The sequence below is a fragment of the Beta vulgaris genome, chromosome 3 (assembly GCF_026745355.1).
Source record: "Beta vulgaris subsp. vulgaris cultivar EL10 chromosome 3, EL10.2, whole genome shotgun sequence".
Lineage (NCBI taxonomy): Eukaryota > Viridiplantae > Streptophyta > Magnoliopsida > Caryophyllales > Amaranthaceae > Beta > Beta vulgaris.
Genome location: NC_079204.1, coordinates 20,088,674 through 20,160,762, shown reverse-complemented (window position 1 = coordinate 20,160,762; position 72,089 = coordinate 20,088,674). Strand labels below are relative to the sequence as shown.

The 72,089-nt window shown below is 37.4% G+C and overlaps 4 protein-coding genes across 14 annotated transcripts; 1 reads left to right on the top strand and 3 right to left on the bottom strand.

Annotated features, from left to right (window-relative positions):
- Positions 1–294: 294 nt before the first annotated feature.
- Positions 295–19,292, bottom strand: LOC104906935 (uncharacterized). 2 transcript variants are annotated; one of them, XM_048641258.2, is made up of 18 exons: positions 19,135–19,289; positions 18,825–19,104; positions 18,615–18,712; positions 17,199–17,318; positions 16,476–16,565; positions 16,248–16,363; positions 15,722–15,821; positions 15,275–15,346; positions 15,115–15,162; positions 14,968–15,045; positions 14,770–14,889; positions 11,930–12,035; positions 11,590–11,753; positions 3,057–3,191; positions 2,462–2,592; positions 2,058–2,120; positions 1,819–1,897; positions 295–1,024 (listed from the first exon to the last, which is right to left on the bottom strand). In XM_048641258.2, exons 2-18 carry the CDS (start codon positions 19,102–19,104, stop codon positions 971–973), a joined length of 1,854 nt encoding a protein of 617 aa, XP_048497215.1. In that variant the 5' UTR covers positions 19,135–19,289; the 3' UTR covers positions 295–970. The 2 variants fall into 2 exon arrangements, with proteins under 2 accessions (XP_048497215.1, XP_010694069.2); XM_010695767.4 differs by having other exon boundaries at positions 18,825–19,292.
- Positions 19,293–26,539: 7,247 nt separating this feature from the next.
- Positions 26,540–27,499, bottom strand: LOC125495547 (uncharacterized). The gene has a single exon (XM_048640301.1). It carries the CDS (start codon positions 27,497–27,499, stop codon positions 26,540–26,542), a length of 960 nt encoding a protein of 319 aa, XP_048496258.1.
- A 7,121-nt stretch (positions 27,500–34,620) lies between these two features.
- On the top strand, positions 34,621–36,761 carry LOC104906934 (diacylglycerol O-acyltransferase 3-1). The gene is made up of 2 exons (XM_010695766.4): positions 34,621–35,112; positions 35,708–36,761. The coding sequence occupies exons 1-2, from the start codon at positions 34,726–34,728 to the stop codon at positions 36,392–36,394; spliced, it is 1,074 nt and encodes a 357-aa protein (XP_010694068.2). The 5' UTR covers positions 34,621–34,725; the 3' UTR covers positions 36,395–36,761.
- A 1,693-nt stretch (positions 36,762–38,454) lies between these two features.
- Positions 38,455–60,384, bottom strand: LOC104906933 (uncharacterized). Of its 10 annotated transcripts, none has more exons than XM_048641251.2 (24): positions 60,023–60,382; positions 56,863–56,920; positions 55,847–55,947; positions 55,708–55,763; positions 55,543–55,618; positions 55,213–55,279; positions 50,077–50,143; positions 49,808–49,874; positions 48,622–48,705; positions 48,227–48,268; positions 47,774–47,926; positions 42,678–42,755; positions 42,482–42,550; positions 42,326–42,391; positions 42,089–42,217; positions 41,476–41,532; positions 40,862–40,951; positions 40,681–40,746; positions 39,883–39,951; positions 39,481–39,585; positions 39,252–39,377; positions 39,063–39,121; positions 38,899–38,935; positions 38,455–38,787 (listed from the first exon to the last, which is right to left on the bottom strand). In XM_048641251.2, the coding sequence occupies exons 1-24, from the start codon at positions 60,230–60,232 to the stop codon at positions 38,587–38,589; spliced, it is 2,133 nt and encodes a 710-aa protein (XP_048497208.1). In that variant the 5' UTR covers positions 60,233–60,382; the 3' UTR covers positions 38,455–38,586. The 10 variants fall into 10 exon arrangements, 9 of the variants coding, with proteins under 9 accessions (XP_048497208.1, XP_048497210.1, XP_048497209.1 ...); XM_048641253.2 differs by having other exon boundaries at positions 55,868–55,947; XM_048641252.2 differs by having other exon boundaries at positions 55,847–55,935.
- Between the last annotated feature and the right edge of the window lie 11,705 nt (positions 60,385–72,089).

Here is a 72,089-nt window from a genome sequence, read left to right as displayed (position 1 = left end):
AAAAAAGCAATACCTTTGATAAACAAGTTGAGTTAGAACTAAAATTTTTCTACCTGCTTAATTAAAAGGTTATTTGTATTTGAGTTGAAACATGCTCAAACATTTGTTATCACTAGAGTGGGTTTTTTCACTTGAAAAGACCTAAACTTATCTTCACTAAACTTATTAGACCTAATTGACCCTTATTGGACCATATTATTTTTGAGTATTGTTTTAGACCTGATCAAACCTAATGAGACCTCAACTGAACTTATTAAACCTGAAACTGATTTTTTAAGTTGAAGAGAACACCCATTAAACACGAATCAAACCCAACCTCATCTACTAGCCCGCCATACTAACAAGAAGTACAAGAGTACAATTAGAAAGCATTCCTCAAAAATTGTATATTACAGCACTAATGTGCACTCCATCATGATGCCTCGAGGCCCCGAGTGCAAGTCGTAGACTCGCAATCATACAAAGGAACATAAAGCAAACTTAAGCTTAGCCCAACTTGGGTATTTTAAATTTCCCATGCTCTTGTATTATTTATTTTTATTTGGGCTCTCTTTTCCTTCTTTTAGATATCATCTCTTGGTCATTTTGGTAATATACAAAAGAATCCTGGCAAGGCTTGGTGCAGAACTCGACGTCAATAAGTTGATACAACAGCACGGCAGCACCCACATGACTACCTGATGAAATTGTGCAACTCTATGGAGAACCAGAGCTAGTGAAAGAGAGATACGGGGCTATATTCTGCAAAGATCAAACCCATAACTTCGTTTGCAGAAGCCATAATCAAACTCTTACCTCCTCACAAACTTTAACAGCTGGCTGGCAAACCAACATCTCTTATGATAAGATACAACAATGATGTGTTACAATATCTACATATTCCACCATTTTTCTTCGTCCGATACCAATTAAAATTAAAAGTGCTTCAGGGTCAGACTGGATTTTTCTGTTACACAGCGAGCATGCTGTTCTATTCCTCATCGGTATGTGTGCAATAGAAGGAATAGGAATCATGAGCTAGATTCTGCAGTAAAGGGACACAAGAATCAGTATGTTCGCAAGGACATATTTGGCGACAACATAATATCACAATTGCAGAAAATTAATGAAAGGATCCATTAATTTCAAGGGGGTGAAAAGGGAATAAAGAAGCACTCAGAAGAATGTTCATAGGAACATCAAAATCTTTTTTGACTACTAGTAGACAAATTGGCAGGGATTTTTCAGTAGAACCATTCTTATCATATGAAGCACAAAATGGTCAGCTGCATATCAGAATGAGCACAATTTGTAATGAACTGGATATTTGGACTATAAAGTAAAAATAGATGAAGACGATTTTGATTGCTATAGATGGAAATTACAGAAAATAAAGATAGATCACCAAGTATTCGAGTCACTTGACACACTTCCAAGCTAACCAAAAAAATGAACTCTCCATAATTTTCCTCATGTCTTTTCCTCTCACTAATCCCCTATATTTATAGAGCTAACTCGCTTTCTCTCCAAAGTAGACTATTTTTTGTATTTACAATGTTACCCCTCCTCTATACCTAACACATAACACCATTGTAACTTCTCACCATTACATCCATGAAAAGTTATGAAAGTGGATAATCCAGCATGCATAATAATATTTATTAAATTTATGCTTTCTTTATTCTAATGCAAGAAAGTGAGAAGGATTGGATAAAAAAAAAACGTGAGGAAGAAGGTGGTAAACAATATATTTCAAAAACGAGATTTCAGCTTGCACGGATATGAAATAGTGATCAAACATGCAAATAACATATTATAGACAGAGAGGACAACAATTACCTGTTCCTGTGAGCGAAAATACATGAATGGGGTGTAATGAAGAAAATTTGAAACTCTAGATGTATATATATCAGCATATCTGCATGAGGTAGTTGAACAGGGAACATGAAAGTTAAACCACCAGTCCCATCAAGAAAAAAGTTAAGCCACCAAGACACTGATAAACACCATGATACATAAGGTAACAACCCCTTCCCATTCCAAAAATCAAAAAGAAACCCATAGGGAAAGGAGCATACTTCTCAATTTGCCTCATCAAGTGGCTTTTATCCCACAGACCTGCACGAGAAATAAAACCCCACCTGGTTCAAGGGGTTAAATGTGTTAGATTCACGTTAAAGCAGTCCAAATCTACCCATGCACTTGTAAGGGCATGGACTAGCAAAACACTTCAAATATGCATGCCAATAGTTTCTATTGGGGTTGGCTGTTGTCAACTAGACTAGTTCATATTCTTGGTGAGCGAGGTTCAATACAGTCAGCTCATTACCAGCCACCTAATCTTTTGCATACTTTGGCAAAAGGACAGCCGACAGCCAATTTCCATATTCTCAGATCGCCAGTCGTTCATTGACAGATTGAGTTGGAAAAAAGCTCCCATATAAGAAGACTGAAGACCAGCAGCTCTTGAGAATTTTTTTACCTTTTATTGAACAGCTCTCCATCTGATTCCAACATTGGTGCAATCTTATCATCTAGTCTTTGCATGATAATAAGCAGCTTTTGCATGCTCTCTGTGAGTTCATGATCATCCAGTTTCGTCGCGGCGAATGTCTGTAAGGCCATAATTCTATCATTAAAGTAGGACAAATATAAATATAGCAAATGGATGTGCTTTCCAGTGGACACTACAAAACGATCCTTTGACTAACAATACAAAGTGAAATAAAGAAAGTAGAGTTTTTGGCTTTTTGCAAATTGAACAAAGCCAGACAGCTAAAAACATGCACAGACAACAAAACTTCATGCTGGGAATCAAAATATGAGCACAGAGGCTGCAAGAATTTGCAAGAAATAGTTAGAAACTTAGAATACTAGTCACGTCGAGTATGCATATTAAACATTTCCAGTTCATCTATTCATCCTCTTAAAAGTTGGCAACAGCATATAATTCTTCTTTTTGGTGTTTCCTGTATTCTCTCTTGTTTCGGGTTTTACTTTTTTCTTTCTTTTTCATTTTTCTTGGGGGAGGGGTGTTGAAATGTAGTATGGGGCAACAGATACAAACGAAAAGATACCTGAGCAGGTCGATCATTCATTCGCCTCTGAAGAGCAAGGCGAAGTTGGTTAAAAAGATCCCCAAGAACTTCCTTCTGATTTATCAGCTCTATCAAAGAGGCTCGATGAGCCCTGCTACCAATCATAGCAGTATACTGCCAATGAAGATTTTCAGATATGAAATAAAGCCATCATTGTTAATGTGAAAATTTAGGGCACTTTCTCTATTAACACAAAAGAAAACATGATAACACAACAATCAGGCTTTTCCCTCCACATCATCGTTCAAAAATCAACTAGCAATGTAGGTTCCAACATATGTAGGAGAAAAGGCAAGTGAAGAACATTCTTGGAGCTACGGATAGCATGTGAAATGTCATATACAGTTACATTCATAAAGCCAGATCTTCAGTACAACCAGTGCGCATAGTGGTGTTGTCTGTGAGATTCCAAATTTACACATTTATTTCAGCCAGAAAACTCAATCTTCTAATATTAACATGCTTTTAGCACTGCAAAAATTGGTGATGGTTGCAAAGAGTATTTGAGCGCAGCTAATCTACAGCAATCCTCGTAAATTTAAGTCCTAAGATGGCTAGGGCTCAGCTTCATCTTTAGATAAATGCTAGGGACTGTCGTAGCTGGGCAGAATATAAAGGAAGAAAGGTGATAATTTTTTACTCATAACCTGGAAATAAACTATATACTTCCTCCATTTTTTTTTTACTCTCAACACTTTTTTTTTCATCAACTCCAATGCAATTTTTGGGTATGAGAGAGGTAGAGAGGGCCCGTGTGATTGGAGAGAGATACAGAGTAAGGAAAAACAAAAATAGAAAGTGTTACAAGTAATTAATTATTTCCCTTTTAGGAAAGTGTTGCGGGTAAAAAAAACGGAGGAAGTATGAAAGATGAATTGCCAAGTACTCGAGTGAGTGACTTAACACACTCCGATGCTAACAACTAAAAAAAAAACTCTCATACTTTTCTTCATAATCCTTTCTCTCCCTACTCTTCGCTATTTATATAATTCTGGTTCCATTTCACTCTCTCTAACTCTCTCTCTTGGCTTCCTTTCTGAGCCACCACAAACTATATTAGAATGCCATTGCCTAAAGTACCTTCCTAGATTATCAGTTCTTAGCATTACCCTTTCCAGTGGCGAAGCCACTAAATAACAAGGGGTAGCATTTGCTACCCCTGATTTTTTTCCAAAAAAGATTTATTTTCTTTGCTTTTGCACTGTTTGTCATATTGATAGTGCAGCATAGTTGGTTAAGTTGGAAGTTGAAAAAGTTCATAGCAAATGTGGAGAGTCCCGTGTTCGAGAGTCCACAGCTCAACTTTTTAATACTGATTGTATTTTTTCTTCCCTCAATTACTGCTTGTACTGTATAGTTGTTTTTTCTAGCTAGCTTGACTCACTCCTGACTCCACTATCCATTACTTGAAAGCAGTAACCATTTTGCTATACTTAAGGTCATAAGGAGTATACTTATTATATTTGTGATATTAGCAATTTGGTTTACAAAGTCGAATTGTATTATAGAGTAGTTTAGAATTCATCTGTTGTCTTAGCATTTTAATTTACAAAGTCTAATTGAATTATGGAGTAGTTTATAGTTCATGTCTTATCTATCAATATTTTTGTTTACAGTGTTTGTTAATAACTAGCTTCGAAATGTGTGATGCCCAGGTTTAAAAAAGAATTAAATTTACTTTTTTTTTTTATATCCTATTTGCTATTAAAAAGTATTTTTTTATGGCAAAAATTTTCTGACATTAAGGATATATTCTCTTCACCTTATTTTTGGTTATCTTATATTATATCACTTTTTTCAGAGCTTTTCTTATATTTGAAATTCCCTTATTTTTTCTAGACCTTTTCTGATTTAGTCTCAACATTTCTTATTTTTTCTGAACTCATCTAAACTTTTCTCTCTTTTTTTCTGAACTTTTCTGAACTTTATGAAAATAAGCAAAAATTAAGAGAAGAAGACAGAGTGACAGACCCTAACCATATTAGGTGATTTAGAAATTAATAAAACACATAGTCATATAGTCACATGTTACTTAAAAGAAAAGTATAATTGGGTTTTAATTATTCAATTTCTCCCAATGTATATTCCTTCATCTCAAAAAGATAACTTGAGAAAGATTAGGTATTCAATTGTAAGTATAATTTAATCGAAAGTAATATTAGGTTATATTTAGATTTATATTACTTTTTGAGTTTTACAGTTTAAGTTGGTATTCAATAGTATTACAATATTATGCTAACCCTCACTCAAAATCCTGAATCCGCCACTCGACCTTTTAGCAAGCTCAAGTAGGATAGCTTTATTAGCTTGGCTTAGTTAAGGCTTTAGCTCAGCTTCACTTTTCTACCTTATCTTTATCGTATCACTAAATGTCAGTATATTATACTAACTTCGTTTCTTGTACAGTCGTACCTAAGCTAAGCCCAAGATTACCCTTGATTAAATACTCTGATTCAAGCTGAGATTGTGATCGAGCTTTCGTGGTTAGAGTGAGCTATAAGGAGGCTGGACTCATGCCCTATAGAAATCCTCAATCTAACTTGGCTAGATTATGCCCCTAGCAAGACCTATCTCAGCATATATGTGGAATTAAGCTAGTGTAGGATTAAGTTACTAAATCATGGCCCCATCATCGTGAACTAATTTTGACTTATTTGAAATCATTTTGACTATTCTAAATTTATTTTAACTAGTCTAAACTAATCTGAAATCACTAAAACTTATTAAAGTTTATTTTATAAGGTGTTAGAACCAGGGAATTAAAACTCTTCCGTTCCGTTACAGAACGGCCGTTCTGTAACGGATTTTGGATTTGCCGTTCCGCGAAATCCCGTTACAGAACGCCATAATAAAATTCACGTACTTCTCGCCGCGTTGTCCGTTCCGTAACGCGAACTCGCCGCGTTGGAACGATTTTATCCCCGTCACATCCGTTCTTTTCAAACATTGGCCAATTTTTTTTATGATTTAATTATATAGTGGAGGAAACATGATATTCTATTAGATTTGATTATATTATGTTGTAATAATGCTTCATAAACTATAAAAATGCAAATAAGGTTAAAACATAAAAATTCACGCCGCGTCGGCCGCGAAACGTTCTATTTCGCCGTTACAAGCCGTTCCCGAGACAATGCGACCGTTCCCGCGAACGCGATCGTGAGCGCATTTTTTTCCCCTGGTTAGAACTTCTTAACTTATCTAACTTATTAGAACTTCTTAAAACTTGTTTGAAATTATCTTAACTTTAATGAACTTAACTTTTTTTATAGATAAGTTAGAATAAGTAGAACAAAGCCTCCCTGTGTTTTTTTTTTCTTTCTAATTGCTTTTGGGAGGTTACCTAAGAAAAGGGGTTAATGCTAGGATCACGGGAATCGCATGGGTAGCTTTTGTGAGGGAAAAAGTAAACTCAGAAGAAAAAATCCCATCCAACAAAGGGAAGTTATAAGAAGAAAAAAAAAGAACCAAAGGGAGCATATAATCTACTTAACAGAGGGAGAATATAACAACCTGCTATGCTCCCCCAATCCTACCCCCCCTATTGTGCACATGTATCAGAGAAGGAAGAAAAAGGCTATGTAAGGGCACTGAGGTCATTACTCCACAACAAGAGGATGAGGTCATTAATCACACATCAGCAGGTGGCACAGGAAGAATGGTGGAGGGAGAGAATAATTCCCAGCCATAATAGAATGCAGTTAGTTGTTAGAAGGAGAGAAGCTAGTGAGAGAAAGTAAGGTAGTAAGTTTGTATATAAATAGGAGCTTAATTCCCTAGTGGAGGTATCCAGATTATAATAGAGAAATTGTGGTGTTTTGGGAGAGTTCCTTACCTCTCGAATGTAAGGGTTGTATTTCGGAAGATCACACTGATTTTGCTTAATACAAATATATCCTTGGCTGTCATCTGTCACCTAATTTTTCTGCTTTTCCTCGTTAAGACTTCCTAGTCCTTAGCACTTGGTATCACAGCGGTAGATGCTGGAGTTGAATGATATGGTTGCTACAGACACTCAACGCATCGAGCGGTTGGAACAGGGGATCGCTGATCTCCTAGCTTCCTTGAGTGTGGAAGTTTCATTGACAGTGAGAGCGCTGCAACAAACTCTAGCCGCCCAAATCGCCACCCGCTTGGAATCGGCCACCAAGGAACTAGGCGAAAAGGTTACAAGAGCGCGTGACCGGAGCCCATAAATGATCGGTGAAAGATAGAGTTGATCGGAGCGCTGAAAGAGGAGGCCCTCGAAACGGAGATCGGGGAGATGGTTCACCTAAGAATGGTGAAGAGAAGTATGGGGATGAGGAAGATTTTGGAGATGGTGGTTGGGGTGGTTATGCGGGTGGATACCGAGGGGAGGAAATTGGAGGAATAAGAAGTTGGACTTACCTGGCTACCCATATTATGGGTTTGCCCCAGATGGATGGACCCTCCGCGTCGAACGCTTCTTCCATTTTTATCGCCTCAGTGAGGAGCAGGTGGAGGCGGCGGTGGTCTCCTTGGATGGTGATGCCCTTCTATGGTATTAGTGGGAGAACCGGCTGAGGCGGATTTGACGGTGGTCGGAGATGAAGGCCTTATTGCTGCATGAACAGTGGGACTGAAGGAGTGGTGGAGTACCGGCGAAGATTTATAGAGTTGCTTGCCCCCCTTGATGGAATACCCGAACCCGTAGCCCAATCCCTACCAAGCTCAAGGAGGAAATTAAAAAATGAGTAAGGGTCATTGGGCCCAAATCATTGGACCATGCTATGGAGTTAGCGGTCCAGATTGAAACTAAACTAAGCCTAAACCAGCCCAAAGGAAGATGGGAAACCAGGAGTTACACATCTAGTGGACCGGCCCATTCTTATCACCCATCTGTTTATTTCCAGAAATCCAACTTTTCACCCACCTGCCCATTCTAATTTCTTGTACTTGTGTCACTTTCCCCACCTACTCTTCATACTCCATAGCTCACACCAAAAATACCAACCCATTACCTACAGCTAAATCATTTGGGGAAATAAGGAGGTTGAGTGAGAAAAAGTTGCACTAGAGGGTAAGGGAGAGTGTAAGGAGGTGGTGATAAGGTTCCAGGGAGTAAAAATGGTGGAAGATTACTTACCTTTGTCTTTGGGCAATTCTGATGTCATCTTGGGCAATTCTCATGCACGAGTTTCCCTCAAGGCAACGGTGAAAACATTGAAGAAAGAAGGGGGAGGGTATCTAGTGGAGCTTAACGATGATGAAGCCAAGGACTTCAAATCAGTCACCAATTGCCTCCAACCAAGTGCTGATGGCTTATGCTCAGGTATTCAACATGACACATGGACTTCCTCCTAATAGGGGCCATGAACATGCTATTAGTTTAAAGCATGGAACAGACCAGTTAGTGTCAGGCCCTATAGATACCCACAATCTCAAAAAGATGAAATTGAAAAGCTTATTTCGGATATGTTGGTTGCTGGAATCATACAAACATCTCATAGTGCTTTCTCTAGTCTTGTGCTGTTGGTTAAAAAATAGTTAAAAAAAGGATGGATCCTGGAGATTTTGCGTCAATTATAGGGCACTTAATCATGTCACAGTCCATGATAAATACCCTATTCCTATAATTGATGAGTTACATGGGTCGTCGGTATTTTCTAAGATGGATTTGAAGTCTAGCTACCACCAAATTAGAGGATGTTCATAAAACAGCATTTAGGAAACATGAAAGACATTATAAATTCCTTGTCATTCCCTTTGGGCTAACCAATAACCCTGCAACATTTCAAGCTCTCATGAATGAAGTGTTTAGGCCTTACTTGCACAAGTTTGTACTTGTATTTTTTGACGATATACTTGTTTATAGTAGTAGCATGCAACAACACAAGGAGCATTTGGAGGTGTGATGCAGATTTTAGAGAAAAATAAACTGTATGCAAATTTTAAGAAGTGTGATTTTCAAAAGGAAGAAGTGGCCTATCTGGGATACATCATCTCCTCCCACGGAGTGGTTATGGATCAGTCGAAAGTCCACGCTATGTTGGCCTGGCCCACCCCCAAAACTCTAAGAGATCTCAGAGGGTTCTTAGGATTCTAGGATTGACAAGAATTTATAGGCGCTTTGTGCAAGGCTATGCCACTATAGCCCAGCCACTCACACAGCAGCTCAAGAAGGACTCTTTTGGCTGGACACCAGAGGCCATAGCAGCCTTTCAAGCCTTGAAGTTAGCTCTCACTCAATCCCCCATTCTTCACATGCCAGATTTCACCCTTCCCTTTGTCATTGAAGCTGATGCTTCAGGGTATGGTAGAACCACCCCATTGCGTATTACAACAAGCTCTTAGGAGTAAGAGCGAGGGCCAAGTCTATATATGAAAAAGAGTTGATGGCAGTACAAAATTGGAGACATTACTTGTTGGGGCGCCATTTTATCTTCCACTCTGATCAACAAAGTTTGATTTGTTGAATCAGCGACAGATTGGGCCTGAGTATTAGAAGTGGGTGGGTAAACTCCTAGGTTTTGATTTTGAAATAAAATAAAAACCGGGTGCACAAAATAGAATTGCAGATGCTTTATCACGGAGCCAACCTGTTACCTCATAATGCAATGCCAACACCACTTCTCACACTCCTAGTTGGACTGATTTTCTTCAACTCATCCAACAGGATCAAGACCTACATCACTTGACAGCATCAGTAGCCTCTAGTGACCACCACCTTCCAGGGTTTACAGTGGAGCATGGGTTATTGAAGTACAAGGGGTGTTTGGTGATTTCTAAGAAATCATCTCTACCTACTACTCTCATGTTGGAGTATCACACTTCTCCAATAGGTGGACATTCTGGCGTTTTTAAAACTTACCGGTACGTGAATGGTATTGGCAAGGGATGAAAAAAGATGGTACTCAATTTGTGCAAGGGTGCAATGTGTGTCAACAACAGAAGACCTCCTCTCCTCCTACAACCTTTGCCCATACCTGACAAGGTTTGGGAAGACATCTCTACGGACTTTGTGGAAGGTCTTCCCAAATCCCTAGGCTTGGATACTATTCTAGCGGTGGTAGAGAGGCTGTCCAAGTATAGCCACTTCATTGGTTTGAAACACCACTTTACTGCTCTTTCTATGGCTGCAATATTCATCAAGGAGGTGGTACGACTTCATGTGTTTCCTAGCACTATTGTGTGTGTGACACGGACAAGGTGTTCATGAGCTTGTTCTGGAGAGAGCTCTTTAAGCTCCAGGGTACCAACTTGCATAGAAGCACAGCTTATCACCCTCAGTCTCATGGCCAAAACATGGGAATAAGACTCTTGAAGCTTATCTCAGATGTTTCATCACTGGAAAACCCAAAACATGGGTTGTGTGGCTATACTGGTACAATACTTCTAAGCACTCCTCTACTCAGTATACTCCTTATAAGATTGTGTATGGCAGAGACCCTCCTACCTTGTTCAGGTATGAGAAGGGTAGTACAGCAGTTCTCACATTGGAGGAGCAACTCATTGACAGAGACGCTACTCTAGATGACTTGAAATTTCATTTGTTGGCAGCCCCAGAACAGCATGAAACTCCAGAAGGATAAGAGAAAGGAGGTGAACTATGAAGTAGGTGACTGGGTGTATTTGAGATTGCAGCCTTATAGGCAACAGTCCCTAGCTAAGAGGATCAATGAAAAGATGTCACCAAGGTTTTATGAGCCTTTTCAGATCATCAAGCAAGTGGGGAGGTTGGCATACCAACTACAGCTTCCACCAGAGACCAAACTTCATTCAGTGTTCCATGTTTCTCAGCTCAAGCAGGTCATTGGGCAAACCCCAGCTTCACCATCTTTGCCGCCTCAGCTCACCCCTGATGTACAGCACCACCCATCCTACTGAGGTGTCTGAAGTTTTGATCCTATGTACCTGGGAAGATGCTAAACTCTTACATGCTCGTTTTCCTACCTTCCCACCTTGAGGCCAAGGTGCTTAAATTGGCCCGGGGTATTGCTATGACCTCACCCAATCCTACCCCCTTATTGTGCACACGTATCAGCGAAGGAAGAAAAAGGCTAAGTAAGGGCACTGAGGTCATTACTCCACAACAAGAGGATGAGGTCATTAATCACACATCACCAGGTGACACAGGAAGAATGGTGGAGGGAGAGAATAATTCCCAGCCATAACAGAATGCAATTAGTTGTTAGAAGGAGAGAAGCTAGTGAGAGAAAGTAAGGCGGTAACTTTGTATATAAATAGGAGCTTAATTCCCTAGTGGAGGTATCCAGAAAATACTAGAGAAATTGTGGTGTTTTGGGAGAGTTCCTTACCTCTTGAATGTAAGGGTTGTATTTCGGAAGATCACACTGATTTTGCTTAATACAAATCTATCCTTGGCTGTCATTTGTCGCCTAATTTACTGCTTTTGCTAGCTAAGAATTCCTAGTCCTTAGCACAACCTCAACTGTAAAGACATAACAGTTATCAAGGGGAGACAAAGAATTAAGTTATTCAGCCCTAGACAGTCATTTGAAGTGGACCAAAGAGAAGTCTAGATACCAACCTCTTCTTCCAATTCTCGGCATATTAATGCTGTACGCCATCGCAAGTGAACTTTGGATTGGCTTACATCGGTATATATATGGTCACCAACATATAATATCTCATCTCCCTGAACACCAAGGGAGCTTTCAATCATCTGGGCACTACCACCTGAATACAGCCCCCCTACATAAAGATCAAAGTATTAACAAGGAGTTGAATATAAATTTATATATTAAAAAAATATACACAAATCAAAAATAATTTGTCATCAACAAGTTTCTTAGATACTGCAACTAAAGCAAAAGAATAATGTCCATGCCATCAGAGTGTGTCACAAATTAGCATAAGCTTAGACATACCTGCACATGCTTTAAAACAAGGGCGCATTAGACCTTCACCAGTCACCACTTCATACATAGGGTGTGACATCTGAAAGAACTCTGGTTTTCTGGCAGAGACAATCACCTGCAGAGGACAATGAAGCAATAAGTTGCAGCAGAGTACATTTACAATAGAAATCTGAAACAAACACAAGATGAGCTTTCATCACAAGAGCAGCATTTCGCCAAAAGTTTGAAAATGAAGTCTACTCAAGACAAATGTGAATGGTCTCAGCAAGAAACAAACTGCACAATTTTAATTTCTTTTTTTTTATTTTGCATATGCCTTGGTGCACAAGTTGGGAATTTTTCTTGTTTTTAAATATTGTGGTTCGCAATTCTGCTAAAAGTAAAACCCACATGTGAGTCCCGCGTTAAAGAATCGGGAAGAGAATGACCAACATATAAGTCAAGTGGGATGCTCCACCAATAACCTGTTGTTTTTAAAATGACCCCTATTGGGCTTGCGTATGGTGAGACCTCTCCCAGTATGGGCTTTTGTTTGAGCCATTTGATCTCATGTAGGAAGTCTAGAAAAAAGCCAAATTAGCATGTTGTGACCTCTCCAAAATGTAAGAACTTAGATGGGATCAGATAATTCACATATGACGGGGAGTGTTAGGAGCAAAACCCACATGTAAGTTCCACATAAAGAATGAGGAAGAGGATGACCAACATACAAGTCCAGTGGGCTACTCCACTTACCAACATATAACTATATAAGAATAGTGCTGTGGGCTTGTGTTTGGCATAGTGAAATAATGTAAACCATAAATAGATTACATGACATAATGTTTGCAGTCTATTGCAGTTTAGCAAAAAGGCCAAAAACCGAATTCCAGGAATTTTTTAAATATACTTAGGGGGCGTTTGGTTGGGGGTGTTTTGGAAAGGGTAAGGGAATCAGGGAACCTGATTCTCTTACTTGTTGTTTGTTTGTTCAAATCAATGAAACCCTTTACCCTCTCCTTACCCCCAAAGTCCTCTACTTTCATTCCCCTACCCCCCCAAGGGTTTCACTTACCCTTTCTTTGACTCATAATTGACCATATCTTTGACCACCCAACCACCACTTAAACCAACCACTAAACCACATCTGACCACACAACCACCACCACCTGCACACCCTACCACCACAACTCGACACCTCCACCCCAACACACCCTACCACCAAAAACCAGTCACCGATGCCGTAGAGAAGGGGAGGGTGAAAACGACGGTGCAGGGAAGGGGGTGAACACGACAGCGCGACGCAGGGGAGGAGGTGAACGCGACGGCGCAGGGGAGGGAGGGGGAATACGCGACGGCTCAGGGGAGAGAGGGGGAATACGCGACGGCTCAGGGGAGGGAGGGGAACACGCGACAGATCAGGGGAGGAATGGGAACGCGCGACGGCTCAGGTGAGGGAGGGGAACGCACGACGGCTCAGGGGAGGAGGGGAACACGCGACGGATCAGGTGAGGGAGGGGGAACGCGCGACGGCTCAGGGGAGGAGGGGGAACACGCGACGGTCATGGGAGGGAGGGGGAAGACACGACGACGGGAAATGGAGGGGGGACGAGGTAGCGTTACTGGGTGGGGAGGCGGCGGGGGAACAGTAAAAGAGGAAGGAGTGGTGGTGCTATGGTGGGAGAAGGGTAAGAAGAGGAAGAAAGATGATTGATATTGTACTAACCAAACACCACTCTAAATCTAAGGGTTTTGATTTCCTTTGCCCTTCTATCCCTTTCTTGATTCCATTCCCTTTACCCCATAGCAACCAAACGCCCCCTTACATCAGTTACCAGCTCAATAAAGCAAGTCCTGGTTTTTTTTCACTAAACTAAAGTTTTATAAGTCTTTACCGGCCATCACTCTTCCAATCAACTAGAAGGTTTCTCATCAGGCCCTCCTGATTCGGTTTTTTCATTTTCAGTGGTTAAATATGCTTAATTTTCAGGTAAAAATAGCAGGTCAGGGAGATTTTAGTTCATATATTCCAACAAAAGAAGATAAATCTGGTAAAACTGCAAAGGCAAACACAAACCCTTTTTCTATGGCGTACTTTGGAGGGTAAGACAATTTGGTGTGAATTGTTCGTTTACCAAAGAAAGTATAAAACATAAATTGAAATATAGTTTTATATTTTCCATGAAATAGCAATAAAAAGCATCACTCCACTCTTAGACATATAGATATGAAGATGGCGATTGGACAACGCAGAAGAGGATACTACCTCCACCGTAACCATATCCACCTAAAAATTGTACATCCATCACGTACTCACTACTCATCGACGCCCATACCCGCCCACATGGGGACAAACCAAAATCTGTATCCGCCCACCAACCAACTAGGTATTTACTAGTTACTACCCACCTATACTTGCTTTACATCGACCTAAAACCACATGCCATATACTTTCTTTCAGACCATCTGCCAAAGAATTGAAATACTATACTAAAATCCTCTTTTGAACGGTCAATTTTCACAGCTCAAAATTCAAAAAAAGAGGTGCCGTTCTAGCTTTTGAGAGAGCACGGTATTTGGGATAAGATCCTTTAAGATTGTATTTGGGCTTAGGTAGAAAACCATTTATCAAAAGTACATGTGCACAAAATCAAAGACGTATGTTGGCAAGCGTAAAAATCAAAACAGTCACAAGTATTAGGAAACATAGGAAGTATAATACACCCCCTATCTAATGTGCACAAAATCAGAAATTCCACGACAAAAAGCATTTCAAAAAGCAGTTCAGTGCATAACCTGTTCAGAGTTGGATAGATATCAATAATGTACTGCACATAGTATTAAAAGTACTATTCCCAAACAAAGCCTACCATGTCAAAGAGATCTCGCCAACCCATATCATTGGGAAGAAATCGATTAAATGAGTGCTGCATCATTTTGTCTGAATAAAGATAATCTGAGTTGGTTATCAGTAGAAGCTTTTTACCAGCCTGATAAGATGAAGTAGAGGCATTGTTAGGCCATAACTTTATCACAGATTATAATGAATGCTTAATAAAATCCACTACCTCTTTTTGATCCAAAAGAGCCAACGGCAGCTCTGGGTCAGGCTCAACAAAAAGTTCAGGTTTTGACATAATTTCACTCTGCAGAAAAATTTGCATATTATAGTTGAAATTTTTAAAACCATTTTCAGAAAATTAAAATATGAGCACCTTAAGTTGTCCTTCGACATGCGCTCTGAACAAGGCCTTTCCAACAGCCTGAATGTCGGCATTAAGTATGAATCAAATTAGTATAATTATCAAAAACTGCCTTCTTGAAACAAAAAAATTTAAAACAAGAAAAAAGAAAGAAAAGCATCATATTTATTGCCTTGTAAAGCCCCTTATAATCAAGTGGGCCAACTTCAGCTACAATCGCTCCTTCATCTAGTCGGTCAACCAGCTGTAACCAAAATAACTTCTTATCAACCGAAATCAAAATTTCAAGTTCCACACAGTATTACACAGCTATAAGCCTATAACATGTCACTAAGTACTGTTATCTTCATTCTTTTAGCACACTGATTATCCCTGTATTATCCAAAGGACTACAGGGAAGAATCAGATTCTCAAACCCTATCCAGCAAGCAACATGTTCAGAAAGGTAATTAGCATATTAAAATAGAAAACAGCAGCAAATGAAAGATTAGACGATGTACAATACGAAGAAAGTAATAAATATAAACAAAAGATTGGTGTTAGCAATATTTTAAGTTTATGACTTAGAAAGACAAATACATAGCAGCATAAACAGATGAGATCTAAGAGAACTGAGAACCTGCATATAAGCTACTGCTTCTGAAACAGAGAAGAAAGTATTAAGGAATTCCCATCTACTCTCCTTCCTCAGATCCACCAGTTCCCTCCCATATATTTCACTTCCTTGCATAAAAGAACAAAAAACCATCAAAAAAAACATTGCATAATTATGCAAAATGTAGTCAGCAGAAACTGCAATAGAGGGTATCTAGCTTCATTGTGCAGCTTACACTTGCCCATCTGAGCTCCACCCCAACTCCGGGAAAGCTAGTTGAAGTCTCAACAATTATAATTGGATCCAGAAAAACCAAGAAAATCAGAAATCAGATTTTCAACCTTGACCAGCTACCTACTGGTAGCTGGGATACAGTATGGCATAACTATAGGCTAAAATGGAACTTGCAGCTCTATGCCCAAAGTCTCTATCCCAATTCCCAATACATCCCCCTCCCTTTTTCCGTTTCTCAATAACTCCCGATCAGGCGGATAAGGCGGAGATTCAAGCCAACTACACAAAAGCAATCTCAAGCAAAGTTCATGATTACCTCACAGCTCTTGTTGATAGCATTTCTGTTCCATGCATAGCCCTCTTTATATAACCAAATCGATCTGCCTTAACTAAATTTCCCTTCTCTTTATCTATGACAAGGCCTCTAATAACCTGGCAACAGTGACAAGATGATAGAAATTTTAAAACAGAAAAAAGAACATGTATTCAGTTGATTAGTGTTAGACATACTTTAGCATTTTCGCTTAACAGAAAATGTCCTCACCAAGTTTGGATCAAAGGCAAGACCGTCAACAGGAAACCCCATATTCCTCAAGTTCTCCATGCAATAATCATAAGCTCTCCCTTCCCATGCCTGAGCACAAAAGCCAATAATTTCAATTAAGAAAAATAAACTATTTAGTTGATAGAAGCAAAGGAGTAGCCTGAAAAAATTAGCATAATAAGATACCAAATTACCAATAATGTACTAATCAGTAATCAAACCTCACCTAGTCAGTGAAAGCTTAACGTCTAGACACCTAATCTTAAAGCATAGAACACCAGAAGGACTTTAGAAGTGCTTCATCCGATTACATATTCTACAGAATCCGGGTAACCGATGCCTAGATCAAGAATCCCATAACAACACACTCCATTTCTCCTCCTTTTTCTATTGATGTACATACATATATGCGTTTCAGTGTTTGCCTATTTATCATGTATGTCTGTGCACATGTGAAATACGTGGGAGCGCATTTTGTTGTTTCTGTGCTGATTATATTTTATAGTAATTGGCTTGACATAACATAATGAACACTGTTGTTCATCATTCTTTTGTAATTGAGGACAATGACGAAACCTTTACTGGTGGGGCTGCATATATAAATCTAAAGCTGGAAAACGTTTGAAAAAAGGTTTGCATATGAATTGGACAAAACATCTCACTGAAAAATAAAATGTCTGTTCTACTAAGAGGTCAGAAGATAAAAGGAATTAGTAGACTTACCATGACATTGTAATGCATCAAGGTGTAGTCCATGTCATATCCAATAGCACTGATAGACCGAAGGTTAAGTGTACGAGTGCAAAATATGCCACGGGGAGAATGTGTAGCAGAAAAGGGAGCCTGCAAGTGAGCCACAGAGATAGTGTGAAACATTCTGAGCAACATAATAATATCCCTTAACAAAAGAATGCAACCCAATTACTAAAGAAGGGCTCGAGGCTATAGTTATCCAAGAACTTTAGGAACGTGCCAAACTGATGAGGAATCACCTGGGGGAGGAGTGTTTGGAGACAATGTGTAGTGAAATGCTGAAAATTCAACAATATCAACATTGCCAGGTCATAGAAAAACTTGATACATAACTCATAAGTCATAAGTCAATGGTACGAATGCTAGTTCAACAACACCTATTTCATATGAAGTCAGTTTAAGCATGTCAAGTAGGGTATGCGTAAAATTGCAAAAGTCATCTGTATACTAAAGTGTTACTGTGTTTTAGTGTCTAATTCACACAAAAATAGTCTAAAGCAAGATGATTAATCTATGAAGAAAAGTAAAACTTAAAACCCTGGTCATCCAATAAAAAGATCTCCTCACCCAAATAACCAAATAGTTAACGGAGAACCAATATCACTGACTCACTGTAGCTTCTCATATAGAATGATCAAGCCAACATAAAGAGAAAAAAAACATGCTCATGGAAATTGGAAATGCATCCATGCATCACTAAAACACACCAAATGGGTCACAAACGCATCTCAGCACTTGTATCCAAAAGTTTATCTTATACAGGGTAAAAATGAAACCGCAGCCACTATCTAACTACTGGAAACAGATACAATGCTGATCCAAGAATTCAAGTGACCTTAGATATTCACTCCCAAACCACCAAAAAAGAATATAGCACTTTACAAATTTGACTACCCGCCGCTTCCTAGTTCTTAACTAACTAACCTCCATGAAATTCATATTGCAATGCACATTCATAACTTAGTAGCCTTCCCCAATACCGTTATTAATAACTATTATTTCAATTTTCTGTGGAAGTTCCAAAAAGGCAAAGGCGCCAATACATTCATACCCCATCAAAATTCCATCATTTCGTGTATAACCTCAACACTTACCAACTATATTGCTCTACCTCAAAAGCTCAGAGTAGGCTATATACCCGCCTAAACACACACACGCCCACACAATCCCGGAGAATGATATATACAACCCTAAAGGCTACGGATAAAGACCTATAAGTGAAAATATTAAGCAAAAACTAAGCATTAATAACACTAATCAATGAGTGGCGAGTGCCTCCGTTAAAAGTAAAATCTTTAGGAAATACCTATCTTTAAACGTTAGGGCTGCATATATCAAAACCAGAAACAAAAAATTAATAACAATACTAATATGTTAAAAACATACCGGAATTCCCAATTCACGAAGCAAACCCTCAGCTTCGTCAGCTTCCAATCTAGCAACCTCCTCAATCGGACCTTCCATAGCAACATGCGTTTCACCACCTACAAATAAAAACGAAAACTCAAAATTTCCGAAACGAAAACAAAAACAATCAAATTCCCTCAGGAAGAAAACACGAATTGAGAATCAAAATTAATAAACAAGTTTACATACCAAAAGCTTCGAGGTGATCAAAATTGACGTTAAAATCGCCTTTAGTGCTCTCTCCCATATAATCGACGTCGGAATTAGTTCTCGGCGTGACAGAAAATGGCGCCCCCGACGCAATGGCGGCCTTATCACCGGATACGCATCTGGAAGGCGCTGGATTTCTGGAGGAGAGAGAGAATGGAGAGAGCATGCAAAAAGATGGTGCCGCCATTGTTGTAAGAGGAGAGAATCTGCTCAATGGCTCAACACTAGCTTGCCACTGCAATGGCGCTTGCATTTGCATTTGCATTTGCATTTGCATTTGCATTTGCATAATTTTCTCTCTCCTATTTAGGAGTTGATTTGGGTGTTTGGTTTCAAATGAGAGCAAAAGTCGGGTGTGCAGTACAGTATAGTGGTATACTATCCGTATTAGAGAATTGGGGAAGAAGAGAGGAAAGTTTGTCTTTTGAAATTCTCTGCTTTTTTTTCATGCTCGTGGCATATGTTGCACATGTTTTGGGAAAATATCTTAGGGTGATGTCACTTGTCACGGAATGAATCATCCCCTTGCTTGGTTTTGTCTCGGACTACCACTACAAGGAGTGATAAAACCATAGCAGCTATGGGCCAAATGGATCACAGCAGCTATGGGCCAAATGGATCACAGCAGCTATGGGCCAAATGGACCATAGCAAGGACTAGATGGCAAAATAAAATTTACAAAGGAATATCCTAAAAAGTTGGATGAGAAAAAAACGAATTGTTTCCCAATCTAGTGTTGGAAATTAAAAAAATTCCAAATCTAGTGCTTGCCTAAAACTAATTCCTTATCTGTATGTAGTTGGGAATCCCAAACCTATTATTTTACTCCCTTCCACCTACCTTTCTCTCTCCAGTTAAAAAAAAATCACGACACTTCTCAAAACTCCTCTACAGCAAGACCACCACTGTCACGCCATATCACTCACTGCACCACCCATCGGCCACCGCAGTCTACAGCGGCACATCTCGTCATCCCATCGCAGCGCCTCCACTCCAGGTAACTTGCTCATTTTCCATGCTTTTCGAAATATTGAAAAAACTCATCATGTCCTAGTTTTTCGATTAATTCTTGAAAAATTGGTATGGATTAAGTTAGATTATTCTCGAATTGATTCTTGAATTGAGTTTAGGAAACCTAAATTACTTATTTCTTATATCTTGAAAAGCCGGTTAAACTCATCATGCTCGGTTTCTCTTGCTATGTGGCGCATCACCCGAATTAATTTTAGAGGAAAAAGAAGATTGTTTTGATAGTCCCTGTTTCTGAATATAGCTGAAGAATTGGAAATTTTGATTTATCTTTGTATGCCACTAGTATTCATATACCCAATTCCTTTATTGTTTGTAGAAATGGAAAACTCAAATTACCCATATTAACTGGGTCATTCACACGGATGCTTAATGATGACCAATTTTTTATCGATCAAATGAATATTGAAGATGAAACTCAACATAACAGTCAATTACAGACTTCTACATCTATCATGGCCAACCAACAACAAAATGAGCCAATAGGTTTAGACGAGCTTGAGTTTGTGTCTTTGAGTCATAATGATGCTGATGCTGATGGAGTAGACAGAGAAGGGGAAGAGGCCAATGAAGAACTTCATGTGGTCATTGGTGACGATATCCTTGTAGAGGAGGACGTAGATGAAGAACAGAATATTGTGGCATTAGGTGCTCCAGTTCAAGAGTTTGCACGTTAAAGTGATATTGATGATGCTGAAGTAAATAAATGGATTAATTGGATTTCCATGGTGTCTTATAAATCAGGTGCTGAGTTTTGTATTGGACAAGAATTTGCCAACAAAGCTGCATTAATTGATGCTGTTACTAGCTATTCTGTTAAAAAAAAATCAACATTTTATTGTGTTTGAGTCTAGACCTCACACAATCACTTTCAAGTGTGGTCGAAAACCAATTCAGTGTTCTTGGAAGCTTAGAGGTTCACAAAAGAGTTGTACATCTGAAGTATTTACAGTTGTGTCTTACCAAGGTCCTCATAGTTCCACATGTGTTAGCGACACCCTTCAATTAGATCATCGAAATATGGACTCTAAGTTCATTAGTTACCATATAAGGAATCTTGTTGAGATAGAATTATCCATAAAATTTCGAGTTTTGATTGAGGTTATCAAACAACAATTTCATTTCACAATCTCATATAAGAAGGCTTGGCTTGCAAAACAAAAGACAATAGCTCATGTATTTGGTGATTAGGATGAATCTTTCCAAAATACTCCCACACTTTATGCAAGCAATGAAGGAAGCTAATCCAGGACTATTGTTCACTTTGATAACCATCGAACTGCTGATCCCAAGTTCGAGATTTTCCAAAGAGTATTCTGGGCATTTGGACCCTCCATACAAGGTTTCCAGCATTGTCGGCCCCTTATAACCATTGATGGGACCCATTTGTATGGTAAATATAAGGGACACTTCTTATAGCTATGAGTGTTGATGCTAACAACCAAATATTCCCCTTGCTTTTGCCATTGTTGAAGCTGAAAATGGTGACAGTTGGCCATGGTTTATGGCATGTATTAGGAGATTTGTGACACAACGAATTGGTCTGTGTGTACTTTCAGACCGACATTTGGGTATTACGAAAGCTATGAAGGAAGATAATAGCGGCTGGACTGAGCCATATGCATACCATAGGTTTTGCATTCGCCACTTGACTATTAAATGTCAACACGGAATTCAAGAACAGAGAGTTGAAAAACAAAGTTGGTTGGACAGCTTTCCAACATCAAAAGAAGAAATTTGATCACGGTTTGAATATGATAACAAAAGATGAACGAAAAAGCTCGTGAATATATGGGAAAGATCGATGATTCAAAGTGGTCACTTTGTCATGATGGAGGCTACAGATATGGCCTCAAAACAACCAACTTAGCGGAAGTGTTCAACAATGTGCTTATTGGAGCTCGCTTCTTACCAATCACAGCACTCGTGAAGCTTACTTTCTTTCGAGTTAACGCATACTTTGTGGAGCGACGCCGATTGTCACAAAAAAAGTTGTTAGATGGTCATGCATATATTGTAAAGATAACTAAGGACTTGGATGCTAATACAGAAAAAGCTATGCACCATAAGGTTGATATGGTTCATCACGAACAAGGCATTTATCAGGTTACAACAGGCCGTGGTGGTAGGATGATCGAAAGGGTGGTCATTTCCACACCGTGAATTTTAGTCTCAAGACTTGCACATGTAACAAACTTCAGATTTATAAAATCCCATGTTCTCATGTGCTTGCTAGCTATAGAGCATACATCTTGTCTCCTTCTCAGTTCATTGACCTTTTTCACATCTGTAGAATATATGATGCTAAATTTTTTCCAATTACTGACAAAGACTGTTGGTCTCCTTATAATGGACCTAATGTAGTTGCTGATGCTGACCAGAAACGCTCTAAGGGGCGACCTCCATCCAAACGATTGCGAAATGAGATGGATGAATCAGTTCGGGGGAAAGTAACTTGCAGTATATGCAGACAAAAAGGTCATAACAAGAAAACATGTTCATTAAGGTAGTAGTCTATATGGATTATTATTTGAAATTCATATCTATTTTTTTTTTTACTAACTTCATTTGTAATTGGCAGATCACATGGAGGTTCATCAACATCTGCATCCTGAACCATGCGACCAATTTGTTTTTATTGCCTATGGTGGAAAAAGATTCAAGGAAAGAAGTGGCACCATTTGTCACATATTAGTTGTGATTAGGCTTTTAGAAATATAATGAACTTATATCTAATGATTTTGTATATGAACTAGTTATATATCTTTCTCTTTTTTTTTTTTTTTGTATCTGGAGATATGTTATGTCCTTGGAATTTGTCTGGTGCTAATTTTCGATGTTTAATTATTTTGGCGGCACTATGTTCTCAATGTTGAATTATTTTGGTGACATCATGTTTTTACCTTAATTTTGGCAATCAACATGATTAAATTAGTAATGTGAAGATTGCCTGTAACTTTGGTCCTATATGAATTTGTCTCAATTTTGACAACCAGCTTGATTAAATTAGTAATGTGAAGATTGTTTGTAATTTGGTCCTAAATGAACAGTAGTATTCTTTCTTTTTTTTTTAGAGGAAATTTTTTTTAAAACAAAAAAAAATTCAAACTAGCGTGGGGATGAAGGGAGGATGACAAAAAAAATTTACAAGATGATAAGGAGGGTTGGAGTTTCACAAAAAAAAAAGAGGGTTGGAGTGTTGTTAAACTAAAAATGTTAGGTTTGTAATTCCAAGCCCACATGGACACTAGATTATGGAATAAGTTTTGAGCAAGCACCAAATTGGGAATTTGTTTAATTTCTAACACTAGATTGGGAAACGATTCGAAAAAAATATTACCTAGACAGAGGAGAGAGAAAATCAAATAAAAAGAAAAAAAGAGGAGAGAGAAAGAAAGAGAAGAGGAGGAGTGTTTTCTGAGAAATGATAAACCTCTTTTTGCTAACATCCATGTGGCAACATATAATTAGCACACATGTCACAATATTATTTATCCAAAACAAATTACTTTTTGCAATTTTTTAACTTGTATATCTCAAGAAATATATTTTAGAAAAAAGTAAAAAAATATACCAATATTCATATATTTTTATTCTCTACAAATAGACATCCATTTTGATATAATTTCATCATATTTTTATTTTACTCTTATCCTTATAACACACTTGTTTCTTGTTATTACAATACACCTGGTTTTTGTTAACATACACTTGTTTCTTATTACCATACACTTGTTTCTTAATACAATACACTTGTTTCTTGTTAAAATACAATTGATTTCTTATAACACACTTATTTCTTATTATTACAATACACATGTTTCTCGTTAACATATACTTGTTTCTTGTTAACATACACTTGTTTCCCCATACAATACACTTGTTTCTTGTTAAAATACACTTGTTTCTTATAACAATACACTTGTTTGACGTAAGATAATTAAAACTGATATAAATTTTAGTTTTTTAAGTTACTTTTTTTTACTCCTAATTAAAATATAATAAAACCAAATCCCTTCTTTCCTCTTTATTATTTTATATTTTACTATAGTTTATATTTTATTTATAGTGCTACACTAATTACAAACTTACATCCTAGGAATTTGTGTAACTAATTAGGAATTCCCAAAGCTGATAAGTCAAATATGGGAATTCGTGCTAGTGTTTTATTAGCTTACGTCCTAATTAAAACTAATTTGGGATGGCAGAGGAATGTAAAGCTTTTGCAGCTTTTTCTTTTTTTCTTACACCCCACTTTTTAGAATAACCCTTTGAAATATTTTTTTTGCCATCTAGTCCTTGCTATGGACCAAATGGACCATAGCTGCTATGGTTTTATCACTATTCCAACTACAAGTAGCCTGGTTATTGGACAAGGATGTGACTAGGGGTGCTAATTGAGTTGAGCAGCTTGTGATCGACTCGGTCAATGCTCGACTTGAGTTCGTGATCGACGACTCAATAAGCTTGTGAGCAACTCGTTAAAATTTTTTTCTATAAATTGTTGAAAATGAGAATGTAAAAAAATATACTTAAAAAGAAAGTAAGGTAAATAAGTTGGAAAGGGGGGAGAAACAATGTGGCATAAGTTTTATGCATTGGTTTAAGCCACCATCTTTTTATAAATTTAAATAGATTTTGATTTTTTGTCTTTCCACCAATGTGGGATAAGTTTTATGCATTGTTTCCCCATAAAATAAAAAGAAAGTAAGGTAAATAAGTTGGAAAGGGGGGGAGAAACAATGCATAAAACTTATCCCCATAAAATAATAAAGAGAAACAAGTGTATTGTAAGGGGAGGAAACAAGTGTATGTTAACAAGAAACAAGGGTATAGTGTATTGTAATAATAAGAAACAACTGTGTTATAAGAAACAATTGTATTTTAACAAGAAACAAGTGTATTGTATTAAGAAACAAGTGTATGGTAACAAGAAACAAGTGTATGTTAACAAAAAACAGGTTTATTGTAATAACAAAAAACAAGTGTGTTATAAGGATAAGAGTAAAATAAAAATATGATGAAATTATATCAAAATGGATGTCTATTTGTAGAGAATAAAAATATATGAATATTGGTATATTTTTTATTTTTTCTAAAATATATTTCTTGATATATACAAGTTTAAAAATTGCAAAAAGTAATTTGTTTTGGATAAACAATATTGTGACATGTGTGCTAATGATATGTTGCCACATGGATGTTAGCAAAAAGAAGTTTATCATTTCTCAAAAAACACTCCTCCTTTTCTCTTCCTTTCTCTCTCCTCTTTTTTTATTTTGCCATCTAGTCCTTGCTATGGTCCATTTGGCCCATAGCTGCTATGGTTTTATCACTCCTCCTCCCAACCCAAAAGTAGATGTCAGATTAAAAAGTAAAAGAATAGAGGGACAAAGTCTGCTACTAAATACTTTTCTCCAAAAAAAGTAGTCCATCATTAATGGAAGACTTAAAGAGAAGGATAGGATATAGCTCAAGTGGGTAGAGCGCTCCCCCTTGGCCCATGAGGTCAGGGGTTCGATCCTTACTACCAGCATTATGCTGGGGTATTTCCTTAGCATGCTATGCATGCCTTACCAGCCAATGTGTTGGTGTTTCCTACAGGCTAGTAGCCTTGTAGGGGTTAGCTCTTGGGCTAACTTAATTTCCTAATAAAAAAAATGAAAGACTTTAAGAGGCATGGGGCCCCCTCTATTAAATTCTTGGTTGCAACTTGCGAGGGTCCTATGCATTTTCTCTAAGAGCATGGCCAATTGATGATCCCAAATTTGGGATCATCAATTATTTTATTAATTTCTCACTCTTCCACCTCATTTATGATCCACAATTGATTTTAATGATCTCTTCACCCCCAATGGATGATCTATAATTTTAGATCTTCACCTTCTCTTTCCTACTTTTTACTATACCCCACCATATATTCTCTCTCCTCAATCTCCTTTCCATCCCATCTTTTTTATTTATTATGGATTATTTGAACCAATTAATGATTATTGAATGTAAATAATTTTTATGTTTGTGATTAAAAACTATTAGTAAAAAAATAATTTCGTTAATATTGTACATAATTAGATACGGTAATTAACTTGATCAGAAAAATATAATAATAATAATAAAATATTGCATTAAACAATAGAAATAACACATACATATAGAATTACATAACATATAATAATAATAAAAATGTAGCAGCTTAATTAACCCCTATGTTGCCCGAATTTAAGCCAAATATTTTCTACGAGGTCTGCTTTGAGACGTTTATGCACAACTTGGTCACATACTCGACCCCTATTGTTCATATATATTTCTAGACTTGCTATGCGATTCTCGCTAGTGCCATATGCGAAAGGCTCATCAGAGGTCCCTACATTCCTTTGCGTTGAAGTAGTAGGGCGTGGAGGATGGTCATAATCATTAGGATCAAAACGAAGGGAATATGAATCTCGTTCATCTTCAACTACCATGTTGTGGATAATAATGCAGGCGATCATTATTTTCCCTGACATTTCTTTATCACGCGCTAGAGCTGGTTGTCGAATTATAGCAAAACGAGCTTGTAATACTCCAAATCCACGTTCCACATCTTTTCGTTTGCTCTCTTGGTTTTGGGTAAATAGACTTTCTTTTTCATTTTGCGGAAGATTTATTGTTGGAATAAATGCAGCTTATTGAGGATATATACCATCTGCTAGGTAATATCCTATATCGTATTGGTGTCCATTAACAACATAGTTAACTGCGGGTGCACGACCCTCAAAAACATCATTAAATAATGGAGATCTATCAAGAACATTAATATCATTACACCTACCTGGCGTTCCAAAATAAGCATGCCAGATCCATAGATCATACGAAGCAACGGCTTCTAAAACCAATGTTGGCTTACCCGGTCTTCCCGAATAAAGTCCTTTAAATTGAAGTGGACAACTTTTCCATCTCCAGTGCATGCAGTCGATGGAACCCATCATTCCTGGGAATCCTCGTTCTTCAGCTGCGTACAACAATCTTCTTAAATCTGCTTCATTGGGCTTTCTTAAGTATTCGTCCCCGAAGTGGGAGACCACCTCTTCTACAAAATGTCGTAGTGAATCTCTAGCAAGATATGCACTAATTTTTAGATAATCGTCCACATAATCCGCCGCTCCCCCGTACGCTAACAATCTCATAGCGGCAGTGCATTTTAATAATGATGATGCACCAAGTTTACCTGCGGCATCTCGCCTTTGTTGGAAGAATGAATTTTTCGAAGTCAAGACTTGTTCTATGCGTAGGAAGACATGTTTTTGCATGCGAAATCTCCGCCGAAACATTTGTGGGGGATAAACGGGATTCTCGGCAAAGTAGTCATTCCATAACCGGTGGTGCCCCTCATCACGATCCCTTGGCACTACAGTTCTTGGCGCTCTTGGAACTTGAGTTACCATTGGATATAATTCAGCTGGATTGACCATCACAAACCTTTCCATCATTTGATCCATCAACCGAGTTGTCTGTCTGCGCCTTTCCGAACGACGCATGTACTCATTGTTACGAGTTATTTGAATGTGTGTGTAAGAATTTGGATCATCAGAATTCGAAGAATTAGAAGAAGAAATATTGCTATTGTAACTTGATTCTGATGACATGATTTCTATATTTTTGTGGGGGAAGAATGGGGGTTGTAGGGTAGAATGGTTTTGTGTGAATGGTTGAGTAGTTAGCATCGTAAGGTATATATAGATAGAAGGTGAATTGTCGGCAATATTACACTGATATTGGAGTGAATTTGTCAAGTCATCACATAATGGTTTTAGTAATAATGGACTGATATATGAAGTGAATTGTCAAATCAAGGTCTTTATTATTGCAGTAATAATGGACAGATATATGAAGTGAATTGTCAAATCAAGGTCTTTATTATTGCAGTAATAATGGACTGATATATGAAGTGAATTGTCAAATCAAGGTCTTTATTATTGCAGTAATAATGGACTGATATATGAAGTGAATTGTCAAATCAAGGTCTTTATTATTGCAGTAATAATAATGGACTGATATATGAAGTGAATTGTCAAATCAAGGTCTTTATTATTGCAGTAATAATGGACTGATATATGAAGTGAATTGTCAAATCAATGTCTTCATTATTGCAGTAATAATGGACTGATATATGGAGTGAATTGTCAAATCAAGACATAGCTCATCAATAATATCATGATTTGAATCATTGGATACATATATTAGAAAACTAAAAACTTTTAGATTCATTAATTTGATAATTTCATACTACAGCCGAGTCTAATACTAATTAAGAACTAAAATGACATTACATTGGAAAGTAGGAAATACATTAAATAACATTAATCTTACTAAAGGAAAATCAGAAAATTACATTGGAAATAAAACCTTAACTAGATCTCTCTTAAGTTGTTGTTCTTCCTCATTTAAATCATTCCTTGATGAAAGCACCTTGAATAACTCCAAGTTAATCTTCCTGTTTTTAATTGCAATTTTCTCCCTTTCTAGCCGGACCATCTCACTGTTGCGTTCCTTTTTATGATTAATCCTTTGGATCTCGACTTGAAGTTCATTGTTTTTCTCCAAAATTAATTTTTGGACTTGATCCATCCACTCTTGAAAGGCTTCTGCAGGCATGTTCAAAACTTTTCCCTTGCCTTTATTTTTGGTGAATCCGTCGTTTGGAGTAGTTGGGTCTCCACTGCTTGGCGTATTTGGCTCACTTGAAGTGGAGTAGTTGCAAGTTTCATTGATCCTCCACCTCTTTGAGCCACTTTCTTGATTAACTGTCTTCTTTTTGCAAGCTTTGACAGTATCTCCCATAGGCTTCCATACATCATTAAGCCTTAAAATTTCCCAACAGTAGTGAAGCTTATTGAAGTCTGTTTTATTATCCTTTTTGTAGATTGCAAATGCAGTTTTCATGACGTCGTCATCAGACTCACCACTTTTCCGACGAGACTCTGCATGAGCATATGCACCAACAAATTTGGATACTTTTGCATGTATTCTTTTCCATTGACTTTGTATTTGACCCAACTCTCTGTCAAATGGTAAGATATCAGACTCCTTGAAACTTTCAACTCCTTCTTCTCAGCATCGATCTCTATAACACTTAACTTCCTTAAACATTTTAGTAATTTTTCCCCAGAAGATACTTGCTGTTTGTTTAGTATTACTACCTTTATTTTGGCTTACTGTTAGCCACGCCTTCACGAGAACCTCTTCTTTACATGGCCTCCAGAATTTCCTCGACCTTTTATCTTCTTCTTCATTGTTGTCATCATCACGCTCAACCGATTCAGCTCGAGACTGATATGAACTACTGAAGTTCGGAAATGACCCATCACCTTGTGATTGTTGGAAATTTTGAGACATAGGAAATGATGCTTCATCTTGAGAATAAATATAATTCTCATTCGAAGTGTACATATTTTCTTGTGAATGTGGAGCAAATTGAGAGTGAGAAGGTGTATTTGAGAAACTCATATTATGTTGGGGGAGTTGCTGGTTAAGTTGAGTAGGATACATCATATTTTGTGAGTTGTTTCCATATGAAAATTGGTTCAGTTTGAGAATTGAGATCAATTTGGGAACTAGGCGATTGAAAACTTAGATTAATATGAGGTTGTTGAGGTCCTTTGAATTTTGGAAGGTTTTTTTTTTCTATCGGTTTTGGGATCCATAACTAATTTTAATTAGGAGATAATTTATTTTTGTGGGGGTAGATAAATAAAGAAAGGAAACAAATATGATTTCTAATAACAAAATAAGCTCAAAAATAAGATGTGTAAAAATAGTTCAATATTGGTCTCTATTTATAGACAAAAAAAAAATAGTGTTGGTGTTTTTTTTAAAAAAAAAAAAAAATTAAACTGACAATATGTCCGTTGCAAAAATTTGCAACGTTAACAATTACAAATAATCCTAGCCGTTAGATTAAAGAAATAAGGGGGTTGATGTTGCATGCCAGCAGCAGTGGGCCGCTCCATTTTTTTCTTCCTCTCCCCTTCTGCCATGTGGCAATGATCTACTCTTTGGCAAGATCGTTGCAACGATCGGTTCATTGCCTTCTCTCCTCTTTTTTTTTTCTCTCTCCTATTTCTTTATTCCCATTTAATCTCTCTCTCCTCATGATCCAAGGTTGGGATCAACCAATGGGCATGCTCTAACTCATTTCCTTAAAACTAAACTCTAGCAGTCCCAAATGCTCAACCACGAAGAGAGACAAAGGAACAAGCTCCGGCTGATAGCAGCGCGGCGGCGAAGCTCCGAGCAGGCTGGTGGCACAAGCGACTCCGACACGGCGCATCAATGTCAATCAGAGAGGAGGGAGTCGGGATAGGAGAGAGAAAGAGTGTGCACGGTGAGTGCAACGGGGTCGGGGAATTAAAGTGCACTTTTTCCATGGACCGAGGTGCTTGTAGTGGTCGGCGAGGCGGCATAGGGGAGTCTTGGTGTCTGCGGTGGTTCGTAGGGTGGATGGTGGTAGGTGGTGATGTGGCCTGTGGGAGATAAGGCCGAAATAAAGGGCACAACTTTTTTTTTAATTAGGAAATATACCTCTAAAAAACAAAAACAAGTGACCGGAAAAACAGGTTCTGTCCGGTCCAGGTCCGAGTAAATCACTGAACCGGTCCATCGGTCCAGTCGGGTCGTGTTCTGGAACGGTGTTCAGCCCTAGCCACAATGACAAAATTACAACCCTGTCATTACAAAAGAGGAAGCCGCATATGAGAACACTAATACTTAGATACAATAACTTCCAAAGAAATAGATAAACAAAGGATAGCATCAACCATTAAACAGGCAGGGTGGATGATGGAGATGGTCATGTAGGCTGATAGCTAAAATGCTTAGGTGAGCCATGCTAGGAACTCAAAATATCGAACAAGGCTTTAAGTTTAATTTTTCTTAAAAAATTAACAGTTACAGTAACAAAAACTCCACCATTTTTTTTAGTTTTCCAATAAAAGTTGGGCGTCTATCTTACCGCCCAAGATGGACAAATGACTCCAACCTCTAAAAATTTTCTTCTAACGAAATAATTCCATTTCTCTACTATTTGTTTTTTGCTTTAATGAGGTGGCTTATTTATAATGGTGGTGGGGGGGGGGGTTAACTTACACCTTGTGTATATGTAGCCTTTCTCCAAGACTTACTATCGGACAAAAACTAAAATCAAATTGAGTATATGAATATTTCAAAAGTCTACTTTTTTTTAAGGAAATCGTGGACATGTGTTGGGAGCCAATACTAGTACTTCCTCCATTTTCTTTTGTTGTGCCTATTTGAAATCGGGGAAGAAACCAATGTAACTCAAAAAATAAGCATGATTTCACTATTTTAAAGATTTTAACATTTTTAGTTATTCTATATAAAGCAACCAATGACACAAAAGTTTGAGGGGTAAAAGAGTAAAACATTACTACAAACTAGTTTGAACACATTTATTGTCCTTTGAGTTACTCTATGTTAGACAACCAATGAGACAAAAGTACGAGGGGTGAAAAAGTAAAAAAATGATTACTCAACTATGTAAACACATTTATTGCAACTTAAAACTAATGGAAATTTTAACTCATAAATTATTCTATATCTGAAAAAGATTCAAAATAGGAACAACATACTAAAAATCTCAATGGGGAATACGATAACAACAACAGAAAATGGAGGGAGTATATACTAACCTCCATTTTCAAATAAGTTGAATACTTTGACATTCACGATTGTCAATGCACAACTTTGACCATTAATATCTCTATTTATGTATTTACAAAAGTTGATATTGTAAAAATATTCATTGAAACAAATCTAACAACATTTTACATGATCATTTTTGTTTTTATCATAATTATTAAAAAATATATATGGTCAAAATGAGGTGTGTGAATAGTACAAAAGTCAACGTGTTGCACTTAAAAAGAAAAGAGGAAGTGGATATAAAGGAGGAACTTTAAGAGAGTATATAGAGCGCCACCTAAGCGTGCCATGTCATTATTCTTCATATATAAATAAATATAACACTAGTAGAATAATTGCTTATTGCTGCGATGATATTGTTGCGATTTTACCGATACGCAGCAATATATCACGTAAAAAGAAAAGAAAAAATATAAAATATCATATTGCTGCGGTTTCGACCAAAAACCGCAGCAATATGGTTTGAACAATTTTTTTTTGAAAACTTATTACCATTTGACCAAACATATTGCTGCGGTTTCTGACCAAAACCACAGCAATATATTAAAATAATATAAAAAAATTAATTTCAACCTATTGCTACGGTTCCTACAAAAAACTGCAGCAATAGGCTTTTTTAAATGAAAAATGTGCGCGGCCCAATTAGGGTTTTGTTCCTGCTCATCAGCCATTTAAGTAAAAAAAATTTCTTTCCCTCTCATTTCCTCCTCATCAGCCGTTCCTCCTCACAGCCGTTCAAAAAGTATTTCTCTCTCTTCTTTCTCTTCTCTCTCCTCTCTCATTTCCGGTATAAATACATATCTCTCTCCTCTTCATTTCCTCTCTCTCTTCCCTCCTCGTCTCGCCGGCGTTCGTTCGCCCCTTCGTCTCTCCGGCGTTCGTTCGCCCCTTCGTCTCCATAAGTAGTTCGTTCGTTCGTTCGCCCCTTCGTCTCCATAAATCGTTCGTTCGAGTTTGTTCGCTCCCAGTCGGTCGTCGTCGTCTTCGTCTCCACCACCGTCGTTCGCTGTCTTCGTCTCCACCACCGTCGTTCGCCATCTTCGTCTCCACCACCGTGTCGAGTTTGTTTGCCGTCCGCACCATTTTCCATTTTCCTTCTGTATTACTGCGTTCGTCTAATATACGACCATTTTCCTTCTGTATTGCTATGTTCGTCTAATGTACTTCCATTTTTCTTTAATTTTTAATTTTCTTTATTAATTCTATGTATGTCTAATGTACTTCTGTATTTCTTTTTCTTTTTTTCGTTTTCTAAAATTTTTTGCTTATTAGTTATGTTTTCATTTTTTATATTTTTGTAATTAGGGTTTGTAAAATATTATTTTATTGAATATATAGCGTTTTGGTTTAGTTACTTTTGTGTTGTTATGGTACTTCAATGCTGCAATAGTCTCTTTGGATTAGAGAATGATATTCTTTCAAATTTAATTGCAAAATGCAAAATTTTTTTTTTTTTACCTGTACCAAGACCTATTGCTGCGATTTTGGGTAACAACCGCAGCAATAGACCAAGATATTGCTACGGTTTCTAGCCAAAACTGCAGCAATACATTGTACTTTTTTTAATAAGAATAAACATATTGCTGCGGTTTAAAACCGCAGCAATATATTAATTACCTATTGTTTCCCCCTTAATTGCTGCGCGGCCAAAACCGTCGCAATAAGCCACTTAATGACCGCAATAATAAGCATGTATTCTACTAGTGTAAGGAGCTTTGGATAAGGGAAAATTAGAGTTTGGTTCGGTAAGCAACATAAATTAGTTTACTATGTAAATTGAAGTGAACTTTTGCTACATAATTTGGAATATTGTAATTTTTATATCATTAGAAAGTGATCGAAATGCGTTTCAATATAAGATCCATTTACAGTATAGTTTTATAACCTATGAAGATTTATTTGTTTATTCTTTATTTTAGATACATAAAATAGCTAAAAGAATAGCATATTATATGTGAATATATCATTCGAGCATTAAGTTTTGTTTATGATTTTTACACCATTAGACAATGATTACAAACTATAACATTATAAATTATTAGATGAATGGTAACATATTTTTAACTTGTGTGTTGGATCATTGTGTATGCTATATAAATAAATATATTAAAAGTCGTTCCTAAACAAGAAACTATGCTACGTGGCACTCTCCATGGGGAGTTTTAGTTCATGTAATCCATGTACAATAAAAAAGTTAGAAATTGCAAAGTATAAGTTTTGATCTTGTGACCTCAAATTCATATATGAAAGTCTTAACTACTAAATCAAGTTGTATTTAATGTTATCATTTTAAAGTACAATATTAAAAAAATGAAATTTTTTCTTATGCCCCAGCCTAATAACTAGTACATATATATTAAATGGCGTTCGAAATAAGGGGGCTGGGGTTGGGTTAGGGAGAGAGAGAGTTAGGATTTTTAGGGTTTAGTTAGGTTTATTTAGTATTTTTCAGGGTTAATTAGTTAATTAGTCAATGGAGCACTAATGCCCGTTAGCCAAAAGAGCATTTTGGATTATTTTTTTAAAGGTCAAGGGTTTCTGGTGAATTTTTTGAAAGGTCGGAATATTTGGTGAATTTTGAAAAATATAAGGTATTTGGTGAATAAATTTTTTTTATCAAAGATATTTGGTAAAATAACCGTTTATTTACACCTAATGACATATGAATATGTCTACCACTTAAAAAATAATCCATACATAGCACAGGCTTCAAAAACTAGTGGAAAATTTAACATAGATAATCAGTCCACATAATCCAACATTATTTAACACCTCATAGTAGTACAACCGAACAAGGCAATCTACGTGGAGTCCACGTCAGGAATATCTTACACCATCAACCCATCACCCAATTCATCCTACGGCAATAATTTCTCCTTTACGCATGGCGGGAACATGTTTTCGCGTGCTAACAGAAAACGGCCACAAGCCAACTTTCTCTCTCCTAAAACCAATCACATTGCACCACGTAACCCCAAAATCCTCTCTTCTTCGCAATTTCTCTCCTACGCAATTTCCAATCTACTCTCTATAACACAAACCTCTCATATCTTTCCTCTTTTGTGCAGAAAATCAGAAATCAGAAATCAGAAATCAGAAATCAGGAGAGAGAAAATCCACACACAAAAAACTTCTTCAAAACAATTCATCAATGGAGGTTATAGACGGCGTCGTTTTAAAATCTTCACCTTGTTGTTACACCCACATAGGAAAACCTTCATTAACTTCAAAAAATTCGTCCTTTTTGAGTTCCCAGATTAAATTTAGGAGAGAGAATCGAATACCCAGTTTCAGAAAATCTTTATTGAAAGTGGGAAATAATGGGTTTGAAGAAAAAAATCACTTGGACTATTATTCAATGGTTTCATCCCCTGTTGTTTGTGGAGAGAAAAAGGGGAAAAAAGGGGTTTCAACAAAGAAGAAGATGAAATTATTGAAGGGTTTAGTTAAGGATTTATCTACGTTTTCTGAATTAGCATTGGATTGTGATGATAATAATCAGGGTTTTGTTGCTGATGATAAGTCTAGAATTATCTCTGTAAGTTTTAATTTCCTTTCTGCATTTAATTTAGTATCTTTGTTTACAATTTCCTATTTAATCTTTGAAGAATTTATTGAAGTTGTTGAGTTGATTGCTTGATTTGGTGGGATAAATTGGGATTTCTTTGTTGTAGTTAAAGAGTTCCCCTGTTGTAGCCTTGTAGGTGTTCTTGTTCTTTCAATGTCTTCATCTGAGTCGCAACGTTTTGACTTTTGCACTATTCATATACCGAGAATTTTTGACTGTTATATTAAACAAATTTAATTATGTATGATGTTCGGTTCATCTTATATTGAACTTCTTAAATTCCACGAATAGATAATCAAAGGTATTGATAATGAAAGTTATGGCTTAAGGTTATAACTAATAGAAAACAAGCCAAGGTAAATGTTATCGGTGTTAGTATTAGTTGCGTGTTAAATTAGTGTCTTATTCTTTTGTTTAGTTGTTGGGTGAAGTATTGATGTTTTTTTGCTTTTCCTATAGCTCCCATTATTGAATGCAACTATTTGTTTGGGATATTTTTTTTTGATTTTTTAAGCTGATTTTATTTGTTGTACTTATTTGCTCTATTTTTAACAAATCTGTGTAGCAAGCAGCAGAGATACTTCTAGCTCAATTGAAGCAACTGAGAGAAAAAGAACAGATGAAGGAAAAAGAAGAGATGGGGAAATGTAAATCTCAAGACTGCGAATCATCTTCTTCCTCGTCGGAGTCGAGTGATAGTGAATGCGATGAAGTGATTAATCTGAAGTGCGTAAAAAACAAGAAATCGATTGAAACCAAGAAAATTCAATTAGTTAATGAGGAACCATTGATGACTCCACCTATAACACTTCCTGAGCAATCTATGAGTGAACAACTATCTCAAAACTTAGAACAAAAGTGCAGCAATATGATCCTTGAAATGACCTTAAACAAGGATTCAGGAATTGAAGTTCTAAACTCAGAAACTACGAATCTTAATCAATCGAAAATCGAGGTTTGTATGGGTGGGAAGTGCAAGAAATTAGGTGCCCCAGCATTGATGGAGGAGTTTCAGAGAGTAGTGGGTGATGAGGGAGTCGTTGTAGGATGTAAGTGTATGGGAAAGTGTAAGAGTGCTCCTAACGTCAAGGTTCTAAACAACAATGTAGGTGATGATTCTTTGAGAACACCTAGTAATGCTCTCTACGTTGGTGTCGGTTTAGAAGATGTAGGGTTGATTGTTGCGAATTACTTGGGGGATGAGTCAAATGGTGATCAGTTGCGCTTTGCTGCTTCAGGCGTTCTCCACTGAAGAATTTAATGTCATTTGCTGAAATTTATTCACTTCTGTGCAATACTTTTGCTGAGAATAGTGGTCGAAAATTTGAAATCTTATGAAGATTGAGAAACTGAAGTAGGATTTGTAAGGATGATATTGCAGATTGTTAAGCAAGAAACTAGCGAGATTGTGAATACGAAGCTGAATTGTTCCTGTGAATGTGAAGCTGTCTTTTTGTACATAACTACTGTTTTTCTGTAGTTATTCAATATAGTGCGATTCTTGATAAAGAGAGGAGTAAGAAACTACAGGGAAGAGAAGATATTATGAAGTAAGCATAATTGTATTATCAAGTACTGTATGATATAATGTTTATTATGCAAATTATCATTACATCTTTTCAACGTTTGGAAAACTTCTTAGGGGTAGTTTGGTTCAAAGTAAAAAATGGAAAAGGAATGGAAACAAATAAAAGAGAGGAATGGTAACAAAGATGGTTACTTTCATTAGGTGTTTGGTTCAAGTTAAGTAATGGAAATGGAATGGTAACTATTACCACCAAATAATACATTTTGTTAATTGAAATTGGGGGAGTCCATTACCACCAAATAATGGTAATGGATTGATGAGTAGTTGAACCAAACAAAAAGAAAGAGAGTCGGTAATTGATTCTGTTTATTGGAGCTCAAAAATAATGAACCAAACATGTTCTTAGTTTCTCTTTCCTAATAACTCGTTTTCTTGTTTAACAATTTGGGGCAATATATTAAAATTTGGCTCTTCGAAATATTATGTTTTCAATATAATACTATGTATCCCAAAATAATCTAAGTCGTCCCAAATTAACCAACAATTTTAAAGGTTATGTAATTTATAATTTGAACCTTTTTTTTTTTTTGGAAAGGGAATAGATAAATAATCTTCAATAATCACTATATGGCATCTACAACAATCTAAAACATCAATATGAAATTCTTCATCCAATCTATTTATATAGACCTTCAGAACCGCTTATTTCATATGGTAATATCAAGTTACACGGATTGGAGAGATTAAAAAACCACTGACGATACTCACAACTCCCATAGATGTGGATAAGACAACCTCCACAAGAGGGGCGATAAAAACTCCCATAAGGAAGAGGAAAACTCCCATAAAGAGAAACTAACTTATTAGATAGAATAAGAAAACAAACTAAAGACTACATATAAAAGAGAAAAAGTTACTCATCATGGAGCAGAGCATCTGTAATTGTCCCTATAGAGGGTATACCTTGAAGAAGGAAAGAGAGGAGAGGAGCAGTGAAGCTCGAGAGGAAACCTGGAGAGGAAGATTTCCTCGTGAACAAAGTATTGTATCTTATTTTGAACTTTTTCATATATGGAGATGTAAAAGAATACAAGTAAATCATCGTGATTTGAAAAAGTCTCCAATCTAGAGATAGCAATAAGAACAATTACACTGTTTGAGATCATGGCTTTAGGCTATTTTTGTTTGCATCTCAAATAATTGTTTTAGTTTGAATTTGCAACAAGTTAAAAATAACATAGCCTTATGCACCCCCTACCAAACAGAGTTGCACATAGCTTACCTGTGTGAAACTGAAGAAAATTGGTCTCAGTTTAGAACATTTTGCAAATGCAGAATATGCAAACGCCGAAAGTGGAGTGTTCAGTTCCAGAATATCAATCAAAGGGAAAAAATCTACCAGTTAAAGAGTAATATAATTATTGTTTCTGAAAATCAAATCGGAGCTTCTGTTGAACATCCAAATCCAAGTAACCGAGATAAGATTATAAAAGTACTACAAAATTGAGAACTCTGGTGCTCTTTAGGAGGATACAGTGAGGAATTTCAATTTCAGTGCAGAAAACGCAGCCGTTAGTGCCTCGTCTCTTTTCTTTGTTTTGCATTTAGGCAACCCCCTAGGGTTCTAGTCAAAGCTGTGACGGTAGGCGGTAGTTGCTTCACATAGGTCCTTCAGTTAGTGATTTTGTGTTATAAGCTTCAGTTACAAATGGAAAGTACCTCCAAAATCAATCCCACAGGCCACATCAGCCAAGACAAAAAACAGGGGAGGCATTAGAAAACAATTTTGAAAAACACAAGCTTGATGTATGATACATATATCAACCGGAGATGGGTGCCTAAATTTTGAAGGGCACCATGAATTATGTACATTTACAAAACTAAGCTACTTGTATGAAGTACATGTACAACCTTGATCAGTTTCTCGGATGTTTAAATTTTGGCTCAGCACTAGTCGTATCTGAGCTAGAGCAACGTTTCATGAAAGAGTCTAGTGTTTTCTGCTTCACAGGGCTAGAACTAGGTGAACTGTACGAGTGAAGTGTTCTCTGCTTCGCAGGGCTTGATCTTGGTTGGCTGTGCGAAACTTTCATGGAATTCTCTTGTCCATCAAGAACCTAGTTTCAAAAAAAAAAAAAAAACCATTTTCATTGCAGGAACAAATAGCAGCAAGTACCAAAAGTTACCAAGAAAAATAAAAATGGCAAAAAGAAAAAGCAAAAAAGAACCTGTCCCAGGTTTTCTAATTTGTTCTGAACAACATCCCTGCAAAAAGGGGAAAGTAAAAAGGATTTTGTTAGGTACTAGCATCGACGTTAACTGATTACTAACAACGAACTCTTGCACATCAAAGGTATCAAAATAGAGAGATATGATGAAAGTCATATCATACCAGATAATATCATCGACTGTGTCATTTGCCAGAAGGTAATACACATTGACTGAGGAGACCTAATAACACATGAATAAAGGCCGAGATCAGAAAAATTTGCTAGCTCTAAAAAAAACACAAGAGTATGTCAATGATTGCATATTGTCTGATATAGGAATGTCAGACTGGTTTTCCTGCTTAATCAGATACCTGACCAATCCTATGAGCACGATCTTCCGCTTGTATTAAGTCACCAGGAGTCCAGGACAACTCAGCGAAGATAACTGTGCTTGCAGCTGTTAGAGTCAAGCCAACACCTCCAGCTTTAATTGATAGCTGCAACGGATAATCAAGAAAATAATCTAAGCGGCAATTACAGCAACCTCCAATTAGGAAAGAAGTTTAACACCCAATAAATAAGCCCGTAGAGTTTCCATACAACTGCAGCCTTGATCGCTTCTTTTTCCTGAAAATCTGTAACCAGAGCTTGTCTTGACGCCGCAGGTGTACTACCATCAATGCGGATACAGCCAACTTTCTTCTTCTGGAATACTCAGAACTGAAGTCAATTTTAACAGTCCAAAAAGACATTATGCATAATTATACTTAACAATGGAGGCTAAGTGTACCACCTTCCCACCACGAGGCCGGGTTTTCATTTTATACCAATCCTAATGGTTTCTTTCTTTAGGAAGGTGGGGATGGGATGATATTTTTTCTCTACCAGCCCTCAGCCAGTTACCTCCAGGGTCCAGTTCCTTTACCTTTCCCATGAATGCTAGAAGTGGTTATCCTGGCTAGTTAATTTGCCGAATTTAGAGAAGAAAGGGTAAATTCTAACCTGGAGGAACTGGTGTATTGCTTCGACCATTGGCTGATGGTGTGCAAATATTAGAAATTTACATCCAGCCTGTCTCGTAGTCAGCACAAGGAAAAATAAGTAAGCATTAAGCAATAAGAAAGAATCATAACAAAGGAGAATAGGTTATGGGTCAGGCGATAGAGAAAGAGGACCAGAAAGAAGGCAAGAGATACCTTCAAATTTTTTGCTCAAGGTAATAGCTTAATGGAAGAGAACGAACAATACAAACTAAAGAACAACAGATTTTCCTACCGTGTTAAAACAATAATGAATATGGTGAAATGAAAATTTTTCATCCAAAGCAAAGCTGACAATTTGGGTAAAGGGGTCGTGTTCGTGTTTGGTCTCGTAGTTGAATTCAGGTAGTTCAAGAAAAATATAAATAACTATATGAAATGGAGGTAACATGACAATTCCATCAAATTGAGTCAAGTCGCTTTTGTGTTTGTGTCGTGTCAATATTGGTAATGTTATTGTGTTATGACAGAGATTTCCGGCTCTAATCACAAGAAAGCTGAGATCATCTACACAAAGTTGCTAGCTTCTTGTAAAAAAAGTCCCCTCATTTTTCTTATATTAGTACTACATTATAAAAAATAGTGTTACGCCTTTTAGTCCATGTTTTTTACGTGTATTCATGCCCCTTTTACATCTACAATAACCCGTAGTATCAAAAGAAAAAGCAGCTACAACACGTGCGTGCACGAATGCGCACACACACACGCGCGCGCACACACCTCAATGACCGTTTATTCTCATCACGCACAATAAACTCACCTCAATTACCGTTCCCAAGTACTCCAAAACTGCTGGAATCTTAGCCTCTGCGGAATCAGTGTAGATCTGCAGAATAGAAAGGCATGACAGGAAAACAAAACACCTATGATTTATACTTTGCGGGCTATGAACAATGTTACCATGTTGCACGCATACTAGCAAAAATACAACAGAAATGTACCTTATTGATCAAACTCTTTTCAGAAAGTTTGAGAGACTCGTGTTCATCTTTGGTCTTGCTAAGTTTTATCCTGTCCTTGAGCACTCCCAGCTAAATAGGAAAATGAAAATATTTGCAGAAATCAGAATATACTATATATGATAAGTTTTTTTTTTTAAAGGTATACCTGATACAGTTCTTGGTTGCTGAAGTAAAAAATAGAAACAAAAAAGTTCACATAATCACAAATGATGAAAAGTAGGGATCAATGATGAGCTAGCAAGAAGAGGAAAATGGAAAGCCACGAGCTGTAGCCTGATGGTTAGAAACACACCTCCACTTACTGGCTCCCTGGTATGAGTGCTTGTGAGGGTGGGTACAGGGCTCTAAGAGGCCACAGGGCACTAAACCTGCTCTATGAGGCCCGAAAGAGATTGCCAGCAAGGGACCCAAGTCTTATTGTCACTAAAAAAGAAGGGGGGAGAATGGAGGTTTTACTGAAGAAAATCCTTGAGAATCTAGTTTAACACATGACATTATTGAAGTTTCAGCGACTTTTATAGCATATATCTGCATCAACAATAAACCCACCACTGTGCATATAACTTTGTATAATACCATGAAGAATGCATTACCTCAAGAAACAATGCCTTGATTTGTCTCAAGTCCTTTTCAGCCAAATCCAGAAAGACCTAATGATCAGCAAGTAAAGTCCTCAGGTTGTTTATCAGTTGAATGGAGACTATTTATTACGCTAAAATCGAATAAATAACTAGGAACATATTGAGTTGTTGACATAATTGCATCATAAATAGAAGTATATAAGCTGACATAATTGCATCATAACTAGGAACATATTGAGTTGTTGACATGTAAAACTACTCTGAAAATTTCTCAACATAACTCCAGTTACTTTAAAATCATTACTTTTTCCTCTTTTTTCATTCTTATTTGGAGGGGGACGGTGGGGGAGTCCTCCAGACATCCTGACACTTACAATTTCTAATATCATCCGGCAATCAGAAACCATAGAGTTAACACATTACAATCTCTCTCATAAAATAAGGTCATCTACATTGAACTTTGGCTAATATCAAGCCTGGGGAAAGTAAGAGCATATCTTTCGCATTGAAAAGAACCTTTTTTGGAGAACTAATTTAAAAAATGGTTATGAAGAGTCAAGATATTAAAACATAGAAAGAGATGAACACTAGAAAGCATCAACAACAATGTGGTGCAGCGAATTACCTGCTGCCTGCGTTTTACAGGAAGCTCAGAAAGAACATCCTTCTTAAGTCTGCGTATCATGAGTGTTGCTTTCATTAAATTGTGCAATTCCTCATGGTTACTTGCCCCTTGGTATACTCCAAATACTCCCTGAAAAATCAAACATGAAGTACATGGTTCATGGCTCATCAGCATAAATTACAAGATTAAAGTTACAGATATTGAAGCACATTTTCAAGAAGCAAGAGAATCACTCACACCCCTGCAATATCGACTGCCATATTCATGGACACTCTTGTAGACACCAGGATAGAGAGCTTCTAGCTGTACAAAAAAAACAATAAGAGAGAAGTAATTCCTCGATAGAAAAAAAAGAGAACCTAATTAAGGTCAAGCATGGGTCAAAAGAATCACCTGCTTGAATAACTCAATAGGCCTTGACAGGGCAGGAGTTCCACTAAGCAACATTGCGTACTGGGCTTTCTGAAATTGAACAAAGTAGTTTCATCGGTCAGAAACAATAAAAAGGGAGCACATGTGATGTGATGAAGAAAAGTGCAGCTCTTCGTTCAAATGGATCTAAATGGAGAGAGAAAGAGAGAGAGAGGACCCCTATAACAGGAAGAGAGGCACTTGTCCTCTTTGCTTGAGCATTCTTCAAATAATGCGACTCATCTGCAATGACAACCTGCAGAAACACAATTTTTCCTGAGATCTTTTCTGGTTATGTTATTACAGTTCCAAAGGTAAAACAATCACTGAACGAAATACTCACCAACCATACATATAAAAAAAATAATCAGAAACTAACTACAAAATCCCTCTCTTGGAAAAGCAGTACCTAATTTTAATGTTCCATTTCCCTCCTAATTGATTGTAGACAGAGGCAAGAAAAGTACCGAAGAAATGAATGTTGATATGCTGGCTAGATATTGAGACAGAGTGTTGCAGTTCGGTGACAGGGACTGGGTCATGGACCAGGTGTGGATAACCCGACAGACAGATACAGATATCCTTGGAAACCTAAAGGCTAAAAGTAATACTTGATAAACTGAGTGCTTGATTGGTTGATGTGAAAAGGTACGGGAAGTGGAAAAATTGTTTGGTTGACATAAACATAGGGAGTGCGGAGTGCCATTAGCCCAATTCCTGCGAAGTTCTATATCCCAGAAAATGGAGGAATTAACTTACCTCACCTCCTAGGTAAGTGGATTACCATGGGAATTCTACTTCCCGCACTCAACTTAACAATTTTTTTATACTTCCTCCGTTTCAAAATAGATGCCACATTGTTATTAAAACGGACTCCTAGGCAAAATTTCCTAAGCATGTTTAAGTAGTATAAAGTGAGGTAGATTAATTGTAGTGGTCCCCATGTGAAAGGAGGGAAAATAAAAAAGTATTGGGGACTACATATAAAGTGAAGTAGATTAGTGTACTTAAAACAAGTTAGTAAGGGTAAAATGGTAAAAGTATAAGGCAAAAGTTACTAAATAAGGAAAAAAAACATTGTTGCATCTATTTTGAAACACCCAAAAATAGACAATGTGGCATCTATTTTGAAACGGAGGAAGTATAAAACTTCATTGATATTACAACTTCCTAGGAAGTTACACTAAAAAAGTAACAACATTGGAACTTTCTATATTCAATCGAACAACCACTGAAATTATAGAAAAGGGATAACGAACTGTCCCACAATCACACATCAAGGCACTTGTAAAGTAACGAGGTAACAAGTCACAAAAACAAGCAAGTCTAAAATCAACTCACGAAGAGAACAAAAGAGACAACCATCGCCAGATAAATCCACTCAGAAGTATGTATCACTAAGACTCTCAAATACATTACATGTAACATAATTGCTATATTTCAAGTGCTTGAGCCCAGTTGCGGATCCAGAAAATGAGTTGAGAGGGTTTGAAATCATTCAGAAAATAAAAGCATAAAGATTTTTCTTTCAAAATCCGATAAAACAGTTCAAATTCTAATCTTTACTTCCTCGATTTTTTAACAAGTGACACAGAGAGAAAGTGGGAGAATACCAAGGAGCCTAGAGAGAGAAAGTCAGGACCACTTATTTAACCAATCAAATTTGAGTACTGGATGATGACAAAGATATAATAAATGAGAAGTATTTTTCAATACTTTGAGCTATGTGTCACTCACTGTGACATTTCCCTAAAAGGAAAACGTGGCACTTATTAAAAAATGAAGGAAGTAATTACAACTTACAAATTGTTGACTATTTTTTATACATCAATTGAGAAATTTATTACTCACTAATCCACCAATTATGTACTAAACGGTTCAATTCATTGTGTCTATGAACTATACGTGTTCAATCTATTTAATAAACAAATCTAAATTTATTTGGGACATTAACATTTGCGCATCTGAACTTTTGAAGAAAAAAAAAGGGGAAAATTCCTCTCTAAGGTCATGAGTCACAAAGTACAGTCAAACAATATAAAGAGGACAAAATAGATGTTTGTAGACGACACTTATAAGAGAACGAATTGGCACCATGATGCTTGGCTACTGATGAAGGGATGAACAAGTTTCTTTTTTTGTTTTTGAAAAAATAAAAAACAAAACAGAAACATGAGAAGTGAACTAGCAGTGCGAAGGAGACTTGAAGATGCGACTTAAGAGCAATGATATTTTACACGAAGAATCAACCACTAGAACAAGGCATCCTTTATGACTTAAAAAGATGCAGGTTTCTTTATATCCGCTTTGTGTTTAGATTTTTGTAGGTTCGGATGTACCCACGTTGGATCCACCACTGCTTAAGCCTATAATACAGCAATTTGAACTAGGAAAATAGTATTACATTATCTCATTTTCCCTGAAAAAGTAAAAAGCATCACCTATGAAGTCATTGTTAGCATCATCAAACAAAATGGAGTTCCCAAAAGTAATATGTACACATCAACATAAGAACCTAAGAGAAACTCCTTAAATTTCCTTAAATAAACCTAGTTCTTCCAAATATGCAAAAACTAGGTGAGTTTGTCCACTATTCCAAAAGATATAGGATACACTTCAACACTGGGGCTCAGACATGTCTCCTTGTACACCAAGCAAAATCATGTATATCCTATAGCAGTAATGATTGATGAACGCCAGTGCCAGACTGATGTCATAACTCACAACACTAGCAATAACCCAGGTTCATGCCTGTACTCTTGCCAGGTTCCTCGCCTGCAAAGTTATCCCATCCCCTTGCTCCCCTTTCCACATCAATCTTCCCTCCTTTGAATGATTCAACCTCAAATCGAATACCATTACACATAACCTAGAATCAAACACGAACACAGAAGCACTAACACTTTTCACCTTTCAAGTTGAACCAGGAAACAGCACCCATACTTTGGATTTTTCAGTTCATCTTCCAGGATTTAATTGTTATGAGCATTATGCCACGGATCTGTTTACCTCACACTAAACTTGAAAAGATCTTGTTGCTCATGTCACCCACGAGCTCAGATACAACTGCTAATCTCCAACACATTGACAAAAAAAAGACCGTGAAGGCTAAGCCCTCAAGCAAGTTGAGGCTTCCCTCTTCTTCCTTCCACAATTCTCTCTCCTCTTCTTACCTGAAAATCCCCCCAAAATCATAACTTCCCATATTTAATTGAGTAATCACTCTCTTTATTCAAGAAAATTATCTCATTTCCAATGTTAAATTTTGTCAAAAAAAGTTCAATCTCATTACTCCTTCCATATTTCCAATTCTCCTCAAGAACACCAAAGATGAATTTTTTTATTTGCGATTTAGATTCAACTCGTCTCAACTCATATCCAAGAAATCGATTTCAGGAATCATCCAAAAGAATAGATTCCACTGGTGGTTTCCAAGTTACAACGCAGGAAGAACAAATTAAAGTCTCTAATTTTGATTGTGGGAGGTGAAAAAACAAGAATCAGTGGGCTAATTTGTTATCAAACTCTTCAATTTTAAGGTAATTTCACTTTCTTTTATGCCATTATCTAGTGGAGATTTAAGCAATTCTGAAATTTTATAACTTGAAATCAAAATTTATGTATATATAATTCTGATTTTCTGCAGTTCTTTTTGCAATTTTGCAACTCTTTACAGTCCCACTTCTTGAAAAAATGCCAAGTGATTGAATTGATAGACTTGATAGTCTGGGTTCAGTTGATTATTGTATGACATCGAACTTTTGATGCCCATTTTCTGTTTGTAGCTTTCATAGTCATAAGTTGTAAGTGCTTGAAACGTCAGCAACTTTTTTCTTGTAGAAATGGGACTGAAAGTTTGGTTTTTACGTTGCAAGCTTGGAGATCTTAATTTATGAAAAGAATTAAAGTACTGGGTCTGAACTTCAAGTTTATTTCAGTTAAGTATGGTGATTTAAAGACTTAATGAGGAGAAAGAGTGATTGTTGCTATGTTTACTCAGAGTCTCAAACTCTTCTAATTTCCTCATGCTATTGTTAGCCTTTGCTGTTGTTATTTTTTGTTTTGTTTGAGTAAACGTGTACCAAGAGTCCAAGATAGTTTCATGTAGTGCAAAAACCAATATAATACTGTTGTATCATATATTCATAATTGTCATGTAATTCTTCACAAGCTTGATGTCTAATATTAAAGAAATGACTCGATAAATTTAAAAATTTGCTTTTGTTAGCCTTATGCAACAACCACCATTCTTGCAATCTGACCGTGCTCAAAGAATGCTAGAAGGATCGCTTCGTTTGAATAAAAGATCCAATTTTTTTTTAGTTTTTGGTTTATGATCAAATTTTAAGGAACGACTTATGACATAATATAATAATATAAAAAAATTATAAATTATTCTTTACAAATTTATTTTTTTAGAGGGTCCCATGTTGATGGATAGTACAGGGCCTCCATATGTCATGAGACGGCCCTGTTAAAGATCTTTCACCCCACATATACATTGGACACGATAACATGTTCTTCTATTGACAGCAAGTAGAAGATGAAAGTTCATTTTTTTCTTCAGTTCTGTTTCTAGCCATACTAAAAGACGTAAAGTTTGTCATAATTACTCCCTACATCCTATTAGAAACTTGACAAGTACTCCATCATGAATACCTATACACTCTTAAACACCCTGGCCCACAACCAAGCCAACCCCACCAGGGACGAGCCCCACAACCAACCCCACCCATCCTCAAACCTTGCCATACCACCAAGGCACCAGACATCAGGCCCACCTAACCCATCACCAACACAACCACTCTCCCCATCCACCACCAACCACCAGGCCATCTTGAACTAAGTTTGTAGGCTGATTTGCGCTGCCAAGATATAAACCTAAGAATGACCTAGGTTTATGCCTGTTCCCTTACTTGATTCATGGACTAGTTCCTTTTTTTCTGCTATGCCCATGCTCCAGCATCACAGTTCTCACTGATGAGTAAACTACAAAACAAAATAAAGCAAGCTAAACCACTACAGGCAGAAACCAAAAGCCACCACCTCCAGCAACGTTTTATACACCTAAAGATCCAGCAAACAGTGAATTTACAGCTAAGGTCAAGCAAAAAAAAGAAAAAAGGGTACAGTAGTCACCAGACGTGAGCTCTTTCTTAATCTTTTTTATTTTATTTTGGGGGGAAGGGGGGACTTGGGCTGGGATGCACTATGACAAAAATGAAACTTCGTGAGTTATATTTTATATTACGCATGGAAATAAGATATATTCACCTTAAAATCTGATGACATAAGAATCCCCTGTAGCTTGGGAATAGAGTCGTAGGAAACAATGTTAAAAACACCATCAAGACGAACAGTTCCCTTGGCTGTGGATACCACTGAAAATCCCCCTCTATTTGATCCACTCAATTGAGGTAATAACACCTGCAAAATATTCTCGTAAAATCCCAAAAGAAAGACGCACTCAATACTCATCAACAGACGGGAATTCACAAACAGTAAACAGAAAAAGTTTTGATGTACATATGCACTGACCCTGTGATCTTAAAGTTCTACCACATACACAGAAGGCAACAAATGATCAGAAACAAAAGCAAATCAACCAATGCATCGAATCATAGGATTTATCAGGAAGCTAGCTGTGGGAGCCTGCCTCCCTCGCCAGCGGAAAGAACAGGAATTAAAGCAAGAAAATCCAGTGAAGTCGATATGAAGAATACATACAACTATATCTGACGGAGGAATCTTCAGCCATTCGTGTATCATCTGCAAAATAAGGAAAAACAGAATGCATTTACATCATGACGTAAATGTATATACTTTAAATAAGCCATTGCAATTAGACTGACACACAAATGGATAGCTGCAATCCATTTGGTATAAAAGTTATTGCTTTTACACATACAAAAGCATATGTCAGGCGTTTATAGTTACACAGGGATACAGGCATACAGTAGCTAATAACCTAGTAGCTATTACCTATATGATTCAGCTGCTACTACATATATGATTCAGCTTTAAGTATGCATATGTTATGTTATAGTTACCTGACAACACAAATGAATATACAGTGCATCAAATCTTTCAATTAAGACTAAGACATCAACAATGGTACTCACAGAAGCCCAATGCAAACGCAAAGAAGACGGCGTAAGCACCAAAACTGGCCACGATTCTCGGACACATGTGGTGACAGCAATTGCCTGCATATAAAGGGCATACAAACGTCAATATATATAATACTAACTGTCACTTAACTCCGACTCTTTACAGCTTCGAAATAGCTGAGGTCTTGACTATGGTACCATCTACTCTAAATAGGAGAACAAAACCATGTTGTATTCACAGGAGACACTCCCAGCCTCCCCCAAACTGTACTTTCCAAGTTTGAACTTCATAACTCCACACTACTTCAATAAAAAAAAAACATGTTAGCATGTTGAAGTCCAGATAAGTTGCAAATCCATGGCTCAACATCTCTTGGTCAGACTCAATTTATTTAATACCCCTACCCGACATAAAGCTATTTATCCCTAAAGTATAACTGAAAACAAGAAACTCTTCATAGTGATAGGGACACTCATAATCGGTCTGAGACTTATAGAAGAAAGCTCTCAATTTGAGAAACATTTCAAGGAGTTGACTTGAAGAAAATCAAGGAACCAAAATTCAATGAGTTCCTTGTATTGCTATAACAGATGAATAGCTATTAAATGGATTATAATCATGACTTTTAAGATTTAAATGAGCACATTGTCAATTACAGACAGCATACTATATTTCTTTATATCATCCAGATTCCTGACATCATAATTTTTCTGTAAATTGTATGATAGAAGCCATTGTATAATGAGAAGCAACTGTAAGCTATTAAATGGATTATAATAATGACTTTTAAGATTTAAATGAGCACATTGTCAATTACAGACAGCATACTATATTTCTTTATATCATCCAGATTCCTGACATCATAATTTTTCTGTAAATTGTATGATAGAAGCCATTGTATAATGAGAAGCAACTGTAAGTTGTCAATACACCAGTTATCATGATGCCTTATTTTGTCCCCATAGCATCCAAGTGATCACCAGCAATCATTCCATAGTGGGTACTGCCATCAGCATACTGAGACATGTAAAGCCTGTCTACAGCTCATGCCTTCATCCATTTTTAGTGTACTACTTGCAAGCCCCTCACGATGGGAGAAGAAAGAAAAGATCTCTATTTTATAACTTCATAAAACACGATTTTGTACAAATTTAAAGGCCTCCAGACATAGATTACATGAAACCACCAGTTATTTACCTGTATAGTCTTACCCAGCCCCATCTCATCAGCTATAAGGGCACGTCCTCCATGTTGCAACACAAACCTTATAAATAATAACAGTGTGCATCAGAAGGAAGATTCTTATTACATCACAGATCCAAAACAAGAGCAAGAGATATAATCAATAAAGAATAAAGAAATACAGCAGATGTGTAGTAATTGGAAGAAAGGCCCATAAGATCAGAACATCTTCAAACAGCTTTGCAAAGATCATTATCAGAGTCATCTATATTGTATGTAGATACCTGACACCCTCCCGCTGAAATGGTAGAAGCTTCGATTCAACATAACTTGGTATCCTGTCATATCGATCTTGCAAATTCAGAAGTCAGTAAAATACTATAGATGCACACAGAATCACACACCAGAGGACATGAGCCATATATATCTTCGCAGTTTGCTGTACATGGGGAAATAAAAGACAACCACTGCACATCGATCACTCACTAAAAATAAGCAAAGCAATGACATATCTTGAACCACTGCATAATTTAATCCAAAATATAAACACCTTGTGCCCAATAGCGAGAGAGAGTGTGTGTGTGTGTGGTGTGGTGGTGGTTGGGGGGGGGGTAAACACTACTAAACTAGCCGGTGATAATATTATTAATTTCATCAAAAGAAAGGAAAGACTGGCACCCTTAATCCTCTCTACCATACATAGTTCGAAAATGCAGTTTCGGTCATGATCGGGGTAACGGTCATGGTGATGCGGGAATGGGGATGATGCGGTTGTCGTACCACTAATTATCGGCTTAGACCATGAGAATTGAGATACCCCTAGAATCCACTTAAAACGCGGTTTTTTTACACCTTTACGATGCGGGTAATATCGGTTCGGTAGATTTGAAAACCTTTACGCCAAGGCCGATGCGATACGATGCGGCCTTGTTTTGACACCATATTACCATATGAGAATTTCTTAGACACACAAGATTTCTCTACCATATAAAAGATGTTGGCCACACAAAATTACCCAAAAACACTGAAGAGCAATTTCATATAAGCAACTTCAATGTAGTCATTTAATATGTCAACTCTCATGAGGTAACATGAACCGTTTTGCCTTCTTTCCCCCATAAACAATCTTGCATCTGGACTTTGATATGTTAAGACTGCCAAATCACATGATGCCTAGGGTAAAGGTAAACCTTGGGTTGAAGATTTGTCATCAAATAACCTTTATCAAAAGGCTACCGTGCACCACTTTAATTATCTAAATAATTGCAAGGAAAAGGCACATGGACCTTCCTTAGACTAATGAGAGAAATTCTTTTAACTAAAATTCCCCACATCCAATAGTGAGTTGCCAAGGTAACCACACCAAATCAAAGGCATGAGTTGTGTTCCCCTTATTATTTTTAGTTTTATTGTTATCTTTTTAGCAAATAGAACAAACTAATAAAAGAAAATGTTATGATATCAGAAATACTTAAACATAGTTGCCATATCAACCTAGACCATCTACTCTAGCATAATTATGAAAACATTTAGTATAAGGCTTAGCTGAGCATTACTTTAGATTTTTAAAATTTACCGGATGCACAAACCTTCAACCTCATATTATCCTATTCATTGTGCAATTCCACAAGATTAGCTTTACCAAATTTCCTAATTTACATAGTCTAATGTGCAGCATTTAAGACATGTCTTAATACATTAAATCACATACATATGGTATGATTGAATTGTGCAATGCTTTAAAGGTTCTTTAAACAACAATGCAAATTGCATTAGATGTTGTATCATCTTCGGAGAAACCATTTATTGCCGTTAATTTTCAAATTAAGACTCTGTTCTCCTTATAATTTTCACTAATTTTAGGAAGAATTTAGTTCAATGCATATTGTATTTTTAAAAGTAAAAAGTTAGTTCATATTTGTTAGATTCAGGACTAACAAGTTCAGACTAGTTAAGTTGAGGGCTAATATGTTCAAGGCCAATAAGTTCAAATAATCAAGTTCAGGGCCTATAAGGGTGATGCAAGTTCGATATACAAATACAATAAGTTTTATTAATAAGTCAAGGCCAATAAGTTCAAATACGTTCTTTTTTTTTCGAGGGGAAGCGCAGATACGTTAAGTTCAAGGCTAATAAGGCTAGATTCTCTTCACCTTATTTCAGGAACTAATTACTAAATCTTGTTAGAACCAATATCAGACCAGACTAGACCTGAAAAATACAAATCAGACCAGACCTTTTTATTTCTATTAGTCAGATTGACCTCTTTTTAGTAAGGAATGCTTGGCGGAAGAGTTATACAAACTGCAAGGTGATACCGGGTGAGAGCGCAACCACCCAACATAGACTAGTCCTGCTTGATTTCCGGGTGGGAGTCTTTAAGAAAGCGAAAACCCAATGTGGAGCCGCGAATCAAGTGGTGGAAGCTCCAAGGGGAGCACAAAGAGAACTTCTTAGCTAAGATGGCTAGTAAAGATATCTGGTCTTGTAACACGGAAATGGATGTAGATTCGACATGGACAAAGATAGAACTTAGTATAAAGGAAGTGGCGAAAGAGGTCCTTGGAGAATCTAAAGGAACTGTACCACCAAGTAAGGACACATCTTGGTGGAACGAGGCGGTGAGACAAGCGATAAAAAACAAACGAGAAAGTTATAAACTTTTGGGAAAAGATAGCAGCGATGTGAATTATGAGAAGTACAAAGAGGCTAGAAAAGAAGCCAAGAAGGCAGTACGAGAAGCTAAAGCACAGGTAAACAAAGAGCTTTATGCAAGATTGGATACGAAAGAAGGTGAAAAAGACATTTATAGAATTGCGCGTATGAGGGACAGGAAGACAAGAGACATAAGAAAGGTAAAATGCGTCAAGGGTGTGGACCAAAGAGTGCTTGTGGAGGATGAGGAGATAAAGGATAGATGGAGATCGTACTTTGATACCTTGTTCAACGGTGATAAAGCACAAGCCATCGGGGATGTACACATCCCGCCAAGTATGTTAAATCGTGAGTTTATGAGGAGGATTCAAAAGGGAGAAGTCGTTGCAGCATTAAAAAAGATGGGATTGAAGAAAGCTACGGGGCCAGATGGCATACCTATAGAAGTTTGGAGGTGTTTAGGGGGGAGAGGAATCGAATGGCTGACAACATTCTTCAACATGATTTGGAGACACAACAAAATGCCATTAGAGTGGAGGAAGAGTACTTTGATTCCTTTGTATAAGAACAAAGGCGATGTACAAGATTGTACCAACTACCGAGGAATCAAACTAATGAGTCATACTATGAAACTCTGGGAACGGGTGATTGAGCAAAGACTTAGGAAACATGTAAAGATATCGGAGAACCAATTTGGATTTATGCCTGGAAGATCGACTATAGAGGCCATCCACCTCATAAGACAAACAATGGAACATTACCGTGATAGGAAGAAGGATCTACATATGGTTTTCATTGATTTGGAGAAGGCATATGATAGAGTACCAAGAGAAATACTTTGGTGGGCGTTGGCAAGGAAAGGTGTTCCACTGAAATATATAGATATCATCAAGGATATGTATGAGGGGGCAACTACGAGTGTGCGGACTACGGTGGGGAGGACAGAAGAGTTTCCTATTACGATCGGAGTGCATCAAGGTTCTGCACTTAGTCCCTTTCTCTTTGCTCTAGTCATGGACGAAATAACGAGGTCAGTTCAAGATGATATACCATGGTGTATGATGTTTGCGGATGATATTGTGTTGATTGATGAGACAAAGGAAGGTGTTGAGAGTAAGTTGGAATTGTGGAGGCATACATTAGAAGCCCGTGGTTTTAGATTGAGCAGAAGTAAGACGGAGTATATGGAGTGCAAGTTCAGTGGGGTTACAAGCAGCGAGGCGGGGGCGGTCACTTTGGATAGCAAAGTGGTTCAAGGATCGAACGTCTTCCGTTACCTAGGATCCATTCTCCAAAAGGATGGAGAACTGGATGGAGACGTGGCGCATAGAATTAACGCGGGTTGGTTAAAGCACCGAATTCCTTTGTGATTCCGGCATTCCCCAAAGATTGAAGGGAAAGTTCTACCGCACTGCAATTAGGCCTGCTTTGTTATATGGCACCGAATGTTGGGCGGTGAAACAATGCCACGTTCATAGATGACCGGGCGGAGATGCATATGTTGCGGTGGATGTGTGGCCACACAAGGAAGGACCGATTAAGAAATGAAGTGATCCGGGAAAAAGTTGGAGTTGCATCAATTGAAGAAAAGATGAGGGAGAATCGGTTAAGATGGTTTGGTCATGTGAAAAGGAGACCAGGAGATGCACCGGTGAGAAGATTGAAGAGTGGAGGAGTAATCAAATGGTAAAGGGTAGGAGAAGACCTAAGATGACTTGGCTGAGGGTAATTGAAAGTGATATGAGGTTACTTGGGATTGAGGAGAGCATGACGTTGGATAGAAGTGGGTGGAGGGGCAGTATCTATGTGGAGGAAAGGGTCTGATTACTGCATTTATTTGTTTTTCTCAATTGTGTTGGTATTAAAACCTTTTGCTGAAAACCTCTTCTAAACACTTTTTGGTGTAAACCTTGTTTTCAAAAAAAAAAAAAAAAAAAAACTTTTATCACTCTTGACAATGCCATCTCCTTTGGTCACGATTCCAGTTGACGATTCATGTTAGCCGATCCCAAATCACCTTGGGAATAAGGCTTAGTTGTTGTTGTTGTTGTTGTTGTTGTACTTGTTACCAGATATGTTAAATCCCGTATTAGTAACAATAACGAAAATAAGATTTTTGAACAATAAACAACAAGAAATCCCAACAATATCCCATAAAGATAATTTTTTTCTCATAAATTAGCATCAATATATGGTCAAAGTTCAATCGAAACTGGATACCAGACCAGAAAATACAGATCACACTAAAGTGACACTAAACCAGAATAGTTTTCAATAAATTAGAGAGCATAGTACCCTAAGTTTAGAAAAGTAAAGATAAGTGAAGATATATGAAAATAAGGTGAAGAGGAGAGCTGAAAAAAGGCTACCATTTGCAAAATGCATATTGACCAACCAAACAACGCAACTGCTCAACACTAATTTGAAATAAAACCACATCCAAATTCGCAAGCAAAACGTAAAAAGCTCATTTGGAAAATAGATAGCAATCTTTGTCGTTGGCTTTTAGCATATAGCTTAGCTTATTAAGCTGGTCATCACCCAGCCACAAGATGCGTTAATAAGGCTTCCACTGGAAGCTTTTCAGCCAAAAATGAAAATGTGTGTGCGAGTGCGCATATAGAGACAGACGTGTGTGAAGTGTGGATATACACACAATTTCTTTACAACCTTCTCTTCATATATTATGAGATTAAGATAGTCACATAACAGCATAGCATTTAACAAATCACAACACCCAATCATCTATGTCAGTTAATATTCACCTTGAAGATCAGGAGTAGCGGTTACAGCAACTATAGCTCGCCGAACTAAGGGATCCAGATTTTCCACCTAAGAGTCACAACAAGAAATTACATCATAAATAAGCTAATTCTCCACTATTTATAGCATTTTTGGATAATGTCATACAGGATATCTAAATTAAGAAGAAAATATATGTCGATAAAGGGCAAGCGCATATTAACTCAGGTCAACAAACAGCGGAAAAACAATGACTGATATAGCCAAAACGAAATAAAAAGCCAGTAAGACCAACGTCACCGTAAAATTTCAGGTTTGTACCAGAAATCTCAGACACGGAGAATATAATTCACCTCAATTTTCAAGCCTGGTGTTTCCCTAAGAATATCTTCAGCAGACGACAAAGAAGACAGTGGAAACACCCATAGCCTGTCATATCAGCACCATATCAGACAGCTATGAAGCACCCAGTTATATACTTCTGTATCAAAAAAACGTGCACGCAGAGAAGACCAAACCTCTCTCTTGCATTCCACGTAGCTTTAGGAATCCTCTTGACAGCATTTACAAGAACCTGTTGTAAAACAGTAAAGGGAGCAACAGACTATCAGAAACAACCTCAAAGATGATGTGGATAACAAGTAATGGCTATAATACCTGATCATAAGGAAATCTCGCAGCTATACTTCCACTAGCATGAAGAAAGAACTTGACGGAATGCTTTGGTCCCTCCTTTGAAATATCTTCTATACAGACATCTTGCATGAACATAAAGTGCTCATAAGTCATAATCCTCATACATAGAATATACCCCCTCTGTCCCAAATTACTTGCCACAATTTGCTTTTTGGGCAGTCCGAATTTATTTGCCAAATAACCTTTTTGGCAAACGTTTGCTCCAAACATTTTCTCTCAATTAGGCCCTACAACTACACATCAACTTCTTTCTCTCTATTTTTTCACTTTACTAATTATTTGTGCCACAATGGTTGGTGGCAAATAACTTTCGGACAGAGGAAGTAATATGTAAAGAAAAACTGTGGCATTGAACAACAATAATATGGTATGCAACACCAATTCAGAAAACCACAGCCACATTATGAGTTTTTTTTTTTTTTTTTGGCAGTCTATTACACTTTGCTGATGTGCATTAATCTACTACATTTGGCTATTAACAGTAACTATAGGGCTTCGACTTGAAGCCAAAATCACTCCTATTATTTGTTTTCAGGTTCCAATCCACGCAAATCATCAAGCACAAGAGCAATACTGTAGAGCTGGGCATAGGCCAGACCGACACAAGGGCCAGCACAGTCCGGCATGAGTTTGGCCCAGCCCGGCCTGACAAAAGAGGCAAGGTGGTCGGTGGTGAACGTGGTCAATGCATGGATTCAGCACAAGCATGATGGGCTGCCCCCATGTCTCCATGTCAACCCACTCATTTTTAACCAAAGAGGAAGAAACAAAAATCAACATCTCGAGGGGGGGGGGGGGTGTCGCGTAGTAAGGGCAATGCACGGGTCCCTCTTTTCGAAAACTGGCACATGTCCAGCATGGCACGACTTTTACTTGGCCCCGCTTGAACACAGCGTAAGGCTGCCTTGCACAGCCCATGCATAGCTCTAAAATATACATTAGTATAGAAAAAAGTATATATATATGCAACAACTCACCAGCTGTTTTAGGTGTAATGGACGACGGTAAGACTCTGGACCCTAAAGAAGCATCCACCTGAATATTAGCGATTGTCAATATAAACTATGTCATATAACAAATCGGAGAAAGCTAGCAGCAATAAAGCACAATAGTAGCATTCATATAACAATTCTCTTGTCCTTTTCTTCTCATCTACCTCCTATACAACTAATTTTTTGGAATTCTAAAGAAAGAGGGAAAAAGACGGAGAAAAGTTGTGTGAGCAATAGCTAGTAGCTATTTGACTAGAAGGATTTGGTGGAAGAGATATGAAGGGAGACAAAGGGGTGCTAATGGGTTGTTAAAGTCAAATCGGAAAAAGCTATGGTTGTTTGGCTGCTACTGGGTTGAGGTACGGAAAGGAAGAAATAATTTATATAAAATATATCCACTTTCATCTTTAATTAACAAAACCTTTATAAAATTGGAAAGTTTAGAAAGGAAAATAAAAGCAATAGGTATTCAAGAAAGATTAGATATATATATTAATCCAAGGAAAATTTGACTTCAACAACCTTTTTTATGTCAAGTTTTTCAAAATGACTACCTCACTCAAAAATTACTACCTTTATTGTCGCGAAAGTTAAGTTTTTCTACGGATCAATACTTCCTTTTGATGGGGCCCACTTACGCGCTACCTTTTCCCCCTCTCCCTAGTCTACATTTCCCGCTCAAATTCCCTATAGATGAACAAAGAATTCCCCTTTCCATCAATTGCGTTCTAATACTTCACAAATGACTCAGGGGCTTCAATCTTGTACAGATGTTCTCCAATTAATCGTTGTTATTTGGGAGTTTGGCAAATTAATTAAGGTAAATTCAACAAATTTGATAATTAGGGTTTGTCATATTGAGGCAAGATCAAATTTAAAGGAAAATTGAAATTCGTTTAATCACTTTTCTAATTAGTTCAATTGGGTGTTATTAATTTATGAAATGTTTATGGCGAGATGACTTAACTTTTGTCCAAAGAACTACTTCTATGGAAGAAACTCTCGAGTCTTGACCACTAATGCTTCTATGCAAGAGAGAAAGAGAGAGAGAAAGGCAAAAAGAAAATTGAGGGACAAATATAAAAGGACAGCAAGACTTAGAAGGGAGACGTGATGAAAAGGGAGGTTAAGAAGTGAATGAGGAAAATAATAGAGAGATGCATAGGATAAATCTATTACTTAGTTGCTTGGGTATGAGAGATGCATAGGATAAATCTATTACTTAGTTGCTTGGGCATAACATTGAAATATTGAATCAACATCATGACAACTAAGCTAAGCTAAGTTAAGACAAACTCCACCAAGAATCTGTAAAGAATGGAGAAAGTCTTGAGAAACAAGACCATTTGGATGTAGACATACAATGGAACAGCAGTGACAAAAGAAGCTACATGGAACAAGAAACCAAAAACAACAAGTATTGTTCGAGACCTCTAGTTTGAAACCACGTATTTCATCTAAAAATGCACTTGTAACAAGTATTAACTACTACAAATTTTTAAAATAAAGGTAATGCAAAAAAAAAAATCAAAAAAAAGTTGCGTATCATAGACATGGATAAATATCATCTCCTCTTATTCATCCATCCTTGACATTGGCCACCATATTCTATCATTTTGTCACTGTTTTACCTCCCTCAAGTTTTGTCCATCCTCCCCCTTCTCCTCTCCTAATTGATGAATTATTAGTATAATAATACTACACTATTCTATGTTTATTGAGAAATGAGAAGCTGCAACCAAATGGCATCACTTCTCAAGTCATTTCAAAAACTTATGGAATCTCTACAATATGCATTTCTTCAACAAAGGCACACCTTGTGATAAAAGCTTCAAGATAACACCTCCAAATCTATCTTAAAACAAGCACGAATAGGTCGCAAAAACTAGCTCATTAACTCACTTTTGGTTTCACCTTCTTTTCTTGAGTCAAAGTTGTCATGCTAAGGTCTAACGCCTTGGCTTCCACTCATCTTCTCAACCTCCCCCTTCCTCCAAAAAGTAGAAATTATGTACAAAGACCCAAAACATCTTCAACAAAAAATTTTAAGGAAAAAAAAAACAATAAAAGACAATACTCTAGAAAATTCAGCAATCACTATACCATGGTCCATAATGAAAATATAGTTCAATGTTCTTTTAACATAGCATATTTATTTTACTGCATTTGAATGTTTTGCTTGAACATACTGGTAAAACATATACCAACATACGAGTAGAAATTTAGAACATAGTATTTCTTTTATAAATCTACGTGTTTTTCTTAGGATAATTTGTCAGACCTTTTATATACCACTTTTTGTGAGAAGCAACCTTTTATAACTTTCCAGGCAGTTTACGACCTTAAGTTTTATTTAATTTGCAAAATACAACCTTACCCTATTTTCCAGGCGCTGACAACCCGTTTCTCGCATTGAACCATCGATTTCCGGGTTTACATATACCACTTTTTCTATTGAAGCTGCATATGTGTAGGGTTTTTCCCCTCCATTTTTTTCCTCAAAAGATTGTGACAAACTTGACACATGGGAATTTAAGTGGGTCAACACAAAAAACCGGTGGATCAACACCGGAAAATAGGGTAAGATTATTTCTCGCAAAAAAATAAAATTCTAAGATGTTAAGTTGCCAGAAAAATTATGAAAGATTGTTGCTCGCAAAAAATGGTATATGAAAGGATTATTCTCACAAATTTTCCTTTTTATTAATACTGCCATGGTTCTTTGAACACGCAGATAAATTATGCCAAATATAGGTAACTATCTTGGACATAGTACAAAATTGTTTTGAACATAGTAAGCTCTTCTATGTTCAAAAGTTTTCCTCATATCTTCAAAATGCATCCGCTTTTGGTCTATGTTCATAGGTATATTTACCTATATATTCCAAACTTTTAGTTGTATGTTCAAAATTGTGGTACGAAACAAGAATTACACCCGAAATTGAAATTCAGCAAACTTGAACTGAATTTCGAGGAAGCATCGCATGATGCATGACATTCATATTCTAACGCATTCAGACTTCAGAAAAAAAATATTACACCCGAAAAAAAAAGCAGAATATTGTTCTCCAAAAAAGTCTGAATAATTCTTAATAAAAAAGAAATTTAGAAGCAAAATAGTAAAATTGTGGAATGAATAAACTACCTGAGACTGAATACGAGAGTTTCTTAGTGGTGACGGCTGCAAATTTCCGCGTGAAACGCAAGGCGTTGTTGATGTTGAAGTTGATGTTGAAGTAGAAGTAGTAGGAGAAGAAGAAGATATTGAATTGTTGCGTTGCGCAATTTGACGGAATGCTTCTTTTTCGAGGGAATCCAAATCTTCTGCACTCAAATCCCATTCCTCTAACTCCATTCTTTTCTTTTCTAAGAGTTTGTTTGTTGCTGCTGCTGATGCTTTTACAGGAAGAATTTCGGAAGAATGGCAGAGGAAAAGGGGAGGGAGTTCTGTTGAGAAACTTGAGATTCTGCTTTTGGCATTTCAAAACTAAAACCCCATAAATACTTTTTAACCCGTTGATATCAAACATTTCTTTTTCATTATTACGTGCTTAATCACTCTAAATTGACATTTGATATATTTAGGGGCGTTTGGTTCATATGATTCTGGTATGAGATATAGGTTTAGAATAAGCACAACCATACCTAGTATTTGTTTACAAAATTAATAAATTTAAAACCAATACCTCAAATCCATAAGGTCTGGGGTTTAGAAACTCAAGGGGGAGGTGGGTATGGTTCATACCAATACTTCAAGGTATTAAATAGAAGAAAAAATTTGATTCTTAAATCAAACCAAACACATGGTATTAGGTATCAAGTTCCAAACTTATACCACCTTGGTTTCATTCCTGATTCCAAACTCATACCACTATATGAACCAAAAGCCCCCTTACAGTTTTCGTTTCTTTTTTATTTACTCACTCCTTCATTTGAGTAAAATTAAGGAGTAATTCCAAAAGGGTAAGAGAGAAACTGAACGGGAAAGATAAACTATAAATAGTTATAGTTTATCTTGTTATTCTCTCCGTCCCGTAATACTCTTGATACTTATCAGAGCATGTAGTTTTAGATAATAAGTTGTTATTTGGTTATCAATTGTTATTTTATTGAAAAGTAGATGTAATAAGAGTTAGTAGTTGGTAAAAGTAGTATTATATTTTATTTTAAGAAGAAAGAATGTGGGTCATGGTTAGAGTTGGTAGGTAATAAGAGTGATATTATTTTATTTGAAGTAAAGAGAGTGTGGGTCAATAGTTAAAAGATAGAATGATTATAATAATGGGTCATGTCCCAAAATAGAAGTGTAAAGAGTATTTTGGGACAGATAAAAATGAAAAGTGTTAAGAGAATTGTGGAACGGAGGGAGTATTTGTTATGATTTGCACATTAATAGTTATTGTTTTGGATTATTGGTCATAGGTTTGGGTAAAAAGTTGTTGATTTAACTTTATGGTTATGATTTTTTATACTTTTGAGTTGAGAGTTATGGATTTTTGGTTAATAGTTATGTTTTTTGGGTTTATAGTTATTATTCTTTCATAGTTACAATTTCGAAGTTAAAAGTTACAATGCTTATCCAATAATTTGGAGTGTAGAAGTTGTAATGTTAGCTTGATGATGTCAGTCATTTGACAGTTAACTTAGTGTCAGGCCGTATAACCATAGACTTACTCAATCAAAAGTACCTTAAGCATGACCAATGGTTGATCCAAAATTTTAGATCATCAAATAGTTTAATATTTCCTCTCTCTTATACATCATTCATGATCTACTATTGATTTCTTCACCCGCAATGGATGATCTATAACTTTAGATCTTCACAATCTCTTTCATACTTCTTATCATACCCCCATCATATATTATCTCTACTCAGTCTCTTGTCCATCTCATCTTTTTAGTTATCATGGATTAATTAATAGTCAATAAAGATTAATAAGTGTAAATAATTTATATGTTTTGTGATTAGATAATATTAGCACAAATTGATTTTGTTGATATTGTACTTAATTAAGTAATATAACTTTCAATAACAAGATTAGCTCAATAATAAGATGTGCAGAAGTAGCTCAATATTGGTCTGTATAGAAAAAAAAATATAATCGTTGGTTTTTTTAAAAACAAGAAGAAAGTTAAATAGTACCAAGGGAATCACCTTCTTTCTCAGAGCACGGTTTTGACGATCCAATATACAAACTAGTCGCCCTTCAAAAGTCAAATTGGCTCGCCTGAGACCGACGCAACAGGAATCACATGCGTAGGATCACTACGATACCTGTGCAATTGCGACACATGAAATACATCATGAACCTTCGACAGCTCTAGCGGCAAAGCCAAAGGATACCGACCTCCCCAATCCTTTCAAGAATCTCATAGGGGCCCACATACTTCGGACTCAACTTTCCCTTTTAACCAAACTACATCACTCGCTTCATAGGAGAAACTTTCAGAGGCACCTTATCTCCCACCTCAAAAGAAAAAAGGTTTCTGATGCAAATCTGCATACGACTTCTGCCTTTCTTGAGCAACCTTCAATTTAGCTTGAATTACTTTCACCTGCTTAACAGTATCCTGAATTAACTCCGGGCCAAAATCAATGTGTCATCGATGTCGCTCCAACAACACTTCCTTCCATAGAGAGCCTCATACGGCGTCGTTCAGATACTAGCTTGATAGCTGTTGTTATAAGAAAACTCTAGCAGGCTAAGCGACTTGACCCAAGAATGTTGAAATTCTAAGGCACAAGCCGGAAGCATATCTTCCAAGGTCTGAATAGTTCTCTCAGTCTGACCATCGGTAGCCGCATGAAATGCAATATTGAGCTTCAACTTTAAACCAAAAGCCTCCTGCAAAGTGGTCCAGAAATGGGATAGAAATCGCGGATCACGGTCAGAGACAATGTCTTTGGGAACCCCATGAAGACGAATAATCTCATTAGCATAAGCTTCAGCCAACTCTTCCATAGACCAAGTGTTATTCATCGCAATAAAATGATCCACTTTGGTCAAACGATCCACAATCACCCATACAACATTCTTCCCACCAGCAGCTCTAGGCAAACCTGTTATGAAATTCATTAAGATCGAGTCGAACGTCCAAGCAGGAATAGGCAAAGGTTGCAACAAACCACCAGGCTTATGATGCTCAATTTTCACCTTCTGGCAGACCAGACACCCAGTTACAAACTCGACGATCTCTCTCTTCATACCAAGCCACCAAAAATTAACCTTCATATCCTTATAAAGCTTTTCACCACTAGGATAAACAAAATAAGGAGTACTATGAGCTTCCTCGAGAATCTTTCTCTTAAGCTAACCATCATTGGGCACACACCAACGACCCATCCATAAGCCTCAAGCTATCATCAGCACATATCTCAAAATTCTCTGCACGACCTTGCATCTTTGTTTCACGGATTTTCTCTAGCTTTCAATCACCCTTTTGCTTACTTCTCAACTTCTGGAACAACTCAGTCTCAACACTCATAGAACCAAACATCGTAGACACATAACTCTGAGGAACAACCTCGATATCAAGCTTGCGGAACTCTTCACACAATTCAAGAGGCATCACCATAGCAACGTTTAAAGAATGCTTATTCTTGCGACTTAGAGCATCCGCTACTTTCTTCGCCTTACCCTCTTAGTAATCCAGGGTCAGATCGTAATCCTTGACCAATTCGAGCCACCTTCTCTACCTCATGTTAAGATCACGCTGAGTGAAGATGTACTCCAGGCTCTTGTGATCAGAATACACCTTACACGGAACACCATACAGATAGTGTTCCATATCTTAAGTGCAAATACCATATCAGGTAACTCCAGATCATGGGTCGGGTAATTCCTCTCATGCACCTTCAACTGCCTCGAAGCATAGGTTATTACCTTCCCTTGCTGCATCAAAACATAACGCAGACCATTCTTTGATGCATCACTGAACACTTCATACCCCACACTCTCAAATGGCAGAGTAACAACAGGAGCAGAGGTCAAACTCTTTTTCAGCTTTTGAAATATACCCTAATCTCCATCGTTCTAAGATAACTACTAGTTACCTGGATTGTCGAAGGCGAGCTGAAAACTAATGTGATAATCCCGAATTATTCTTGCACTCCTCTTCTTCTTCAAACCCCCAAATCACCACGAACGAGGAATAGGCAAGTAGAACAAGTTAAGAACAATAGATGAAGAAAATAAGTAGAAAAATTTAAGAGAGGATGATGAAGATGATGATGACCGGTTTTTTGTAAGCATGGCAGCAATGATAATTTGATTTTGATCAGATTTTTGAGTGGTTTAAAGAATAAATAAAAAGGGGTTTAATCTCTATTATATAAGGGAATGGGGGAGCTATGGTGTTCCCATTTGAATAGAATGTTTTACCCCATTCTCTTTCTAAATTACAAGACCAATTTCAACCAAAATGAGACTTCAAAAAAAACTACCGAAAATACAATTATAACAATCAATCACAAGTCAATTGAAATCAATAGAATTTCATAATTCACGTTATTATACAAATAATTGAAATGAGGAAACTTTACAAAAACAAGAAAATTTAATTACAAACTATAACCCATTAGCAATTACATACTCCGTTCGCAAGAACCATTTACAATTACATACTAAAAAAAATTATCAATACACTACAACGTCAATACAAATTACAAACTAACAAAAACATACGATTTCGACGGGAAGATTCATATTTGTCCATTGGCGATATGCGAACTTCTAAAAAAAGGTATATAGTTCTTTTTCATCTTGCAAGTTATTTCAAATTAGTTGAAAAAAAACTAACTCTTATATTCGAATTACATGAATAATTTAAGTCTCTATTGTATGGTATAAATTTCAAAATAATTATTTAAAATAATTAGTACATATTTGTAACAAAAAACAGGCACTATAAAATATAAATCAATTTTGAATAAAATAACAATGACACAAGAATCAAACTAAAATTGAATTTACACTAATTTGCCAAAACAAATATTGAAATTTAAAAACCGGTGAAAAACGATTGATTTTACTGAGATTTCTTATGAACAATTTAAAACCCAGAAAAAGGAGTAGAAAAAGTTTGAATAATTAAAAGCCCAGAAAAATTAGTAGAAGAAGTCTTGAAAAAAACAAAGGTAAAGAAAAAGGAAAAGTGAATGATTCAAGAACATCAGCCACGAATTTCTTAAAAAAACTATCTTCATAAATAAAAGTCCAAATAAAATGTAACCGGATCTTTGAGAAATTTAGTTGACAACTACATTTTTGGGACGAAATAAATCAGGAACATAAAACGTACAAAACTACCTTCAAATTTTGAGGCCCCTCATTTAATTCGTCAACCACATAAACTCCAATTTCAACCCTGTTTTCACGAACATTTTGAACATTACCACCCGATCGAAATGAAAACATAAAAATATCCACAAAAACAGAGACGAAAATTACCCTAAAAAATTAATGGAGCATTAATGAGGTTAATTTTGACACCATAATTGGCTTATTAATGTGGTGTTTGTCGTGAAATATGAATATGTATATGAACTCTCAATCTTTTTCTAGTGAGATATGAAAGATAGTGAGGATAAGTAGATGAGTTATTCTAATTTTAATTTTTTTTGAAAGAATCGTTCTAATTTTTTGAGGTACGGGAAGATATAAGGTTGTAGTTGGGAAGATGAAAATGTGGAGGATTAGATGAAAAAAAAGTGAGACACATTAGTCACATGGGTATATGGGGTGGATGTAACACCCCCAAAATCCATACGCGTCTACCACTGCTACGTCGCATCGACTTCGGCAAGACATAATAAGAGTTAATGATAACTTAAAACATTGTCTCGAAAACTAAAATGCAGCGGAATTAAAATATAAATACAACTCGGGAATCATCAATGACCCCTTTCATTCAAACCACAAACCATTTATATAAGTCTTAGAAAAACCAATAATACTTATTTCAAAATGCTTTAAATGTAAATACCAAAGCCTAGTCCCCGTATGCTCGATATCATGCAGCAGCACCAGCACACCTAGTCTGCTCCCTATTGTAGCATTAATGGTTCATCGCAGTTCATCAAACACATAATAACACACAATCAGTTATGCTGAGTACGTAATGAAACACTGAATACATATAAGCATAAATGATGCACACATGAACAATCTTAAGCATGATGCTACATTATGTTACATCCTTTAACCTTTAATCTTTAATCTTTATTTGGCATCGAACGGGCACCGTCATCTTACTAGAATCGTACGGGCTACTGAATCCTTAATAGACAACTTGGTCTATTAGATGAAATGCAAATACGGTTTTGTTCCGTCTCACACCCATCACCTTAGTATGCATACCCCAAGATCGAACGGAACCTTCCACCTACTTGAGTTATCAAAAATATAAGGACACTACTGTCGTCACAGTAGGCCTGCGTAGGAGCGTAGGACAAGTCCCACACTCCCCCCATTGTTCATCACTCGTAGGGAGTCTGGCTACAAGTTATTGCCATAATTCATTTTAATACTATCCGTTCATTTTATAACCACATAGAGTCGTTTACATGTTCTCTTAGTTACAATGCTCAAATCATATCTCTTGTAACACTCTTGTTACACTATGGATACATAGGATCATTTACCTGTCCTCTTAGTTACAATGCTCAAATCATATCTCTTGTAACACTCTTGTTACACTATGGATCAGATTAATAATGCTCATGTTTATACTACGATAGAATTACGCATTCCAATGCAACATATCGATTTCAATTACAAAAGTCAAACCAGACAATCTCAATCAATCAAACGTTCCCTATCATGCTTCTAGGTTCCAATAGCATAGATTGCAACATAATCATGATACTAAAACTTGGGATTAAAATGGTACGCGTACGTACCTTGTAACGGAGAATTTTCGTTGTCTTAATCGAACGTTCCACTTATGAAATTGGGACATGAACCGTTAAATGAAACTTTAGTGCTACGTCGTTGATAACATTAACAACTATTACGTAACTAAGACTATACGGTTTAATAATTCGAAATAAACGATAGCTAGACCCCTTGTTTATGAATTTTCGTTACTTTTCTATTCTAATGAGTTTAGCGTCTTTTAGGAGTCAAAGTTAGTGAGCGAACTAAACTTAGCTAGTGTAATTAGTCCACTACCTTTATCAAACCAATTAAGTCATAAATCCAACCATGTTTTATATCCAAAATCTTATGTCCAAAATCTTAGGTCCAATCCAGTATTATGTCCAACAGTTATATTCGCAATTATAGTCAGAATAATAAAATGAACTCATTAACTTGAATTATTAATTAACTAATTATAATTTAACATAATTAGGAAAACATAAATTATAATTAGATTAATACAACATTCAATACATAAAATGTTTTATACCGTTAAGCTCATCGGCAACCAAACTCCGGCGACCAACTTGCTGCGCACCACCACAGCAACCGCACGGCCCGCACACGGCCAAACCCTGACGAAGGCTCGCACAACCGTCGAGCTCCTCGCACCCCTCATCGCTCACACGTCGCACAACAGCACACACAACACTCGCGCGCACCCTTTCGTGACCTTTTGCTCGTCGCACAACGCGAGCCTCGCACCAGCTTCGCACAACTCCGCGTCCTGCTCGCTCGTTCGTCTCACCCACGACCCTCGCACACACCTTCGCACAAACCGCACAAAACCACTCGCTCGCTCAGCAGCAGCAGCAAGCCTCGCGCAACCACCCCTCGAGCTTCGTCGAAGGCTCGCACGCACACACTGCGCTCTTCGCACCCTCGTCGCACACACACTCGCACCGCCCGACTCTCGCTCGCACACGCTGCAGCGCCACTCATCGCACAACGCGACGAGGATCCGAGAAGGGCACAGCGAGGGAGACGAGAAAAGGGAAGGACAGCGAAAGAGGAGAGGAGAGCAGCGAGAGAGAAGAGGAGAGCAGCGAGAGAGGAGAGAGAAAAAAAGGAAGATGACGGTTGAGGGAGGAGAGTGAGGATTTTAGGGTTTCTCAACTTCCTCCTCTTATTTTCCTTTTTATACCCTTCTAAAAGTGGTAACCTCTAGATCGGGTGAACTCGGCTTAACTTTATAAATCCGAAATTAACACAACCGACTCGTATTAATATTATTATATTCTTATTATTCTTAAATAATACTAAAATACTTTATTATACTTCTTTTGTATTTTCTTAATTATTACGAATTAACCAAAATGCGGAGTATTACAGGCTTTCCCCCTTAAAAGAAGTTTCGTCCCGATACTTAGAGGTAGCCAGTCTTAACGACGATCTTTTGCACTTCTAAGTCCCAAAATTTCATAACGTTTTCTAACGTTTGCACAACAGATAAGCGACAGATAAGCAATAACTACAAATAACTATCATAATTAACATACTTTAGGGTGAAAGCGCGAAATTCTATCGCATTCTTCCCCCTTAAAAGAAAAGTTACGTCCCCGTAACTCACGTACCTCTTGAAAAAGCTCAGGGTACTTCAGACGCATTGCATCTTCGGCTTCCCAGGTGGCTTCTCGTATGTTTATTTCTCCACAACACTTTGACAATTCTACGTCCTTATTCCTCGTACTACGCACTTTCGGTCTAGGATTGGACAGGTTTCTCCTCATAGGAAAGGTTTCGTCTATCTTGACATTTTCGGTTCAAGATACATGTGATCATCAGGTACGTATCTCCGGAGTTGGGATACGTGAAACACATTATGGACCCTTTCTAAGTTATTGGGCAAATCTAGGCGATAAGCGACTTTGCCTACTCGCCAGAATCTCATATGGTCCTATGAATTTAGGGCTTAGCTTCCCCTTTTTCCCGAATCGCATCACTCCTTTCATTGGAGACACCTTAAGCAATACTTTTTCCCCGACTTCGTAATTCTCATCCCTTCGCTTCTGATCCGCATAGGATTTCTGCCTGTCCTGTGCAGCCTTAATCTTTTCTTGAATGACTCGCACCTGATCCACTGTCTCCTGAATCATCTCAGGTCCTAACACCACAGTCTCACTAATGTCGTTCCAACACAAAGGGCTACGACACTTTCTCCCATATAGTGCTTCAAATGGTGCCATCTTAATACTAGCATGGTAGCTGTTGTTGTATGAGAATTCTATGAGGTCCAAATGGTCTTCCCATGATCCTTGGTATTCTAAGGCACAGCTCGCAACATGTCCTCTAAGGTCTGAATAGTTCTTTCGATTTGACCGTCTGTAGCTGGGTGAAAGGCTGTACTCATCAATAGCTCACTACCAAAAGCTTCCTGACCTTTTTCCAGAAATTCGAAAGGAATCGCGAATCTCTATCTGATACTATACTCGTGGGTACTCCATGCAATCGAATGACATTTTTCACATAAGCCTTGGCTAAGGCTTCCATACTCCACGTATCTTTCATAGGTATGAACCTTGCTGTTTGGTTAGTCTCCACTATCACCCATATGGTATTATTGCCTCCCCGACTCCTAGGTAAGGCTACAACGAAATCCATGGATATCGAGTCCCATTTCCATGTCGGAATGTCTAAAGGTTGAATCTTTCCTTGAGGTCTCTTGTGTTCACTTTTGACTTTCTGGCACGTTAGACATTTGAAACAAACTCAGCTACTGCTCTCTTCATCCAGGCCACCAGAACATCTTCTTGAGGTCCTTTATACAACTTATCTCCCCCTGGGTGGACGGAATAAGTCGTGTTATGACCCTCACCCATTATCTTTGTTTCAATTCTTCACATTTTTGGGACACACCACCTACCCTTATATCTTAGCTTCCATCCTCATGGATCGCAAACCCTTCTGCTTTTCCCTCCTTAAGCTTTGCTTTGACTCGCTCAAGCTTCACATCCCCAGGTTGACTTCTCTTATTTCGTCTAGAAAGTTGGGCTCGATGGTTAAGGCACTCAGCAATCTTTCTACCTCCCCTTCATGAACAACTTCTATCTGGAGTCTAGAAAACTCCTCACAAAGTTTGTCGGCAACGACTAATGTATTCAGGCTATGGCTAGACTTGCGACTTAACGCATCAGCAACGACGTTGGCTTTACCCTCATGGTACTGGATGTCTAAGTCATAGTCCTTGATGAGCTCTAACCATCTGCGCTGTCTCATATTAAGGTCTTTCTGGGTGAAGATGTATTTGAGTTTTGTGATCCGTGAATATTCGACAAGTCACCCCGTAAAGGTAGTGTCTCCAGATTTTTAGGGCAAACACTATTGCGGCCAATTCTAAGTCGTGTGTTGGATAATTGACTTCATAGCGCTTCAACTGACGGGACGCATAAGCTATGACCTTCCCATTCTGCATCAGAACACAACCCAACCCATTTTTGGACGCATCACTATAACATCATATCCCTCATTCCCTTAGGCAAGGTTAGGACAGGGGCTGATTTTGACCTTACTTTGAGCGTTTGAAACGCTTTCTCACTGTCCTCATTCCAGTTAAACCTACAATCCTTCTTCATCAAATGGTCATGGGCTTTGCTATTTTGGAGAAGTCTTTCACAAATCTCCTATAGTAACCGGCTAAACCCAAGAAACTTCTTATGTCTGTGACATTCTTTGGAGTAGGCCATTCACTCACGGCTTTGATCTTTGCAGGAGCTACTGACACACCCTCCTTGGAGACAAAGTGACCCAAAAATGACACTCTTTCCAACCAAAATTCACACTTCGAAAACTTCGCATATAGTTGGTTGTCCCTAAGTGTCTGCAAAATGACTCTCAAATGACCCTCATGTTCCTCCTTGCTCGTAGAATAGATCAGTATATCGTCTATGAACACAACGACAAATTTACGAGGTAGGGTCGAAAGATCCTATTCATAAGGTCCATGAAAACTGCAGGTGCATTAGATAACCCAAAAGGCATTACCGTAAACTCATAGTGGCCATATCTAGTCCTGAAAGCAGTCTTAGGTATATCATGATCAACAATCCTCAATTGATGGTAACCTGACCTCAAGTCTATTTTGGAGAACATCCCCGCACCCTGAAGTTGGTCGAACAAGTCATCAATCCTAGGAATGGGTACTTGTTTTTCACAGTGACATTGTTCAACTCCATAGTCTATACACAACCTCAAACTACCATCCTTCTTTTTCACAAAAACGGGGTCCCCATGGTGACATGCTAGGTCTAATATACCCTTTGTCAGTAGTTCCTCCAACTGGTTTTTCAACTCGTTCATTTCTGCTGGAGCCATTCGATATGGGGCTTTCGAAATTGGTCCAGTCCCAGGTACTAGGTCAACGGTGAACTCTACATCTCTCCTTGGTGGCATACCAGGTATATCTTCAGGAAAAACATCCTGGAACTCTCGGACTATGGCACATCTCCAGGCCTCAACGGATTCTCCTCAATTCTTCTCACTGAACACATAAATAGAGGTCATCCCTTGTCTACGTAGTTCTTATGTTGTAAGGCATTGATCACCTTAATTCCGGTTCTCGAGGTATTCTCCTATATGACACTCTTTTTCCCGAAGGATTCTCAGTTCCACTTTCTGCGCATCGCAGTCTATCTTAGCCATGTACTTTCCAAGCCAATCCATCCCCAAAATAACGTCTAGGTTTGATAAGTTAAACTCTATCAGTCAGAAGGAAAGAAACTCTCTCCTATTTTCAGTGGCACTTTTAGAAATCTTTTAGAGCAATTAACAGTCTCCCGACGGAATGACTATAGGCATAGAAATCGACTCAGACTCGATCAATGTTAAAGTCCTAACAGTTGAATGGGCAATAAATGACAATGATGCTCCAGAATCAAACAATACTTTAACAGGAGTGGAGTTGATAGAAAATGTACCCGAGACAACATCCCTTCGAGCCTCTTTTCTCTAGTCGACATCATATACAGCTTCCCCTTGCCCTTATCTTGGGAATTGGTTGCATTGTTCCCATTAGATGTCTGATTATTGGTGTTGGTTAAGGCTTGGAGTAGTTAGAATTCCCATTGTAAGCACTTCCCCCATTTCCATTCCCGTTTCCATTTCCATTTCGAGGTTTGTCCCCACAATTCCCATTCTTTTGGCCATTGGGGTTCAGTTTGTTCTTCGAGTAGCACTCATATGCCCTATGTCCCAATTTCCCGCATTCTCGACATTCCACCTTGTTACCCTCACAGTCTCTACCAGGATGGTTGTTAGGGCACTTCTACACCTATACACACGCTCAGGCCTGCGGTT

Excerpts from the sequence above, each read along its gene's own strand:
- LOC104906935 (XM_010695767.4), bottom strand. The coding sequence starts at position 19,134 with ATGCAAATGCAAATGCAAATGCAAATGCAAATGCAAATGCAAGCGCCA. Across the intron at positions 15,046-15,114 it reads ATGTCGAAGGACAACTTAAG|AGTGAAATTATGTCAAAACC; the intron begins GTGCTCATATTT and ends ATTTTTCTGCAG. Across the intron at positions 2,593-3,056 it reads TGAATGATCGACCTGCTCAG|ACATTCGCCGCGACGAAACT; the intron begins GTATCTTTTCGT and ends ATGGCCTTACAG.
- LOC104906933 (XM_048641251.2), bottom strand. The coding sequence starts at position 60,232 with ATGGAGTTAGAGGAATGGGATTTGAGTGCAGAAGATTTGGATTCCCTC. Across the intron at positions 55,280-55,542 it reads CACCAGGCTTGAAAATTGAG|GTGGAAAATCTGGATCCCTT; the intron begins GTGAATTATATT and ends TGTGACTCTTAG. Across the intron at positions 47,927-48,226 it reads TTCCTCCGTCAGATATAGTT|GTGTTATTACCTCAATTGAG; the intron begins GTATGTATTCTT and ends AATATTTTGCAG.
- LOC125495547 (XM_048640301.1), bottom strand. The coding sequence starts at position 27,499 with ATGTCATCAGAATCAAGTTACAATAGCAATATTTCTTCTTCTAATTCT.
- LOC104906934 (XM_010695766.4), top strand. The coding sequence starts at position 34,726 with ATGGAGGTTATAGACGGCGTCGTTTTAAAATCTTCACCTTGTTGTTAC. Across the intron at positions 35,113-35,707 it reads ATAAGTCTAGAATTATCTCT|CAAGCAGCAGAGATACTTCT; the intron begins GTAAGTTTTAAT and ends AAATCTGTGTAG.